Source organism: Dasypus novemcinctus, chromosome X (assembly GCF_030445035.2).
Source record: "Dasypus novemcinctus isolate mDasNov1 chromosome X, mDasNov1.1.hap2, whole genome shotgun sequence".
NCBI classification, from domain to species: domain Eukaryota; kingdom Metazoa; phylum Chordata; class Mammalia; order Cingulata; family Dasypodidae; genus Dasypus; species Dasypus novemcinctus.
The window spans coordinates 38,970,903-39,042,991 of NC_080704.1; the positions used below are offsets into that span (position 1 = coordinate 38,970,903).

The 72,089-nt window shown below is 37.1% G+C and overlaps 1 pseudogene; it reads left to right on the plus strand.

Moving 5' to 3' along the window:
* Positions 1-11,375: 11,375 nt before the first annotated feature.
* Positions 11,376-14,519, plus strand: LOC101417627 (importin-5 pseudogene; annotated as a pseudogene).
* The last annotated feature ends 57,570 nt before the right edge of the window (positions 14,520-72,089 follow it).

The window sequence follows — 72,089 nt, forward strand, 5'->3', positions numbered from 1 at the left end:
ACACCACAATCCGATCAAGAAATGGTTTGTTGTTGTTTCGTAGAATAAGAGAAGACGACACTTCAAAATGATGATTTTTTAAAAGTTTTGGTCCACTCATGAGGCACCCACTTATTGAGCTTTCTCATCTTTCCAATTTGCTTCAAATGCTGAATGACCATAGAAAGGTCAATGTTGAGTTTTTTGGCAATTTCTCATGTAGTTTAAGAAGGATCAGCCTCAATGACTGCTCTTAATTGGTCATTGTCAACTTCCAATGGCCAGCCACTATGCTCCTCATCTTCAAGCCTCTCGTCACCTTTGCAAAACTTCTTGAACAACCACTGCACTGTACGTTCATCAGCAGTTCCTGGCCAAATGCGTTGTTGATGTTGCGAGTTGTCTCCGCTGTTTTATGACCCATTTTGAATCCAAATAAGGAAATTTCTTGAATTTGCCTTTTGCCTAACATCATTTCCGTAGTCTAAAATAAATGTAAAATAAACAGCAAGTAATAAGTCATTAGCAAAAAAACACAAAGCGAGAAATGTACATTAAAATGATGTATAGTATAACCACATTTATTTAAGAATGTATTCCAATATCAAATGGCAAATTTCAATAAAGCAAAACTGCAATCACTTTTGCACCAACCTAAATATACATAAATATCTATCTATCTATCTATCTATCTACCCACCCATAGTACAGTATAATAAATAAGAGAATTTTGCTAGGAGGCTTACATTAAGTGCAGTATAAAGAATTATATACATTGGCAATAACGAGTTAGAAAATGTAAGTATAAAATGATGCCAATGACCACTGCAACAAAATATATAAGGTGCCTAAGGATAAATAGAATAAAAGATGTGCATAATATGTATGAATGATATTATGAAAATTTAGGGAAAGACTTAAATTAAACAAATGAAGAGATATGCAACAACAATAGATTAGGCACTCCATATAATAAAAATTAAATTGTCCAAAATTCAATTTCAGTAAATATCTTAAAGGTGTCTTGAATGTACCTTCAGACCTGATATTGTGGTGATTAACTAAAAATTATAGAAAATGGCGAAGGGAATAGCCAAACCAAAAAAGCTTGGGAGACCGTATTCTGCCAGAAAATGAGGCTTATTTTCAATTAATAGTAATTAAAAAGTGTTGTACTAACTAAAAGTGATAGCCAAGTAGAGATGGATGTAACCATTTCATAATGTCCTACTTCAAATTTAGGGGGAGGTGTCACAGGTGTTTACTCTTATTTATAACAACATATGTTGCTCTCTATGGCTGCTTAATATATTACCCCAAATCTCAGTGGGCCAGAAATTCAGGAGCTGCTTAGCAGGGTAGATCTGACTCAGGGCCTGTCATGAACTTCAGTCAGATATCAGCCAGGCCTGCCATCATCCTAAAAATTGGCTGGAGCTGTAGAACCTGCTTTCAAGGTGGCCCACTCACATGGCTGACAAGTTGGTGATGGCTATTGGCAGGAGGTCTCAGTCCTTCCCCACCGAACCTATCCATGGACTGATTGAGTGTTCGCACTATGTGTCAGCAGACTTTCCCCAGAGGAAGTGATCCAAGAGAAAGCAAGGTGGAAGCCACGATACCCTTTCCAACCTAGTCTTAGACGTCACACACCATAATACACCTAGTCAATGAGGGAGGAACTACAAAAGGGCATGAATACCTAGAGCACAGGTCATTGGGGGCCATCTTACATTTTAAAGACTAATAAAAATGTTTGTTTTCCCTGAATACCATCAGGAAAATCAACTAAAATTTAATGTTTTATATTGCCAATAATGCTGTGAGCATCCTAGAAGAAAGAATATAACTTCAATTTTTATAGAACCACTACCTCACCCACCAGGCTTATGTTCGGTATTTATTTCATGAAATAATTTTACTTAAAACCAGTGGGCACCTTGGTAAAATAGGAAAAGACTGGAATCTTACATGGCCATATGACTAATATGAAAGACACAATTTTCATTTCCAGTTTTTGTTTGGAGCTTGAACATATTTTTTTCTACATAAATCATTTTTCAGAAATATTTTGGTCATTCTCTCTAATCTTCACTCACACATCACACGAAATATAGGAAATGATTATATGACATTATTAAGTGAATTATCCGTGTATCTAGACTGTAACAGAGTCAACTTTTAAGTGAGCATTGCAGTAAAAAATACATTATTTATGTCAGAAAGTAAGTATGATTTAGCAACTTGCTATATTTATTCCAAAAGCTGTGAGTCAAAAAAAAATTATTTCTCCCTCTGAAAATGGATATAATTATCAAGAGTTAGCACAGTTAATAGAATTCTCATACTCCAAAGATCCTGTTGATCAGATCAGCTTTATTAAAACTATGTAGATCTGTATTGAATTGGAGACAAAGTGTTCTTTTTCCCTGTGTTATAACACCAGAACTTTTTATGCTATTATAGGAAAATTTTTATTGTTAATACTTTATGAAATTCTTTAGTAAGCCATTTTAATTCAATAAGTTATTTTATTTATACAACATGTATTTATTCATAATCCTATAAATTTAAAGCTCAAGAAATATATAAAGGTCTTCGAGTCAACTCTACCACCTAGTATTAAATCTGAGAAAAATAAAATTACAGGAGAGGCCCTTATTTACCTAAAATCAAAAAGGTAGCTTTCAACAGAGTGAATTAAAATACAGTTTAATGATACATTTGGACACTGTGCTAAGAATTTGGGAGATAAAAATGATTGTCTTCTACATTCCAGATATAAAACAATTCAACAAGTACATTTTTATAACTCACTATCCTCCAGACACTGTTGTTATAAAGATGAAAAAAATTCAGTCCCTGCTTCCAGGGGTTGAAAGATGCAAAACTGACACGTGGAACAGGAAAATCTACAGAAAATATATATGATCAGGGGACTTAAAAGTAATAACTGCTATAAAACTACAGAAAATGAAAAAAAGCAATGTGTGCTTGAGTGTTTGCCAAGAAAATCTTCATCACAGATATATGAATTGGGGCTCAGTTTTTGGATGAATTAGTAAAATTTGCATGGTTGGAAGAAAGACTTTTGAAGACAATGACTTGAAGTTTAGCAAGGCAACTGGTCCTGGGTATTTTCTTTGGGGAAGAGGGCAATTGATGGTTCAGGTACATTAATCAACTTTAATTGACAGATTTGGAAGTAATTTTGCTATTAACTGGTCTTTGTTTTCCTTGGAGCCCCATCTGAAACAGAGTCGTTGCCCTGGTTTAGCATAAGCAGGTTCTTAGAACTCTGCTTGGCTCACGAGATATGCGCAGTAAAAGTTGTTAAAAATGAATCAAAATGTCAGAGGTTGGAAGAAGTTCTCAATTTATAAAGCAAATGCTAGGGGAGCAGATGTAGCTCAAGTAGTTAAGGGCCTGCTTCCCATGTATGAGGTCCTGGTTTGTTCCCTGGTACCTCCTACAAAACAAACAAACAAACAATGAAAGATAACTCTCATTGGAGAGTGGATGTAACTCAATGACTGAGCACCTGCCTCCTAAATATGAGGTCCTGGGTTCAATCCCAGTACCTCAAAAACAACAACAACAACAAACACTAGTGTCCATATATGTATATATCACAATGTATTAACATATAAGTGAGTCTAAGTGGAGAAACAAAATAAAAAATACTTATTTTTAATGGATTTATATTCTTCATTTTGCCCTGATTTTACTCTCAAATAATGTAAATTTAAATCATGAAAAGATCCAAAATTGTTCTTATAAATTGATTATATGGGCACTTTTCTTTTTTCTTTGGGAGATTTTTTTTTCAAATAATATAAATGTTAAGTTTTTTTAAAACTACTGTTTCAAATAAAATAAAATCATTTAAAATCATCATAGTGTTTATTTGAGAAAGGTGAATGTGATCATTTCAAATATCCCCTATAAATAGAACTTAAAATGACATGAAAATTCTTTGAAAATATACTGTGTCTTTCATTTTTGTATAATCTGTAGCTCTTAGCAGAGTATCACTCACAAAGAAAGCACATGATATTTTTTTTTGGAGAGTAGGAGAACATAAAGAATGCAAGACATGCTAAATAAATGGAAGAAAAAGGAAGTTTGATTTGTTTGAAAGTACACTGTATTTATCTATTTTTAAATTTTCTTTTAAAACAAGATAAACAATAAAATCTACCTATCTAGTCCCAATATTAAACAAAATAAAAATATTTTCTTTGTGTTAAGAAAGTTCTGCATTGAAGAATTTCATGGAAGTCCTCTTGGATGTTCTGTCTTGCATTAGAATAACCATGCCACAGGAGTTGCTAGCTACAGACAATCAGTTAGTATGTCAAATCTTGAAGGCCTTTTTTCATCTGTAAAGTTATATTAAACCAGCTCGAATTTTTTCCAGTTGACTACGATTTTTAAACTAGTTTATTTTGCTATAGTAAGGAAGAAAGATGATGATATGCCTGTAATGGTCAATTGATAAAGTAGTCTGAATTTTGAAGGAATGATTTCAGATACACACATTTAAGAAAGGAAAAAGGGAATTCTATCTTAAAAAATCAGAAATAGTCCTACTGTCATGGTTTTTCTTGGAGATACAACCTAGTACAGATATTTTAAAAGGCTAGAACAAAAAGACCAGGCTACATTAGAAAAAGGTATCACCAAGGATTTAATTCTGTTCCAAGTAAGGAAGCCCCAAGTTAGTATGTTTACAATACAGAAGCTTGGATATGTGTGTGGCAGGGAGAGGTCATAGTGCAAAGACTGGGAGACAGAAATGTTCCATCAAATATTTGCTCTAAACTAGCACTGTACAACAGAACTGGTATTGAACTGAAAATGAGCACAGATCAATGAACTTAGTCCTCAACTAATCAGGACACAAACAGAAGTAGACTGAGAAGTGCACACAATTAAACTAACATAGTAGCAATCCATCAATCAAAAACCATAAATAAATATAACAAATTTCCTCTTCTTTCTACAAGAGTTAATAAATCTAGTGAGACTGTGAATTACCATTCAAAAACTAAGCTAATATATGAAATCTTAGGTTGATGTGGATTTACAGTAACTGCTCATCAGTGGATCAAATGGGTCCTTACTGGGCAAGAGATGATTAACACCATTTTCCAAAATAAGTCACTTGGACAGAGTGTTGTTTATCTGCACTGAGATAATCTGGCTTTGAAAATATTGTAGATTTGAGGAAATCTGACTTACTCAAAATAATCACATGAGGGGAAGTTCATATCAACACTTTCAAGGTTAATTTTTAAAAAGTGGTTATTTTATAAGTTTCAGATGAGGATTACTTTGTAAAGCTTTCCTTGTTGGAGATAAGTTTTGAAAAAGTCTCTGAGGAAGATGAAAGATTTAAATATGTTTATTAGTCAGCCAAAGGGGTGCTGATGCAAAATACCAGAAATTGGTTGGTTTTTATAAAGGGTATTTATTTGGGGTAAGAGCTTTCAGATACCAGGCCATAAAGCATAAGTTACTTCCCTCACCAAAGTCTATTTTCATGTGTTGGAGCAAGATGGCTGCCGACATCTGTGAGGGTTTGGGCTTCCTGGGTTCCTCCCTTCCTGGGGCTTGCTTCTCTTTCCTCTGTGTGCTTACTTCCTGGGGCTCCAGCTTAAGTCTTCAGCATCAAACTTCAACATCAAAAATAATCCAGCTCTGTCCTTTGTCATGCCTTTTATCTGTGAGTCCCCACCCACCAAAGGGTGGGGACTCAATGTCCTACTGGCACAAAAGGTTTATATAATTACTTAACAAGTAAACCTGTGAATCCAATATAATCCAATATGCCCAGAGGAAAAGAGCAGTTTACAAACAATCCAATATTTCTTTTTGGAATTCATCAATAATATCAAATTGCTACAATATATATCCACTTATACTATCTGTGGATGCCTGGAGTCAAATATAAATGGGCTCAAAATGTTACACAGTACTAGGTTTTAGTGGTGGGATGATGTATGGGAGTCCTGTACTCTATGCATGTTTGTTTTCTAAGTTCACAACTTTTGCAATACACTTATTGTTTATGTATGTTCATACATACTTGATATATCTTAATTTTTTTTTAAACTTGAGTTTCTTGTAGGTAAAATGTCTTGTTTTTTTAAACAACGTGCACAATGCTTACCCTCCTGTCCATAGAATAAACTTCACACCAACTTTCCATTTGATTTCACTAGGTTCCAATTTCATTTTAATTGAAAGATATATAAAATGTTAATAATCCATTGAAGTTCAATTTACTAAATGGTACATTGGTGACCTAAAAAGTTAACATAGCTTCTCAAATTATCTAATATACCACAAGGGAGTAGTTTATGTCCATAATAAGACCAATTCAGTGTGTATGTAAAATTCTAGATACTACTTGCTTATGTAGTCTAATCAGTTTTGGGTAAAAATCTCTTGAACTAAAAAAAATGAATTAAACTCCTAAACTTTTAGGGAAAATGAAACATTTCTATCAATTTTAAAATGGGAAGGAAATATGCATTCTTTCAATATGCTCAATATGTTCATGTATATAGGAACAATATTCACATGAATATCTAGAATGTAAGGATATATATATATATGAAGAGTATCTATCTATCTACACACACACTCACACACACACCCATACACACACATATACCCATTAATGGCCTTGGAAAAAATGAATTTAAATTATTTTAAAATATCTAGACCTGAACTCAAGTCAAAAGTTAAGATTTGAGATTGAATGGTCCTAAAACTTGCATTAAAATCAAGTCTAAAATAATCAAATTGTTTTGTATGCAAATGAAGCTCATTTAGACCCCCTGCCCTTGTGATGAAATTGAATCAGAATATCAGAGTTGGAAAGATCTTGGAAAGGCAATAGAATAACCTGATTGTTTTATAGATGAAATCAAAAAGGCCAAGTTGACTTGTTTGAATTCATAACTAGAATTTCAAAACTGGAACTAGAACCCAGATTTCTTAACTTCCAAAACTAGAATTATTTCCACAATTCTATGTTACTTTCTACTGAGGTATATTTTTGTAGGACAGTACAAATTTCATTACTTAATAGCCAATTAAGAGCAAATATACCCATAATGTAAACCATAATGTAACTAAAAATTTAGAAAAATGTATAGTCTAAACTACAAACCACAATGTAAAGCAAAATGGAACCATGTTTGGTAGCTATGTTTCAATATTTGAACATCAGCTGCAACAAATATAACATGAACATGTAAAAAGATCATTGCTGAGGAAAGGGGAAAAGGGTTTGATGTTGGATATATGGAAGTCCCCTATATTGTATACAAGAATTTACTGTGATCTAAACCTTTTTTGAAGACAAAATTAAAAATTAAAAAAAGAAAGGATGTAGACACGGAGGAAGGAATGAAAGAAATTGACTTGCCAATGTACATACAGGGCAACACCTATTACAGTGATGAAAGGGAAAACATCAAAAACAAAGTTTTATTATATTTTTCATTTTTAATACCCCAATTTACTTTTTACTTTTAGTTTTTCTAAATTAGTATATATTCTATTTCTAAACTTTAAACCCATCACTATATTTCAATTTCCTACTAATTGAATTTGGCATTATATTAGGCTTCATTGTTGAAGAAGTTTTGGATCACAGTGAGGTTCAACTATGGCAGGGGAGGAACACTGGTGTGGGTTGTTATTGATGGGGGACACATGGTTGGGAGGGTGTTCTCCAGGGCATGTATGTAGGGTATGTAAAAATGTTTGAATATTCTTTGGGTATTTTCATAGAAGTTAGAGTTACAAAAGACAACTGAGGGAGTGTTGAGTTCCCAGCAAGGCGAGCCCTGTCACATTCTCCAATAGAACAGCAAAAATCTCCCAAGCGCAAGAGCAAAGGCCAGTGAAGAAGGATAGTCCAATGATGAGCCCTTGATACTTTAAAACTATCATTATTTGTTATGAGCAAATAATGACTATGCTTATGAGCCTGTATGCCTGAAATTTCAACTAGGCCTAAAGCTGCAGGGTGCTTAAGAGTTACCTCCTGAGAACCTCCATATTGCTCAAATGCAGCCACTCTGTAAGTCAAACTCAGCATGTAAATGCATTACCTTCCCCCCAGTGTGGGACATGACTCCTGGGGTTGAGCCTCCATGGCACTGAGGGATTACTATCAATCAGCTGGTGATGCAACTAGAAAAATACCTTGAATAAAAGTGGGAAATGGTAAAGACAAATGAGTTTATATGGCTAAGAGACTTCAAAATGAGTCAGGAGGTTATCATAGGGGTCATGCTTACGCACGTCTCCGGAGGATCCTAGAGATAGCCAAAGTAGATACAACCCCGGTTACTGGTGCTCCTGAGGGCTACAGAGACACACAGGTTCTATGGTCATGGCAGATGGCTCTGGAGTTCAGTGCCTTGTCAGTGGCCCTACTTTGGAATTTGTGCTCCTGAGTGTAATGGAGCTGGATTCAGATGTGACCTTTCTACACATGCCTCTTCTGTCACTTTTACTTAACTTGTGACTGGCACTGAGGTTGGTATACTCAGGAGACTTGAATCTATGGATTGGCCATGTGCCAGCTGGGCCCTGGGTTTCAGCAGAGTTGCAACTCCTACTTTCTGGTTCATTGAACTTACCCTGGTCACCTAACAGGGAGGTGCAGATGATCAACCACCCCAGAGGGAATCAAGAGTGCCTACAACTGCAAGCAGGAGAATTGCATCCATCAGCAATGTGGGATCTAAGCCCCCTCTCGATTTAGAGGTGGAGTGGATATCATCATCCCAGAGTCCATAGGATGGAGGAATAAAATATAGATTAGAATGTACTTACTGGTATTCTACTATAGAACTATTGTGACTCTAGCAATGGAAGAAATGGTATCATTGATGTGGAGACAGTGGCCACGGTAGCTGCTGAGGGCAGGGAGAGGGAAGAAGAGATGTGATGTGGGGGCATTTTCAGGACTTAGAGTTGTCCTAAATGATATTGCAGGAACAGATGCTGGACATTATATATCCTGCCATAGACCAGTGAATGTGGGAGAGTGTAAACTACAGTGTAAACTATAATCTGTGTGGTACAGCAGTGCTCCAAAATGTATTCACCAAATGCAATGAATGTATCACAATGATGAAAGAGGTTGTTGATGTGGGAGGAGTGGGTGGGGTGTGGAGTATATGTGAACCCCTTATATTTTTTAATGTAACATTTTTTTGATCTTTGTATCTTAAAAAAAAGGCAATTAAAAAATAAATTTAAAAAGTAGCAAAGAAAAAGGACAAATATCTTGAATAGGCATTTGCCCAAAGAAGAAATACAAATGATGAAGAAACAGATGAAAAAATGTTCAACATCACTAGTGATTAGGGAAATGCAAATTAAAACTACAATGAGATAACATTTCACACCTATTAGAATGGTCACTATTAAAAAGACAGAGAACTACAAGTATTGGAGAAGATGTTGAGAGATAGGAACACTTATTCATTGTTGGTGGGAATGTAGAATGGAACAGCCAGGTCAGCCAGGGGTGAAACAGCAGCACCCAGGACACCATCTGACACCTCTTCCTCCACCCAAAGCTGGAGCTAGAATACCGAGGCCCAGGGACTTCCAGGTCTCAGACTATTTTTGTCCTATCCCCTTGTGACCCCATCCAGAGCCAGGTATATGCATGAAAACCAACGTGTTTGTGGGCACAAGCACAGAGCACTGTACTATGCCTCTATTTCATTTCTTAGTAATCCTTTCCTGGCTTTTACATTCTATATTCTAAATTTGGGTACCTCAAGCTTTCACTCCTCTCAAAAGGATTCCAGCACTTGAACTGGCAAAATAAATCTTAGCTAGAAGAAAAAAAACATTATTTTGTCCCATTGCTGCAGGCAAGCAGATTCTATTCTACCTGATAAAACTGTCCTTGTTGATGTCATTCCTAGTAAAGGAGTCCTTCGCATCACCTGGACTTCAAAATGGTCATTAAATCCTGTGAAGAAAGGCTTCAGGCTTCAATCCACTCTCATTCTCAATGGTTATCTAATCTGCTAACTCAAAGGTCTGGTATTAATATTTAAATTAATATTGTTTGGGAAAGTTAAGTACATACTCTGTATTGTGCATGCACAGAGGTAAACCAAAATTAAGACTACACTAGATATGTTTTTTTAATTTAAATTGAGTTCCAAGATCTTTCCCATTAAAATGTATAAGTGGTAAAAAAAAAAAAGAATGAATATAATATCCAAATCTGTCAAAAACTAACCAAAAATATTTCAGTCAAAATCACAGACCAAGTATGAACCCTTTTCTCCTTTTCCACTTAAAGCCCCATTAAATGACAGCAAATCAATAAAGAACTGAAGAAAATGAATTTCTGTGAATTCCTTGGAAAATAGGATGCCATGGACTAATGAAGCAAGGTAGAAGAAGTAATTTTCTAGAATATGCATGGAGGGTTATGTAGTCAAAGAGAGACCTGATCTCTTAATCAACCCCCAAATATTAACTCAAAAAGTAAAATTTTTGCCTATAAAAAATAACTTATTGCATTTGTAATACCAAAAATCTTAATTTGCAGAAAGAATTTTAAAATGTCTGCCTCTTACATGGTGGACAGATAAATAAGTTAGGCAGAGGTACAGATGCAAGAACTTTTCAGTTTCAAAAATGGTTAATATCATTTATGTGGAGACAGTGGCCATTGGAGTTGCTGAAGGCAGGGAGAGGGAAAAAGAGGTATAATATTTGGGCATTTTTGGGACTTGAAATTGTCCTGAATGACATTGCAAAGACAGATACAGAACATTATATATCCTGCTATAACCTACTGAATGGAGTGGAAGAGCGTGTAAACCACAATGTAAACTACAATCCATGCTGTATGGTAATGCTCAAAAAGGTATTCATCAATTGCAACGAATGTACCATACTAATGAAAGAAGTTGTTAGTGTGTGACAAGTGGGAGGTGTGGGGAGTGGGGCACATGGGGATCCCCTATATTTTTTAATGTAATGTTGTATGTAATCTATGTATGTATTAAAAATAAATTAAAAATATATTTTTTAAAAAGTGATACAGGTGAGTGGATGTGGCTCCTGTGGTTGAGCACCTGCCTCCCACATGGGTGCTACTGGGTTTGGTTCTGGTGCCTCCTGAAAAAACGAAAACAAACAATGAGCAAAACAAATGGCAAAACCAACTCAGGGAAGCCGATATGGCTCAGTGATTGAGCGCTGGCTTCCCATATATGAGGTCCTGAGTTCAATGCCAGGCCCCCAGCACCTCAAAAAAATTGTTACAGCCCTGCCCCTCCCTGCCAGCAGCCTGTCTCTCCTCCATTCTTCTTTCTCTCACACCTACTGCAATGGTGGTGGCCGTGGTGGAGCAGCAATAGTTCTACCTGCTCCTGGGAAACCTGCTCATCCTTGACAAATGTGGTCTGGAAGCAGACAGAGGAAAACTGAGACTATCCTAGGCCAGTCAAAGATCATATTCCTGTTAGAAGCCACCAGAATTACAACTGCTGCTGAGAAGGCTAGAAAAACGGCTGCTCTTCCCTCAGACCTCTTTTGTCCTCTGAGTTTGATGAAGTCTACCCAACTCTTCTTCCTGATGTTCATACTGCCAAAGGAGTGAACTAATAGGGAAGCAGCTGTGGCTCAAACAATTGAGCTTCTGTTTACCATATGGAGAACCCAGGTTCAATCCCTGGGACCTCCTGGTAAAAAGAAGAAAAAAGGTGTCCCAGACTTGTGCAGCGTGCAAAGGTGCAGGCCCCTGCATGGCAAAGTGATGCAGTAAAAATGCAATGATGCAGCCAGGTAGGAAAAAAATAGAGCAAGCTAATAACAATTGTTAAGATGGAAATACAATCAAGCATGAGGGAAAAATTTGTAATACTACTGAAGAGCTGGCCAGGAATTTAATAGATGAGGATGGCAACAATAAGTGGCCTGAAGGTTTTAGTTGTTTTTTGTTTCAGTTAGCGCTCAAAATGTAGGGCTCAGGAGAGCTGCCCTTCACATTTTTCTGGAACGTTCCTGGAATTTTTGGAAATCAATGGCAGCACTATTTAGACATCATCAAATGGATGTTAGTTTCGTGTATAAAAGACCATAAATATCCGTCTATCAGGACATTATCTACTGGAGCTATAACTGCATTTATACTTGCAAATGAGCATAATGCTGCTTTGTTCAAATACTTTTTAGACATATTACTCAGATTCTTATAGGCTGTAAATGATTCCTGCTACTAGAATGACGATTTGCTCCTAAAATCTCTTGTTGATATTGTGGATACTGTTCAAAAGTATTTGCATCTTCATTTAGAAGCTACTCTACAGCTAATTCTAAAGTTATGCAGAGATTCTAGCCTCAATAATATACAACATCATCTTGCACTTGAAGCAATCATGACCTTGTCTGAGATAGCAACTGCTATGTTAAGAAAACATACCAATATTGTTGCACAGACTATTCCTCAGATGTCAGCAATGGTGGTTGATCTGGAAGAGAGTGAGGTTTGGGCAAATACTAATAAACTAGAAGATGTTGGTTTTAACAGCAATGCTGGTTGAGAGAGCTTTAGATTGAATGGTTTATAGATTTGGTGGAAAGCTCATTCTACCAATGATCAAAGAATTCATTATGCAAATGCTTCAAAATCCTGACTGGAAAATAGTGGCATGCAGGATTGATGGCTTTATCTGCCATTGGAGAAAGATGCCACCAGCAAATGGCAGGGATTCTAAATGAGATGGAAAGTTTGATTTGCCTTTTCTTAAGGATCCTCATCCAAGATGCACGCAGCCTGTAATGCAGTGGGACAGATGGCTGTAGGTTTTGTATCTGGTTTCCGAAAGAAATATCGTGAGAAGGTGATTGCAGCTCTGTTGTAGGCAATGGAAGACCAAGGTAGTCAACAAGTGCAGGCCCAAGCATCTGCTGCTCTAGTTAATTTTACTGAATATGTCTCAAGTCACTACTAATTCCATATTTAGATAATTTGGTGAAACATTTGCCTTCCATCATGGTATTGAAACTTCAAGAGTTGATTTAGAAAGTCACTAAGATTGTTTTGGAACAATGTGTAACTTCCATTCCATTGGTTGCAGGTACTGCAGAAGAAAAATCTGTCCCCTATGATTTATTTATGCCATCATTAAAACACATTGTTGAGAATACGGTTGAAAAGAAACTCAGAATTCTGAGAGGAAAAACTATTGAATGTATCAACATCATTGGTCTGACTGTTGAGAAAGAAAAATTCATGCAAGATGCATCAGATGTGATGTAGCTATTATTGAAGACCCAGACAGACTACAGTTATATGGAAGATGATGATGCTCAGGTCTCTTACATTATCTCAACATGGGCCAGAACATGCAAAATGCTTGGAAAAGAACGTCAGCACTACCTTCCGGTGGTGATGGGGCCTTTAATGAAGACAGCTTCAGCTAAAACCATAGTAGCTCTTTTAGATATCCAAGACATGGGAAATATTAGTGATGGTGATGGTTGGAAATTTGTGAACCTCAGAGATCAGCAAAGCTTTGGTATTAAAACTATAGAACTGGAAGAAAAGTCAGATGTTGGTTTGCTATACTCAGGAGATTAAAGAAGGTTTTATGGAACACACTGAACAAGTTGTCAAGCTGATGGTCTCTTTACTGAAATTTTATTTCCTTAATGGTGTTTGAGTGGCAGCAGCAGAAACCACGCTTCTCATTCTGGAATGTGCAAGATTCATGGTCATGAGTATCTTACACAGATGTGGCATTTCATATGTGATGCTTTAACCAAGACCATTGGCACAGAACTAGATTCAGATGTCCTTTCAGAAATAATGCACTCCTTTATAAAATGCACTGAAGTGATATAATATAGATGCCTTAATAATAATGCTTTGAAGAACTGGGAGGTATACTGAAAGCAAAACTTGAAGTACATTTTTAAAATCAAGAATTGCGACAAGTTAAAAGTCAAGATGAAGATGACAATGAACAGGTTGAAAAATCACTACAAAAATGAGGATGATAATGATATTTATATTCTGACTAAAGTGTCAGACATTTTATACTCAATATTCAATAGCTACAAGGAAAAAGTGTTACCATGGTTTGAACAGCTTCTTCTACTACTTGTCAACCGAGTTTGTCTACATAGACCATGTCCTGACAGACAATGGAAATTGTACATCTTTGATGATGTTATAGAACACTGTAGGCCAGCCTCATTTAAATATGCAGAATATTGCTTAAGGCCAATGCTCCATTACGTGTGACAATTGCCCAGAAGTCAGACAAGCCACTGCATATGGCCCAGGAGTTTAAGCATGGTATGGTGGAGATAACTATTGTACTTTTTATAAAGAAGCACTTCTACCTCTGGTAAGAGTTAGTTTCTTTGGTTCTAAGACCAAAGAAAATGTCAATGCCACAGAGAACTGCATTTCAACAGTAAGGAAGATTATTAAATACAAAAAAAATAGTGATACCAAGCATTGACTACCTCAGCAAAAGAGCTTGTTCCCTCCATTCATTCCATTATTTTCAGGAAGAGAGGAAGGAAAAAACAGGTAAAGAAGAAAAAACTGGGCAAATTACAGTGGGATCCGTTGCACTGAGATAGCAATTTCTTTGCAATGAATTAGTGTATCACAATCTCTTTAAGATAATTTTTGCTCTCAGGTGGTTCTTTGAAGGGTTACTTACTCTTAATTTAGTTTTTAACTGGCAACTGTGATGTTTAATTTCATGTGTCAAGTTGGCTAAATTCTGGCGTCCAGTCATTTGGTGAAGCAAGCACTGACCTGTTTGTAACTGAAGGGATTTAGTAGATAGATATTAGTCATTACTCCGTTGATTACATCTATGTCTGATCATGTCTATAAGCAAAGGAAATTGCCTTCAGCAATGCAGGGATTTTCCTCATCCAATCATTTCGAGGCCTTAAAATGAGAACTGATGATTTCAGCAGTCAAAAAGACTGGCACTTCAGCCAGCAGGCTTCTCTTGAGGAATTCAATGTCACCTTCATTGAGTTTCCAACTAGCAGCCTGTCCTATGAAATTCAGACTTGCCAATCCCAGCATTCACATGACCCAATTCCTGTAACAAATCTCTTAATATTTACTTAATATTTATTCATCCTGTCAGTTCTGTTTCTCTGGAGAACCCTAACTAGTACAACAACTGAAACCAATGTAATTTCTGTCCCTGAGTTAAACAATACAGGGAGGAGGCATATTTTCTTTGCCAATGTTAAACTGTACTGATACTAAGGAAACATAGCTTAGCTCTTGCTCCAAGAACTACCTGCTCTTCGATTATGAACCAACTAAACAGCTTTCTTAGCAAGATGAACAACTTGCTCATCGGGACTCATTTCAAGTCCTTTCCTCACTGTGCCTACCCCCTCCCAACCAGTTTCCCATGTTGCAAGACCTGACTTAAAATCATCCATCCCAGGCATTAAAACCCTATAAATTTATTTTTCCCTACCTTTGAGACATCACTAAACACTCTTGTCAGGGTGTTCTCTCTTCCAGTAGTAAATCTAATAAACTTAGACTTGCATGATGAATAGGTATTTCTATTCATCAGCCCTTTAGGGCATTGACCTTTTGGGCATTGACCCTTGGCAGAATGCTCAAACAAAGCCTTCTGACCTATTTCCAGTCATTGAATAAACATATGTTATGCACTTGTTATATACTGGGAATTCTAATGGGATTTTAGGAAAATGACCATATTCCTCACAGTGTTACAGTAGGTGCATCCTAGAATCAATCATTTCCAGACACAGGAGCCTTATTAACCAAGCATTACTCCACCTTTTATTTTATGTTGGACCTGAACCAGACTTAAATATGTAATGTAGAACTTGGAAATAATTGACCAGATTCAGAGGAACTCTGGGAGATAGGCTCAGATGGAAGTTTATCAATTTGCATTCACTATCCATTTGCTTTTCTCCAAATCAGAACATAATGGTACTAATTCAGGAGAGTAGGTCATATAATTTTAGACATTTTTGTAGTCATGGAGATGTATTTTTGCTGATTCATCTAATTCAGTCAGATGTGAAATGCTGAGAAGATTGGCTAAATTTGGGATGTAGCCCAAGGCCATGGAACAGAACCTCATCCATTGGTCCATAACAGATAATTCAGCCTCATTATTGTTAAGTTTCAACCAACTGGTCAAATCCCCCTAGGGTAAGTTTACAATTCAGGCTTGTCTGAATCCATGAATTTTCACTGTCATTCCAGAAATATTCTAGCCTCCTAAGAACACAGCAAAACAGAGGTGAGATGATTGTAGTGGTGATAAAAAAGGAAGTCTCTACACCAATACTAATTTGGCCAGTACTAAAATGGATAAGCCAGACTTCAGTTTTCAGCTTGAAATCATCCCTGTGGTTTATCAGAACCAGTATAAGTAAACTAAATTGCTGCTTGAAAAGTACAACTAAATATTGCTCAAAATGGCATTCTAGTTGACTAAAGGAAAAAATGCTGCTAGTTTTAAAAAGTATTGTAAGCCCTTGAGACAATATAAGTTTTACCACCCTCCCTGGCAAAAATAAGAAAAATCTCTGTCTAGGGAAGTAAGACAGGGGTTGGGATAGGAAGGGAGATCACTTGAAAAAAATCTTTGAAAATTTCCATGCAATCCTCAGAAGATTTCTAAGCTTCTACCAGAGAAGATAAAGGTTTTCTTAATTAAATTAAAATTGAAAGTTCTTATACCTTGTAAACTGCATTCGAATTCATAACTCATAATCTCATTTCATTTTCATTACAATGATAAACTGTTACTCTTATTTTCTAAATGAGAAAACATACTCAGAGAAGTTAAATAAGTTACTTAAATCATCACAGGGTTAGTTTGGGGTGGCACCATTTCTGAAAGGAAATTACTCTAATTTTAACTCCAAATCCAATGTCAAGAAATGGGAGTTAATTTCCTGAATTAGTCACAGAAAAAGAAAAAAAAAAAAAAACATGGTAATGCCCAAGCGTTTAGAATAGAAATTAGATGGAAACTGTGGACAAATAAAGTAAAAGTGTTATCATTTACAGAGAACATACTACTATGTGCCAGTCTTCCATAAGGGCTTTAAAAGGAACACCTAATTTAATCTTCACTTCAACTCTTTACCGTAGATATATGCATCATCATTTTTAACTTGGTTTCAGCCCCTGTGTTCATCCTGCACCTCTTTTCTGACGTTCAACTGTTTGTGGAAAACCCAGATGTTATTGGCAGAAGCATGATAGTTTTAAAGTGAAGAAACAGTAGAGAATTCAAAAGTTGAAAATGCTGATAACTGAGCAAGGGTGAAAGCTGATGAACCACAAATTTAGGGTAACATAAAATGAAAACTATCTATGTGATGAACTGAAATTCTCTTTATGTACAAAGATGCCCACAACATGATTGTCATTATCAGAGAAGATTTTCAACAGATAATCTATTAATCATGTCAATCATCAAGGACACAGAAATCTTTTTTATTAAATACCAAGATGCTTCATTCCATTACCTTCAAAATTACAATATTTATATATATAATTTCACAGCTTTTCCTTCAAACACAGCAACACTGATATGGGCTGTATGTGTGTTCAAGAATGATAAGGGCTGTGTGTCTATTCAAGCTTGTCTGGCTCCTGGAAAATCCCCTAGGCCTGTGAAACTGAGATGTAATCCAACAAAGAAAGTCCTTTCATGCTGAAAAGCTTCCCGACCCTGCCCCCTAATCCTCTGCATAAAAGGGACCTAAAAATCCTGCTCAGGACTTGGCTTTTGGATGCAAGTTCACCGGGCCCAACTGGCTATTAATAAAACTCCCTTCTCAGAGGAGTCTCACATCCTGTTCTTCAATAGTGCAATCACTGAATCCTCTCGACTGCCACAACATTTCTTGGAGGCTGCAGGAGTGCTGCAGAGGACAGAGATGGCAACGTTTACTTGTCCCTCTCGAATGCCTCCAAGGAGGCCAGGAGGGTCCAAGAGAACTCCAGCCCAGGGCACCCCTGGACCCTTTTAGTACAGATTTGTCATGGACTCCACCAGAGCACTCCTAGAAGAAACCAGAGGTACTGAAGGATTTGAAGGAGACCCTGAGAATGAGGCAGAGGAGCGCCACATGCCAAACAAAAAGTCCCCCAGGGGCATAGTATAGGGAAAACCTGACTCTGAAAGTCAGAAGAGGAGCCTGATCACCTCCTGAGAAGATCCTAGTACTCCCAAGAAGAGAGGAAACTATCTTCTCTGGGTCTGAGGAAGAAAGGGCAGGATGGTGGTTGTGTATGTGTGATTGAGAAGAATGTGTGAGATACAAAGAACTTTTGCAGGGCAAGTGCAGAGCCCAGAGCCCCAACCCACAGTTCCATAGTGACCTCGTATGGTTAGAGGCAGGGGAGGAGCTCTGTTAAGGGCCCTTCATCCAAGACAAGGATTTATACCATCCTGCCATACCAAGAGGTGTTTTAAGTCCTAACGAGGGGAGCAACCAGAGACAGCCAAAGCGAAAGGCTGAACGCATGTTGCACAGCATTGACAGAGGGCAGGAACATGGGAAACACACACAGTAGGACCCTGCTAGGTTGCATGCTGAAAATCTTTACCCATGTATTCACCTTCCTATTTCTTGTCACCGAATTTCTCTTTAAAGGTTTGTTTTAGAGTGCTTTGGAATGTTTTGAAAACATTTAATAAAAATAATAATATCATGAGTTAGCACTTGGTTTTCCTTTGCTAAGGTAGTAAAGGTTTGACAGTAGTGGGAGAGGTTTCATGGGTTAGAGTCCCACTCTCTTGAACCCTTTAAGGGGAAGCCTGCTTTCTTTTTGTGCCTTTATTTTAGCTGTTTTTTTTCTCTCTCTCTCTTTCTGCCACCATGGGAAATGAGGTGTTGGTACCCCAGTGCTTCCCACTAGGATGCATCCTGAAAAATTAGTCTAAATTTGAGAGATCTTGGTTACAGAAAAATAAATTAATTTTTGTAATGAAGCTTGGTCTAGACATAGGTTAGATGACAGAAAATTTTGGCAGAAATGGGTCTTTGAATTTTAATGCTATATTGCAATTAAACTTGCTTTATAAGCAGAAAAAATATAGGCAAAAGGTCCCATGTGGTCAAATCTTCTTTGACTTGTAAAAAGATAAAAGAACCAGAAAGTTGTGAGTTAATGCTATGTGAGTCCCCTGTAGCCCCAGTCAAAAATCTTAAAAGCAATAAAAATAACTAATGTGAGATTATGGAAAGCTTGGAAACAGCCATACCAAAAGCGTAAGAATTATGAATCAAACTAGCAATCTGTATGTTTCTGTTGTTGTATTTTAACTCTTTTGTATTTGTCTATTCAGTGTATATTTTAATACCTCCAGATGATAATATTAAATTATGTGGAATGATAAACTTTAGTCAGACTAGGACTCTGGGATGCCAGATCAGTCAACTGAAAAGGTGCATCTTCATTCTTCCTAAAGTAATGGGCATGGCCTCTAGCATACCAGCAAATTCCCCATAGAAGTCTTTTCTCAGAAATCAGGAAATTCTGCCTACTACTAGTCCATGTGGCCACAAGATAGCCTAAAACAGCCTCTGTATAAAACACTGAATTCCAGTTAAACCAGTGTAAGAAAAAAGAATAAGTAAATCTAAGATCCAGAAACCTCATGTCATGTCTCCTTAAATAAATGAAGAAATTTATCTCAAACTTCTCAGTTTAAACTCAGCTGTGACTATAAAAGGTATGAATAGTGATCAAGATAAAGAGAGCTCATATGAGCTCATATACCATCAATTAAGATCAGAATTCCTAAAAATGCTAAAGTTATAAAATTTTATCTTCTGTTTTAATCTGTGCTTAACTCTGTGTTCAACTTTAAAATCTGCATTTAACTTTGTCAGTTTGCATATGCCTATGAAATCAGATTTGGGATTCACCTGTTAGAAATTGGATAATGGTAAAAGATAACATAAAAATGAATCTTTAAATGTCAATACTGTCTTGCTAGTGTATTTAGTGCATAAATCTCAAGCAGAATTTATTTAATTGCTGGAAAAGCAGAGAAACTCACAAAGTTGTTACTGATAAAATTCTTGTGGCTTAGTTAACAAAAGTACCCAATTCACCTTAATGTAAAAACTTACTAAAAACTGTAACTAAATTCTAAACTGACCTACCTTCGTTCAAGGTCACTTCAAACCTAGTCTCACCCCTTGCCTTTGCTTATGGTTATTTCAGAGTTGAGATTATTTATAGATGCCTTTATATTATAAAACAGCAGAAGGATAATAACTAAAATTATATTTGGGTAAATTTAGCCTATCAGCCTCTGCCCCTATAGCTCAGGGGAAAACAAACTTGAGACATCCCTGTCTCCTGTTCTACTGGTCCTTGAGGCTTTAATAGCTTCAGTGAATACACATAAAATTAGTCTTGCTCATCCAAAGTCTACTAAAGTCAAAGTAAAATATAAGATTCTAAAGCAAAAGAAAATTGTATGAAAGCATTGGGGACATTTTGGTTATAAGCTATTAATTCAGAAACAAAACTTCTAGTGCAAACCCAAATGGTCATAGTGCAAATTAAAGGAAAGCCCTGAACACTCTCAAGGAAGCCCTTGTGGAAGCACCAAGCCTTGGGCTCCTGGACCTCAGCAAACCATCCTACCTTGCTTTATATGAAGCCACAAAGGGGGGAATCCACAAACCTCTAGACTGGGAAAGCCCACAGAGGAAAGCCTTCAAAATGATCTTTCAAATGTCATTTTATGGTTAAACTTGATTTATGAAAAAATGAAAGTTTAAAGTAACTAAGTTGTGCTTCTGTGTCAAACTATTCATGTCTGCCTATTTGCTCAGTATATACCTTCATACATCAGAATGATAATATCAAAATAACAAATAATTCTTAAAAGAGCTCTATTCAAGTTGTTAAAAATTAAATATGTGGCTATATGTATGATAAATATTCCTAGAGCCCAAATTGGGCTAAAACAGAAAAGTCACATAAAAATCTAAATATAAATTTAATTTAAAAAATGTAGATCTGCCCCCTCTTAAATGCATAAAGTAATATCCATTGGTTTTAAGGTAAATTAACCAGTCTACATGGTTGTGGTTAATTATAAAGAGTTTGTAAGAGCATCTTCCAAACTAAAGCATTTGAATGGCTAGTTCTAAGAAGCCATTATTAACCAGAAACCTAAATTGATGTTAACGGCAAAAAGTAACTTCATAGCAGTGAAACCATCTGGAAGTCACCTCAATGTGCATATTCAAGTGGTGGTAATGAAAAGTTACCTTAATTCCATTGGAAATCTTCAGCTTTCACTTTAAAAATGGAAAAAGTAGTTTTTCCTCTACTGCTAAACTAATACCTGCTAATTAATGTCTTCATTGTAGAAGTATAGAAGTAAGAAACAAAGTACTAAAAAGGTAAGTTAATTTAGTATGTTACACATTGCATTGGAAGTGTTTAAAAAGTGTACACACATCAAGAGATAAACTTTAGCTTTGTCAAACTCTCTTGTGAATTCAAACCAGACCTTCAATACACTGCATGTTACCTCTCCATTTGAGCTATTGGCTAGGTTGGTCACTGACCCCTAAAACAAGAAATGTATCTACTACATCTCTGGTTGTGCTCCTAAAGTCAATGGATACTACATTGCAGATTCAAAATCCTGCAGCAGCCAACATTGGCTCAGTACAGCCAAATGTACAAAGGACATTGCCTCCAGACTGGCACTGTTTCATAGTGCTGAAAGGCACTGTGCACCAGGACAGTGGAATACTGGAAACTACTTTCCTAGCTTCTCTCTAACGGTGCTGCAGCTTCTGTGAAGAATATACCAAGTGGAGCAATGAATACCAGAGTACTGTGAGTAAAACTTAAACACAACTGGCATTATAGCCTACTTCCATGGAGAGATAACACATAAAGTATTGCACACCTGAAACTTAAATCTATTAATTACAGCTCAAAGAAAAACCTATGCACTGAAAATTATGTTAATTAGTATTAAATTCTGTACCTATATCCTATTCCCTCAATCTCCTAATACTTATAGTGATAATCCTATTAGATCATATGCAGAAAAACATTGAACATGTCAAAAGTCCTGTAAACTTCAACTTCTGAGTAGTTAATGAACATGTCTATAAAATAAAGAAATGGCCACCTTGCCTGAGAACAGTGGGGCCAACAGCCCTTTTAATTGAGAAAGTCACCAAACTACGTCAAGGGCAACCTCTCACAGTCTTCACCCCACACCAGGTGAAGGATGTGCTTGAGGCCAGAGGCCACCAGTGGCTTACAGGTAGCCAGTTAATTAATACCAGGCTCAATTACTAGAGACCCCTTAGGTGCAGATAAGGGTGTATCAGGCTCTCAACCCAGCCACTTTGGGCCAGTAGAGGGCCCAAAGTCAGATCCTGAGGGGCCCCTTCTCCACTCCTGCCTTGAGACTCTTAACCAAAACTACTCAAGCAGGCCAGATTTTTAAAATGAGTCTCTTGTGAGCCCAAACATTGAATAGTTCACTCATAAAAGCAGTTTTATTAAGGAAGGAATTTAAAGGACAGGCTATGCAGTAGTTTCTCAATTTGAAACCATAAAGGCCAAAGCTCTTACCCCTGAAACTTCAGTCCAGAAGGCAGAGCTGATTTCCCTTACCCAAAGTTTAATGCTAGCAGCCAGGAAACGGGCTAATATTTACACAGACTCTAAATATACTTTCCTTGTCCTTCATGCTCATTCTGCTGTATAGCAAATAAAACTTGCTTATTAACAGTAAGTCACCTATTAAGCAGAGGCAAGAAATCCTAGACTTACTAGAAGTTGTATTGTTACCTCAAAAAATAGCAGGTATGCATCGTCCTAGGCATCAGAAAACTCTGCTATAGAATAGGGAAATCCTAAAGCTAATGCAGCTGCTAAAATACAGCACAAACCCAAGTTTCCCTCCTACCCCTTATTCAAGCACCTGTACCAGTACTTAAAGTTCCACAATACACCCAAGATAAACCAACCAGGGCAGCTAGCCTGGGATTCACCCTGGAAGCTGATGGGTGGCTTCTTAAGGATACTCAAGTCTGCCTGTGAGGAGCAGGGCAGTGAAAAATCCTTCATGGACTTCACTAAGTCACTCATCTGGGGAAAGATGCCCTAACCAGCTTAGCCAAATGGGTTTTCAAAAAAACAAAGCCTGGTAAAAACAATCAAAAAATTACCAGAAGTTATTCAATTAGAACCAAAATGTAAACAACTTTACTCTGCAGTTCTGATCTCTCCCACAGCTATTAAAGTCAAAAGAATTTACAGCTTGGTGCACTAATCCGAAGTGAAACCAGCTGCCCAAGGAAGTGCCAATTTACCAGAAGCACCTGACACAATGTACGAATGCCAGTCCCTAGACAGCCTGAAATACCTCTTCAAGAGAAAAGCTAAGTAGTGTCTATGTCAAAATCAGTTGTTCCCTCTAACTCTAGTCCAAATGCCTATTGCTAGAGGGAAGATAAACCAAACATCCCTTTAAAAAACTGTGTCTGTTTTCATCTCCTTTAACTTAACTAAAAAAAAACACTGCTTCTTCACATTCTACTGAAGGAAGAATACTGTTTCCCACCAACTTTTGGAAAATACAGCCTTTGCAGGCACCTGACCTTTTCTACTTCTGTGATCCAGTGTTCCCTTACTGGGACGATGTATTCTCAAAATTCTAATCAAGTTTATTTCTTCCAGAATCGACATCTTCTTAGTCATATGAAAACGTCATCCAGCTTCACCCAGAATGCCAGATCTTTCTTTCTCCAACAGAGACAGAAATAGCAAGAGACTTTTACACCTTGTCAGGTAGGGCCTACTGCCCCTAACCAGGAGGAAGTAACTACAGAAAAAGAAAGATCATCTCCCTTCAGCACCCCTTTAAAATTAAAGGTGTAAACTCTCTGAGGGGGAAATGAAGCAGGCTAGTAAAATAGAAAATCAATAGATGGATCTGGAACCTGGCAAAAAGCCCATGCAGACATCAATAGCCCCCAAGATGGCTGCTAGAAGACTCTCCCCAAAATTCTGCCGCTTGGAAAAAGACTTCCTCTGGAAGCCAGGAGAAGCCCTGGATATTCCCCCAAAAACTTTATCATTGAGCCCTCTTGGAAGATTGATGGGAAAAATAAGCAGCCTAATAAGTGAACAGCTGGAACTCTTCCCATGCTCTCATCATACTTCCCTGCCTCCTCCCCTTAATAATAGCTAGGGTATGCACTTTGATAAATAATGCAGCAAAAACACAAACAGCCGCCTACCTTATGGCCCTGTACACATACCAGCCAGTTTAAGAGAACTCCAACTATAGTAATGCCAAAGCTTAATGAATTTAAGCAGGCATCAAAAGGGGGAATGATATGGGCTGTAAGTATATACAAGAATGATAAGGGCTGTGTGTGTATTCAAGCTTGTTTGGCTCCTGGAAAAGCCCCTAGGCCCCAAGAAACTGAAACCATCCAACAAAGAAAGTCCTTTAATGCCAAAACACCTCCTGACCTGGCCCCCAAATCCTCTGCATAAAAGGAACCTAAAAACCCTGCTCAGGGCTTGGCTTTTGGACACAATTCTGCTAGACCCAGATGGCTGTTAATAAAATTTCCTTCTCAGAGGAGTCTCACATTCTAGTCTTCAATACTTCAATCACTGATTCCTCTTGACTACCACAACAACACCATAGCATGGAAGGTCAACTTTTCAATGTCCCTTCATTATTGTAGATCCCACTGGCAGTCACACATCTGATCAAGTCATACATTGAAAATACCAATATTTGAATATCCTTATGTTCCAAGATGCTATTTTCTACCAAAAATTTATAATTATTGAAAGAAAGGGTGAGATACAAGGGACACTGACTTCATATATATTTTCCTGTAAAGTCTTTGTAGAGCAAGTTACTACAATAGTGTGTCATGTAAACACAGTTTCAGGACACAACAGACAATTTCAGAAAATGATCCCTTTATTATACAGAATAAACAGTCTAGAAAGGGCAAATCTCTTTGTCACTTACATAGTCCAAAAGTGCAGGGGGGAAAGGTCCATCATGGCTGGTGTACAGAGGTGGCCAAAAACTGGTCCAGTTTGGGGTTAAAGATGGTAGGTTGGCACTTTGTGTCAGAGAAGAGACCAATCTACACTGTTTGAGTGTGGTCTTTAACCAGCTGGTAGTGGGGGTGGACCTGCCACTTAGAATTCCTGTTCTGCTAAGCATCTCTGGCTGCTAGTTCCTGGTTTCCAGGCTTAACGTCTGATGGGGTCTTTTCATTAGATTTAACATCTCCTTCAGGTTATGAAACAGCACACAGTACAAAAGGAGGTGGGGGTAGTGGAAGGCTAGAGGATGGCCTCTTAGCATGTGTTCGTGACTTCCCCAGAGAAGGAAGTGGGAGTAGGTAAGGTCTGGGCAATGTAACACATGTGTGTGACTTCCTTAACCTTCTTGGTCAGCTTTTTGTTATTAGACTTAATTAGCCTTCTACAATCTAGGAAAAGTGGCTGGAATGGAAAAAAGAAATGGCCATCAAGTCAGAATGATGTTGATAAGAGACAAATTAAGAAATATTGAATCCAATCAATAAACTTACTGAACTAGATTATCTCAAAAACAGGCAGAGTAGGAGCTCATGAGTAAACTGTTTCTCTGTGCAATAAATTCAGTCTTTATTTAATCTGTCCTAATAGCCTTTTACAGCTTTTTTACAGACTAGATAGGTCCCTGTAGGAGGAAAACAGGTCTAATGCATGGGCTTTAGTAATCAGAGCACATGATGATAATTTTGATAAAAGTGTACTACATTGAAATAAATTTGGGTTTCATGAACACTGAAATCTATATGTGGGCATATGAAAAAAACAAAAGTGAAAAAGAGAGAAAGAAGAATGAGGACAAGAAGAGGAAATGAAGAAAGAAAGAGGAATGTTGAGAAAGGCAGACAGGCTTAGAAAGTGATATAATTTTCCTGTCTAACAGCTTGTCAATGGTAGAGCTAAGATTTGAATCTGGGTCTGATGTCAAAGTCCATGATTTTCCAACTAACCCATACTGCCTCTAGAATTTCTAACCACAGGGGTAATTACCACAACAAAGTGTTCCTTCTATCACTCCCTCTCCCAGAAGCTATTTTCCTAAGGCTTCTGCTATTCCATACATTCTACAAAATCATTATTACTAATTATAATCAAATATTTATTGGAAACAAGTAAGATAAGTAGACCTCAATTGTTTTAGATTCATTTCATGTCCTCAAAGTTTGAATTTTTTTTACAACAGTTCAGTAAAATCACATATTTGAGAATGGTTTTGTTATTCAGATTCTATGGTATTAATATATCATTTTTTATAAGGCTTCCAATCATTCATTATGCAGACTTAAAATCATTGATAATCTAAGTGCTTATTGAAATCCAATTAGTAATTTAAATAATGCTTCACCAGTTTTCAGAGATTAATGATCTCATCCATTATGATGACAGTAAAATGTGGTTTACATCGTAATTAGCATCAATTAAATAGGGAGTGAGCTTTTCATCCATCATGAGGAAAATGACATGAATTTTAATATCATTGAAATGTAAATATTAATCTTAAGTCTATCAATTGTGTTGATTAAATGTCCCCAATACTCAAAATATACGCATTCAATTTTGTTGATAATTCCTTGCTGGGCAAGGATGTAACACATTCTTCAAAAAGTGATCACCTCTACTTAGAAAATTCATATATTCATTTATTTGCTAGTCGACCACTTCCAACTACTTATTAAATGACATACTTTGTGCTAGGATCTCTTCTTGGTGCTGAGTTTACAATGATGAATAAGACAGAATAGTATTGGGATCTTTGGCACTGAACTTATAAATAAACAAATAAACATGTACCAACCGTGAGTAATTACCAAGTGCCATAAAGAAAAAGCAATCATTGCATAAGAATCAGGGTGCTATTCAATATTCTAAATAACTGATTGATGAATCAGACTGGACAAACGAGTCCCAGATTTAGATTTGGAGCAGCATCTCGGAAGTGCCCTATTGTGCAATTTCTGGTTCATGGGGAGGTTTGAGGGGCTCCAGGGGTGAAGGTGGGAAGTCTGTACAGCATACTCAAGGGGTTTGGGACAGAGGCTCTTTACTAACTCTAATGGGGTTTTAGTAATACCCCATCACAGTGTGCTACATGGTATCCAAAAATTTAATCTCATAAAATGTGGTGACATGGAATTGTGAATTTAACAAAAAGAATAATTTTTAAACATCCTGAATTTTCAAAAGCACAAAAGTAAAGAGAGTGAAGCTTATACATTGCACAACTGACTCTATATTGACCTCAGAATTTCCCAAAACATCAGGCAGCCATCACTTCCTCTCCCTCCCATTCTGCCCATTCTCAGTATAAGAAGTTTTCCCAGTTGTATTGTATATGGACAATTGTTATGGACAAAAGACAAGAATTGGGGGGAATCTGATTTAGCTCAACTGATAGAGCATTTGCCTACCATATAGGAGGTCCAGGGTTCAAACCCAGGGCCTCCTGACCCATGTGGTAAGCTGGCCCATGCACAGTGCTGCCACTTGCAAGAAGAGCCGCATTGCGTGAAAAAAGCGCAGCCTGCCCAGGAGTGGCACTGCACACATGAAGAGCTGATGCAGCAAGAAGACACAACAAAAAAAGATGCAGATTCCCAGTGCCGCTGACAAGAATCCAAGCAGACACAGAAGAACACACACAGTGAGTGGACACAGAGAGTAGACAATGGGGGGGGGGGGCAGGGAGGGGAGAGAAATAAATTTTAAAAAAAGAACTGGGGATGGCAATCACTAATAATACTATAATCAAAACACACTGTCATGAAATTTCACTCTGCTTAAATAGTTTAACATCTGATATATACTTTAACATGATATATTGAAAAAAAGATTTTTATGTTCTTGTGACTTCTCTTTTATCCTAGTATTATTTTCTGGAGCAACACAGATAAGTAAAAAATTATTATAATGTATTTACTTAATCTTCTTCTGTCTAGGTTAATTTCTTAGTTCTTTCAACAAATTTTCTGTATGACCTGGCTTCCGAAATTTCAGCAATCTGCTATTTGTAATATATCCTCCTTGTTATTAATAAGGTCAAGTATTTGTATAAAGCTCATGAGTCAGGTACTATTCTAAAAGGCTTATGCATGTTAATTTATTTAATCTCACAACAATTCTACAATGTAGAATTGATTGTATTATTATTCCCATTTTACAGATGAAGAAACTGAGGAAGAGAGAGTTAAGTAAATTTCTCAAGGCAACACAAATAGCAGTCAGGCAGACCAGATCTACAGTCTGTTCTTTGGTAAAATGTTCAGAATAACATTCTAGGATATAAAGCTTTGTTATTGTTAAGTTATACAATCATGACAGCCTAACCAGAGGATGTTCTGGTATGAAGGCCAAACAAGTCTGTTTTCTCTTATTTGTGCTTGGCTACTCTTGAAAAATAGGTCCCTGTCATCTTACATTTATGTAAAGATGCATGGCCATCACAAAGGAACAGAGTAACTAAAAACTACTGTTGGAAGCCAGAAAATTGAGTGTGCATCAAAATCACCTAAAGAACATTTTAACACACAGTTTGGTGGGCCTCACCCCCAGGGCTGGGTTGGGGCCTCACAATTTATATTTCTAACAAGTTCCCAGGCTATGTTGATGCTGCAGGTCTGTGAACCACACTTCGAGAAATACTATCCTAGCCCACTTAGGATTGCAGTCCTAATATGTGCGCTTCTGATAACTGTGCAAACCTGCATGTGCCTAGATTTTTTGAGCATGCAAGGAACATTTCAGCCATGAAAACCTGCATAATAAAAGATGGTTGTGCAAGAACAGAAAGCAGTTTGTCCTATAACTTGCAAGGTTCAAAGGATCTATGTGCATGGTAAAATACCTAACATTGAATGACTTATAGTCAAAGAGCAATCACCGTAATGTGCATCATGGCAAGTAGGATCTTGGGAGAAGAAGTGAGTTTACTTCTGTTGGTTATGTGGTGAGGAAGATACACATTGATGTGACTAGTCATATTACATATTACATTTGCTTTCACTTTAAATAGTGTCCATGATTCTGAGAGTCTAAAAATACCACAAGGTATATTAATAGCTAATGATGAAATTGTAGATTGTATAATCTCCACCTTATAACTTGTAGCTAATTGTGTAGCTGTACACTTGTTACTTATTATTGAAAGGCCTTCTTTGGTTAGAGAACAACTACTGTTTTACTTCTTCCCAATTTCTAAATCTAGCAAGTTCCTCTTTTCCACTCCCTTTCTCTTTGTTCAAGCTGGTGAAACAGACAGGAGCCTGAAACCAAGGACACTCTGAAAAGCCTTATCAAAGCGGACAGGAAAAAAATACCAGACCACTGGACCAGCGAAGGAACAAGCAGTTTTGGCCCTCAACTAGGAGACTACTTTTCTCCCCCTCTGATGACAAAATTTATCAGATAATGAAATTTCTGTTCCATTTCTTTTTGTCTAAATCTAATGAAAACCCTTGTCCCATTTATTCAGGGAGGCATATTTGAGACTTAGTCTCCTAACCTCTGAGGGCTTAATAAAACTCTTTCTCTTCTGTGAACAACCTTGTTGTGGACTTCAATTCTCTGCACCAGGCAAGAACCCAGGGAAGTCACAAGGGTCCCCTTTGAATCCATCTTTTGGTGGTTGGTCTGTGTCCTAGTGACCTTAACAAGAGAACCCATTCACAAAAAGCATCCATGAGTGAGACAATATTTGGAGATTAGTAAACCAAGTAAATGTATTACATCAATGCAAAACATTACACATAAATATTAAACATCCTTGTTTATAAAATGCTGTTCACCATGCCAACACTAGAGAATTTTGACTGGCTACTTCACTCCACAGGCTACTTAGTTTCCAAATCCATTTTTAGAAGAAACACACACATACAGAAATACGTTTGCCTTACTAGCATGTAAAGGAGTAAATTATTTACTTTGTTTTCTAGGACAATACTAATATTGGAGCCCTTATGGTGTTTCCTAAACAAGGAAAATTGCTTTTTAAGAGAATCTGGCTGAGATTAGAGTATAATTTTTGACTGATACATACTATATGCACTTTGCAACTACATATCTCATTGTTCCCCTTCATAAGTTATTTGAGAAGTATCCAGTTTTGACTTCTCATTTGACTTCTTTCTACAGTTTCAAAATAATTTCATGATTCAAACTTCTCAAAAGATCTCTCTCTTCCCCCATTTTTTCTGCTTCTTTTCTTTTGAATAGCTTACATTTGTCTGTTTCTATTGGTTGTGTGGTAGTTTGATGCTGTATGTATCCCAGAAAAACATGTTCTTAAATCTAATCCATTTCCATGAGTATGGACCCATTTTGAGTAGGAACTTTTGAGGAGGCTACTTCAGTTAAGGTGTAACCCACCTCATTCAAGATGGGTCTTAATCTTATTACTGGAGTTTTTTATAAAATGAAGAAAGACAAAGAGGAGAAAGCCACAGAAACTGAAATCAAGGAAAGCAGAAAGAGAAGGGAGAGACCAGGAGGTGCTTCCATGTGGCAGAGGAGCCAAGGATTGCTGGCAGCTGGTCTTTGGGAAGGAAGTATAGCCTGATTGTGCCTTGATTTGGACATTTTCATGATCTCAAAAACTATAATCTAATAATTCCCCTTGTTCAAGTTGAACCATTTGCTGGTATTTGCTTTAAGCAGTCTAGGAAACTAAAATAGGGTGTTTTTGCAAAAACAAAAAAACATTTCTACCACATTCTTTTATATAAATTTTTCCATGAAAAGATTCTACCCAATTATCACCAGCTTCTCACTTTTAGAATGCCTGCACCATTCTCAGGATATGGTGAATTTTTGTTGATTGATTCCAGCCAATTTCAGTGCTAAAAAAGAGATTCAAGATATTTTCTTTAATTCTTACTGCTAGCAAATCTTCTTCTGTTATTAGCTAGTAATATTTAAATGCATTTCACTATGGCTTTGAAAATCTTGGGGAAAAAGACCATGTGGTCTCTAGTTAATCTTTTAAAATTATTTTAATTGCTTTCTGTAATAATCATGCAGAAAGGAGAAAACATAAATGCCTGGGGTTAAGAAGTGGAGCATGACCTTCCATATAAAAGGGACCCAAAAATCCTACTCAGGGCTCAAGTTTTTGGACAGGAGTCCCTGAGCCTGGCCAGTTATAATAAATCTTTTTTCCTTCTCAAGAATATTACTGAGTCCTGGCCTTCAATACATGATCAGTGAATCTCTCTGCTTCCACAGCATTTCCTAGGCGCACATCTGGGATCACAACAAAGGCCAGAAATGGCAGCCTTTTGCTGCCCCTTCTGGACTCCTCTGAGGAAGTCAGGAGCGTTCAGGTGAACCCCAAATCTGGGCACTTCTGGACCCCTTTCAGTCCAGAAAGAGGATGTGGGCTTCACCAGAGTCCTCCTGGGGAGTAATCAGACATACCAGAGGGTTTAAAAGGAAATCCTGAGAATGAAAATGAAACTCCACACAGCAGACAGGTAAGACCCGCCCCCCCCCCAGGGGGCATAGTGTCAGGAAAGCCTAACTTTAAACTTGAGAAAAGGAGCCTGATCAGCTCCCAAAGAAGACCTCGGTACCTCCAAAAGTTTGGAGTGAAGCCATCTTCTCCAGGTCTCACAAAAAAAAGGGGGGGGGGGACGGCTTGCTGGCACTTGTGCCTTTATTTTGGCAGCTCTCGGTCTCTCTCTCTCTCTTTCTGCTGACATAGAAAATAAGGTGTCAGTATCCCGGGGCTTTGCAATGGAATGCATCCTGAAAAATTAGTCTGGATTTGGAAAATCTTAGTTACAGAAAAGTGGATTGGTTCTTATAATAAAGCTTGGTCTGAATATGAGTTAAGCAATAGGTCTTTGTTTTGGTGCTGGATTGCAAATGAGCTTATTTTGTAAACAGCAAGAATAAGCAAAGAATCCTGTTAGAAGTTCCCCTTGCTAAGGTCACACTAATTAACAAGCTATAGCTCAAAAATGGCCATACTGGAAAAATGAAAATTATGAGTCAAATTGATGGGCTTTGTGTTTCTGTGTGCCATGGCTCTTTAGTGTTTGTCGGTTTATTCAATGCTAGTGTATGTTTTCATGCCTCTGGATGGTAGTATTAAATTGTGTGAAATGGTGAACTTTGGTTAAGCTGGAACCCCTCCCCTGCCATTAACAAAGGAGTAGAATAATTAATAGTTTATAAAGCAGACCATGAGGTCTGAACCTGCGTGCGCTCCACTTTCTTGCCTCTGAACCCGTTCCTGCCCTTTATGTGCTGCTCTCACCATTTTTCCTCTGCCACATGGCCACAGAAGTAAACTGGGGATTTATAATCTATAGAGGGCAATTATAACTTATAAATCAGCCCTCCTTATCCCTTTTCACCCCCTTCCTCTCTACCTGGAACCCCTGCTCTGTTATTTTCTTCCATTTCTCTTCCCTCCCTAACTGAATAAATTACTGGCCTAACTTACCCGACATGCTCTTGAGATTCATTTCTCCAGCATAGACGAAAAACCTAAATGAAATCCAGTAACATATTTGGCGAGCCAATCCAGGAGTTTAGTGGTGAATGGAAGTATAGCCTATAGTTTGTTTGATGCCTTCCTTTGCTTCTCTATTTTGAGCAGGTTTGCCTATGAATCCCAAAGGTCGTGGTCTCAGGAGGGAAGGGGCCAGGGCTTGGGAATTCTCCAAGTCCACATCTGCACCACGTGCTCAGGCTTGTAAAATATGGCCCCTGTCAGGATGGCTGGGTCATAGGGCAGTGGTTTGAATCATGGCCATGCCAAGACAGAGGTCCCCCAGGAGAGTGCAAGGTCCTGCAAAGCTTTTTCAAACCATTTTAGCAGTCAGTCTTCGTCCTCAGGCTTGTCTGCCATTGCCTTCTCCCACCTTCTCCCCTAGAGGGTCGCATGGCAATGGCAGAGTGCCTAGGGCTTACCCATCCCACCGGGTCCACACCTTTGCAAGCAGCATTCCTATCTAACCACACCCAGCTACCTAGAAGAATGAAGTAAGAAGGCTGCAGGCAAAGCCAAAATGGATGCCATGGGAGTTCCTTTCCTAGGGTGGTCACAGGTTAGGATATCCTTGCATAATTTACCTTTGCCCATGTTTTACCTTTCTATTTCTTGCTACTGAATTTCTCTTCGCAAGTTTGTGTCAGAATGCTTTGGAATGTTTTTAAAACTGTGAAAATAAAAAATGCCATTGTCATCCATGTCTACATAAAATACCATGACTTTAAAATGCTGTTTGACCTAAAGTAAGGGGGAAATGGAAAGGAGAAATTAGTTTATATGGCTACGAGTTTCTAAAAAAGAGTCTGGAGGCTGGCAGAAGGTTTGCCCTCATGCACAACTGAGCAGAGTCAGAGAGACAGATAAAGCAGATACAACCCCCAGATATTGGTTCCTTTGAGGGCTAAAGAGACCCATGGGAGTTATGGTCATGGCCGATGGGGTTAACAACCAGGGCAGATGGCCCCTCTTTGGAAATGGTGTTTATGTGTGATGAATCTGGACTCAGATGGGATCTCCCTTCATAAGACTTTCATGCTAATGTGCTGGAGGTGCAGTTAATGTTGGGGTTTAAGATATATTTAGGGGATTTGAATCTCTGGACTGACAATGTGATAGCCAGATCCTGAGCCTCAACAGACTCCAGCACCTACAATCTGATTTATTGGACTTACCACACTCAGCTAAGATGGAGGTGAAGAAGGACAACCACCACACCATGGAGCCTAGAGTGATTACAACTGAAAATGGGAGGATTGCATCCAGCATCCAGGTGGAATCTGAGCCTCCTCTTGACATAAAGGTGCAATGGACACAACCAATCCAGTGTCCACATAGAAGAGGTGGCATTGGATTGGGAAAAGTGGACATAATGGACAAAGGGTATGGGGAAAGGCAGGAAGAGATGAGAGGTGGAGGCGTCTTCGGGACATGGAGCTGCCCTGGATGGTGCTTCAGAGGTAATCACCGGACATTGTAAATCCTCACAGGGCCTACATGATGGAATAGAGGAGAGTATGGGCCATGATGTGAACCAATGTATATGAGGTGCAGAGGTGCCCAAAGATGTACTTACCAAATCCAATGGATGTGTCATGATGATGGGAACGAGTGTTGTTGGGGGGGGGGAGAGGGGGGGTGGGGGGGTGGGGTTGAATGGGACCTCACATATATATTTTTAATGTAATATTATTACAAAGTCAATAAAAAATAAAAAAATTAAAAAAAATAAAAAAATAAAAAAATAAAAAAATAAAAATAAAAAAAAAAAATGCCATTGTCTAGCAAGGAAGCTATTGCCTCAAACAACAAAGCCTGTTAGCTAGAGCAATCAATTTCTAAGCACTTAAAGGCCTCTTGATGACTGGTTTAACTGAGAAACTACCCGACAGTAAAGCCATAGAACTGAGACTACTCTAAAACTTCTGAAATGGTAAAATGAAAAAAAAACACAATTTGGCTTGATAGCTTCAAGTTAAAATCTAGTCAGCCTGTCTCCCAAGTCTAAAACTGCCTTGGGAATGCCCGGTGGCAGGGGATCTATGATTCCCTGGGGTAGTGGGAATCAGAAAGCAGCCAAATGTTTCCTGAGATTTAACTCAGGAACTTTTGTTTGGGTCAATCAGTCTCAGACCCTGTAATAATCAGGGGTGCCAAGAACCAGAGCAGGAGACTGAATGACTCCCATTCCTCAGGCCCATCCATTCAGAGAACAGTCAAATATCTCCTGGAACAAACGTCTCTGGTGCTTTAATTTGGGGCCACTACTTAGGTCTCCCACCAAGTTGGTTTGGGGTCATTAATCCAGAATCAGATACCCCCAAGAAAAACCTCATGTGCCATCAATTAAAATCAAAGTTCTCCTTGAAATACTAAAGGAAAAAAATTCTTTTGTTTTAATCTGTGCTTAATTGTGTTCAACTTTGAAATCTATTTAACTTTGTCAGATTGCTAGTGTCTAGCAAATCAGATTTAGGGTTCACCTGTTACAAGTTGGATGACAGTGAAAGGTAACCTGGAAATATGTCTTTGAATGCCAATACTACCTTGCTGGTAAATTTAATGCATATCTCTTGAGTGAAATTTATTTAATTGCTGGAAAAGGTGGAAGAACTGCACAGAGCTGTCACTAATAAAATTATTTTAATGACATAATTAATAAATAAAGGTACCCAAATTAATTTTAAGTGAAAATTTTCCAGAAACTAAGAGTTGAAATCATTGTATAAATAACTTTACATATATATAAAAATTAATAACTGAAATTATTAGAGTGGAGTAGATGTAGCTTAGATTTCAGCTATTGTAATAGTAATCTTAAACTAATTTACTTTTGTTCATTACTACTTCAGGTTTATTTAGTGCTTACTATAGTAATAGTAATTACAACTTAAATTTACCTTTAGTTATAGTTATTTTATAACTAACTTCACCTACCCCTAGACTTCAATTATTGTAATAGTAATCATAAACTGAGTTTGCTTTTGCTTATGATTACTGCCACTCTGGGCTCACTGCTTGCCTCTGCTTATGGTTCTAAAACAAAGAAAAATTGTATCTTAACATTGGAAACATTTTAGTTATAAGCCATTAATTTAAGAAACCCACAAAGTGGGGGGGAACCTCAAACCCATAGTCTGGAGAAACCAGCAAAGAAAAGCCTTCAGGGAAATCTTTCAAGTGTTGTTTTACAGTAAAACTTGTTTTGTATAAAGAAAAAAAAGTTTTAAATGACTAAGTTGTATTTCCATGTCAAACTATTCATGTCTGCCTATTTGTTCAAATTGTTAAATATCAAATATGCAGTTCTATGTGTGATGAATATTCCTGGAACCCAAATTGTGCTAAGCAGTATGAAGGGGTCAAATAGAAATCTGAATATAAAAACTATTGAAAAAGCAATTTAAAAAATCCTTGCTAAATTATGATTAAGGCAAATTAAATGATTGTATTATGTTCCAAAACCTACAGGTCACTATGCTTTTAAGATTATTCACAGTTTTAAAGTTCTATCAAAAACAAGAGGTCTTAAGCTTCTGTAAAGAAAATTTTAAAAAAGAGAGAGAACATTCTTCTTTTAAACCATAACAATGTCAACTTGTTTGGTTTGATTGTTGTCTCTTTGATATGTAGAATACCAGATTAATAGGTTAGCATTGTATATATTGGATCTTTAAAATGATAAAGGCTGTAAGTTAGTGTTTAATAAAATTGAGTTTAAAAAAATGTATATCTGCCCTCTCCTAGATGCATAAAGTAAAATTCATCAGTTGCCAATTATAATCTAAGGTAAATTAACCAGTCTATGTAATTGTGTTTAATTATAAAAGTTTGTGAAAGTATCTTCCAAATTAAAACATTTAAATGGCTAGTTCTAAAAGGCCTTTATTAATTAAAAATCTAAATTAATATTAATGGCAAAAAAACACTTTGTAACAATAAAACCTGTTTGAAAGTCACCTCAATGTGCATATCCAAATGGTAGTAATAAAAAACTATCTTGATTTCATTGGAAGTCTTCAGTTTTCATTTTAAAAATAGAAACAATGATTTTCCCCTCTACTGCTAAAATAAAATACCTGTGTAATTAACATCTTCATGATAAAAATATAAAAGTAAAAAGCAAAGTACTAAAAGTTCATTTAATATATAACACATTGCTTTAAAAGTATTTTAAAAATATATTTAAAAAATCGAGAGATAAACTTCAACATTGTCAAAGTCTCTTATGCATTCAAACCAGATGTCCAATACATACAGGATACTTCTCCATGTCAGTTATTGGCTAGTTTGGTCACTGACCCCTAAAACAATAAAAAATATCTACTAATCTCTGGTCATGTTCCTTAAATGGGTGGAAACTGCTTTTCCAGTTTCAAACTCCTGCAGCAGCCAACAGTGGCTAAGTACAGCCAGATGCATAAATGGATATCATCTCCAAACTGGCACTGTTTCAAAGTGCCAGAGAGTGGTAAAATCTACTCCCTAGTTTCTCTCTGGAGTCAATAGTTCTGCAGCTTCTGGGAAGAACATACAAAGTGGAGCAGTAAATGCCAGAATACTGTAAGTAGAACTTAAACACAATTGGCACTGTAGCTTGCTCCCATGGAAAAATAATGTGTATGTCATTGCAAACTTGAAGCTTAAAGCTATTAATTGCAGCTCAAAAAACATACATGCATTAAGTAATACATTAATTAGTATTAAGTACTGTACCTATATCCTATTCTAGATATATGTCTGGTAACTTTGATAATACTTCTAGTAAATCATATGCAAAAAAATATTAAATATGTGTTAAAAGTCCTGATCAATTTCATTTTCTGAATAGTTAATGAACATGTCCATAAGATAAAAATAGCCACCTTACCTAAAGCAGTAAAGCCAACAGCTTTTTAATTGAAAAAGCCACCAAATTAACTTGGGGGCAACCTCTCACAATCTTCACCCCAGACCAGGTAAAATATGTGCTTAAGCCCAGGGCCACCAGTGGCTTACAGGTAGTTGGTTAATTAATATCAGGTTCAATTATTAGATACCCCCGAGGTGCAAAGAAAGATGTATCAAACTCTCAACCCAGGTTTCCCTCATACCTCTTAGTCTAGCACCTGTACTAGTGTTGTAGAATTTGAGAGAAGTTCAATTACTTGAGTATAGAGAGGCCAGGACTCAGGAATGATTTTGAGAAGGAAAAATGGTTTATTGACGGCCGGCCAGACTCAGGAACTTTCTGTTTGAATCCCGAGCCCCGAAGATTTTTTAGTCCCTTTTACAGAGAGAGGAAAGGACAAATGGTCCCTTTGTTTCAGTTCTCAATAGGCTTGAATTAACATATATTTCCACATCTTAGTAAGCTTTTAGCATGGACCTCAGGCTTTCGATAAGCTTTTATCATATTTGCTTTGCATTTCCCCTGAATACTTAAAGTTTATAGACCTTGCATTGTTAAACTGTCTCCTGCTCACCAAGGGCAGGACTGCAACCTTTCATCATCCCACACCCACAAGTCACAGTTTAGGTTATCTCTGAAGAGACAAAGAGCCTGCCACCCATAGCCCACATCACTAGTACCTAAAGTTCCATGGTCTATCCAGGGTAAACAAGTCAGGGCAGCTAGCTTGAGGTTCACCCTAGAAACTGATGGGTGGCCTATTAAAAAGGCTCAGATCTACCTGCCAGGAGATGTGCAGTAAAAAGTCCTTCCTGAACTTCACAAGACACTCATCTGGGGGAAAAAAATGCCCTAACCAGCTTAGCTCAATGGGTTTTCAAAAACAAAGCCTGGTTAAAAACAATCAAAAAAATTATCAGAATTTGCTCAATTAAAACCAAAGTATAAAACCCTTACTCTGTAGTTCTGATCACTCCCACAGCTATTAAAGCTAAAGGAATGTCCAGCTTGGTTTACCAATACTGAATAAAGTCAGCTACCCAAGAGTGCCAGTTCACCAAAAGCACCTGACGAAACACACGAATGCCAGTCATCGGACAGCCTGGGATACGTCTTCAAAAAACAAAGCTAAGTAATGTCTATGTCAAAATCAACTATTTCCTTTAACTCTAGCCCAAATGCCTATTGCTAGGAAAAAGACAAACCAGACTTCCCTTGAAAAACCTTGCCTCTTTTCATCTCCTTTAGCTTAACTGAAAAGAGAAATGCTCTTCTCATTTTTCTCCTCTACCATAAAAACTAATATTAACAATTGATGCTTAATCCTGCTGTCTATTACAATTTCTTTCTGGGGTTAAACAACAGCATAAAATAACTTTATATATATATATATATACATATATATAAAAATAACTTTATATATGTGTGTGTGTGTATATATATGTATGTATGTATGTATACTATTCCCCACCAACTTTGGGAAAGTACCACCTTTGCAGGCACTTAACCTTTTCTACTTCTGTGGTTCAGTGTCCACTTAGAGGAAATATGTATTCTCAAAATTCTAATTGAGTTTATTTCTTCCAGAATAGGCATCTTGTTGGCCATGTGAAAACTTCCTTCAGCTTCATACAGGATGCCAGATCCATCTTCCTCCAGTCAAAATACAATAACAGAGTTTTTACACCTTTTCAGGTAGGAACTACAGCCCATGGCCAGCAGGAAGTAGCTACAGAAAAAAGATCATCTCCCTTCAGCACCCCTTTAAGATTAAAGGTATAAACTCTCTGAAAGGAAAATAAAGAAAGCTAATAAAATAAGGAATTATTAGTTGGATCTGAAACCTGGCAGAAAGTCCACATGGACATCAGTAACCCCCAAGATGGCTGCTGGAAAATCCCCACCCCCAGGATTCTACTATCCAGGACAAAAACTTCTGAAAACAAGAAAAAGGCCCACCTACTTCCCAAGAAATTTATCATTGTGCTCTCACTGGGGAATTGATAGGTGGGGTAATCAATCAAAACAGCAAACAGCTGAAACACCTCCCATGCTCTCATCATACTTCCCTGCTTTCTCCCTTTAATGATAAAAAGAGTACGTACTTTAAATAAATGATGTGGTAAGAACACAGACAGTCGCCCACCTCATAACTCCAACAATAGTGATGCCAAAGCTTAACAAGTTAAGCTTGCATCAAAGGGGGGAATGATATGGGCTGTGTGTGGGGCTGTGTGTTTCTTTATAAATAACCTGGGTTGTGTGTGTAAGCTTGCTAAATTTAAGATTCCAGCATAAGCCATGTGTGCATGCAAACAATAAAAACTGGAGCCCTGCCTCTCATAACCATGCCAACCACTCCAGTCTGCCTAGTTCCTGGAAAGCCAATTAAGTGATATAAGCTCTATAGGCTTTGAATATTCAGGGCGGATTCAGGCTAAATGTGTTAATTCAAGCTTACCTAGAATGTGGGGGATATGTGTTAATTCAAGCTTATCTGTAATGCGAGGGATATGTGTTAATTCAGGACCTATCTGATAGGCAGACAAACACCTAAAACTCTAAGAAACTAACAAAGAAAGTCCTTTGCATAAAAGCACCATTTGACTCCCCATCCTATATCTTCTATATAAAAGGAACTCAAAGATCCTATTCAGGGCTCAGGAGTCCCTGACCCTGGCCAGTCATAATAAATCTTTTTTCCTTCTCAAGAATATTACTGAGTCCTGGCCTTCAATATGCAATCAATGAATCCTCTGCTTCCATAACAGTCTTGCCTTGAGAGTAATGTGTAATCCAAACATGTGAAATCAACTTTTAAAAATACAGCTATTTAAAGATCTGTAGAAAAATTCTAGTGATTCATTCTTTGTACACAAGTAGAGATGAAAGATGACTTTAGTTTTGGGGCTTCACATTCATGGGTGGTATAAAGAAAGTCTTTAGTTTTAAACTCGTTGGAGAGAACTAATTGCTTTTAAATGTAAACATTTGGAGGAGGAAAAAAAACTAACTGAACAAACATTTTAAACAGAGAGAAAAAGAGTAAGGGAAAGATCCATTTATGAAGCAGCATCTGGATAAAAATCATTGTGGGAAATTCCTCAGTAAAGGCACCGAGTCCACAGGTCTCCCTTGCTCTGCCTGTGTACTCCCCACCTGCTACTTGAGCCACCCTAGCCCATCGTACTTCCCCTCAACCCCCGTGGCACCCCTCTCTCTCTCTCTGTAGGACCTGTGAGTAATAAACTATCTTTTCTGCACCTGACCTCCACCCGGACCCAAATTTAAAATCCAACTTAATCAGTTCGGCACAAATCAATACACACAGTTTGAATCACTAGTGAAATACAGCCAGTCATCTTCTCACATATTGTTTTAAGACTAACCATTGTAAAACTAACACATCTTATTTTAAAACTAACCCCCCCTCCCCAACACTTGTTTATGAGTAGTTACAGGCAAAGCAGAATTTAAAAGTGTTTTTGCACTCTGATGTCAGAATTTCTTTTGATTGCATTCTGTTAGATTTTAATAGCCTGCAGCTGTGTGAATAGAAGGGCTACCTTCTCCTCTCTCCAAAAAACAAACTCTACATGGTGGATGTTAATTTCTTTTAGTCTCTCTTGGAACAACCAAGTAAGAATATAAAATCATAGCATTTAGCCCCAACTTCCTTCCACTCGCTCAGTTCTATAGGAACAATAAATTCACCAGAGGAACACTATGGAAAAAAACATGAGATTCTCAAAAGGCGAATTTCTGAGGTTACTGTGGCAACATGATATTTTTAAAGCATTGCAATACAATTTGACCTGAAAGAGGATACTCGAGGTGCTAAAGCCTATTGATTGCTTTGGAGCTATTATACTTTAGCTACCCCTTCTGGGCTCTTTCTTATGATTGTGAAACCACATCTAATAAAAGAGTGTTAAGCCTAGATATACATTTAGGCTAAGCATCCAGTTTAAGTAGTATATGGGTTGCATAGGGAAAAGATTGGAAAATGAAATCTAAGTTTTAAAATTGGATTTGTGCATTGCTTTAAACTTTGATGTAAACTTATATTAACTACCTCTTTTTGCCTCCTATTCTCTATAGTTTCTCTTGGCTGTTGGAAAAATATTTTTTAATACTACCCTTTTTCTTATTTTTCTGCTTTCCCTTCTTTGTCAGGTTGGGGAAAACATTTCTGTTCAAGATCATGAAGTAATCACCAGGCTCTGCAAAAACGATCCTCGCGCTAGACGGATTTTTTTTTCTTCTGCCTGACTAAATGTTTTATGTTAGGTAAACTACTAAATCTCTCTGTTCTTTTGTATTCCCAACTTGCAATTAGGGATAGTTCAAGAAGAAAATGTGAAGAGGAGAACATGCTTCATTACTTCTGGTTAAATATAGTAAAGTGGGAGCATTTTTTCTATACATTCTCTCTCAAATATCTCCAAAAGTAAAATGTGAAGAACAAACTGGAGAACAAACAATATAGCAAATAATTTCTTCAGTCCAGTGAGACAAAGAGTGAGAAGTCTGAACCAAAACAATGCTGAGGGTTGCCAGTGCCACATCACACCTTGTAAAAATAAAGCATCAACACCCTGAAGGACATAACCAATGTTCCATTTATTAGGACAACTTGCGATCTGGGGTTACAGGAAAGGTTGAGGAGGTCCCTGCAGAGGCACCAGTATGATAACACAAATCCACAGGGCAGGGCAGTTGAAGAAAAACATGCATAAGCCATTTCTCTTGTTTACCAGGAAAAATGGGGTGGGTGAGTTTAAGTTAGCAAAGCAGGGAAGGAGGTCTTTGATGCCAAATGCCAATGCAGGGAGCCATCTGTTCTAAGGAGCTTTGTACCCAACATCTAAGCAATATATGCTCCCAGGATAAAGAAAATAGCACATTTTCAGAACAGATGCAAAAGAAAAGCTCAAATAGAGAGGGTGGGCTGCTCAGTTCAGTCTCACTTCCCTTCCATTATTCTTCAACCTGTAGCATGCCCTAATGAATTGGAAAGTAACCAACGCATTACCTAGGGATAATAATGGAAAGAAAGATATAGAATAACATTTTAAAAAATGGAACTGCCCAAAATAATACAAGAATATTTGGGACAAATTGTTTTGTATAGTCTCAAAAATATCAAAGACAAAATGATTTTTTTTTGAGAAAAGAAGAACTTAAAAGGCATATAGGCATAAATATTCACAAAAGAGATTTTTGCAGGCTAGAGGAAGTCAGAAAATCCTCTCCCCAAAAAGGTAGCTATAAATTTGAACAAATAAAGAAATTTTTGTAAAAAAAACAACAAAAAAACTTTTTCAGCACTTGTGAAATTAACCAAAGGCATACAGAAATCTGAGCAGGGTTAGCCAGTGCAAAAAAAAGCAGTAAGAAAAAAAGGAAGGAAGGAACAGAGGGAGGGAAGGAGCAAAGGAATAAGGAAAGAAAGGAAGAGCAGAAGAAACACCCAGATTTTGAAAGGAAGAAATAAAATGATATTTATTTGTGGATGCAAAGATCCTATATGCTGATAATCCAAAAAAATCCAGAAAAAAAATAACTGGATCTAATAAATGAGTTTAGTGAGTTTGTAGGGTACAAGATCAAATTACAAAAATCTATTGTACTTCTAGATATTAGCAATGGTTAATCTGAAAATGAAGTGAAGAAATTCCATTCACAAGTGTATCAAAAGGGAAAAACAATTTAGAAATAAATTTAGCAAAAGAATTGTAAGAATTGTGCACTGAAAACTGCAAAACACTGTGAGATATGTTAAAGAGCATCTAAATAAATGGAGATGTCTATGAATTAGAAGACTCAATATTTCCAAGATGGTTAATCCTCCCCAAACTCATTTATAAATTTGTTAATTCATTTCAAAATCCTAGCAGGCATTTTTGTCAAAATTGACAAGCTTATGGAAAAACAAAGGAGCTAGAATTGAAAAAGAAACAAATGTTACCCACTTTCAAAACTTAGTATTCAGTCGGCAAACTTGGCCCAGTGATTAGGGCGTCCATCTACCACATGGGTTCAAACCCTGGGCCTCCTTGACCCGTGTGGAGCTGGCCCATGTGCAGTGCTGATGCACGCAAAGAGTGCCGTGCCGCGCAGAGGTGTCCCCCGCATAGGGGAGACCCACGCGCAAGGAGTGCGCCCTGGAAGGAGAGCCGCTCAGCACGAAAGAAAGTGCAGCCTGCCCAGGAATGACGCTGCCTACATGGAGAGCTGACACAACAGGATGACGCAACAACAACAAAAAAGAAACACAGATTCCCATGCTACTGACAACAACAGAAGCAGACAAAGAAGATGCAGCAAATAGACACAGAGAACAGACAACCGGGGTCGGGAGAGGGGAAGGGGAGAGAAATAAATAAATAAAATAAAATAAATTAAAAAATAAAAATTAGTATTCAGTCACAGTAATCAAAGCAGTGTAGTATTGGTGCAAAAATAGGCATATAGATTAATAAAACAGAATTAAGAGTACAGAAATAAATATTTACATTCATGGTCAATTAATTTTCAACAAAGATTGGACCTCTACCTCACACCATATACAAAAATGCAAAAACATACTATATACTAAATGGATCAGACCTGAACATAAGAGCTAAACCATAAAACTCGTAGAAGAAAACTTAGAGGTAAACTTTCATAACCTTCGATTTGGTAGTAATTTCTTAGATATGACACCAAAAGCACAAGTAACAAAAGAAAAAATAGATAAAATGGACTTCATCAAAATTTAAAACTATTGTATGTCAAAGGATTAGTGAAGTGAAAAACAACCTACAGAATGGGAAAAAATAAGCACTTGAAAAAATGCTCAACATCATTGGTCATCAGGGAAATGCAAATCAAAATCCACAGGATGGAGGAGTAGAGTATGGATTAGAGTGGACTTACTGATATTCTACTATGGAACTATTGTGATTAGTAATGGAAGAAATTGTAGCATTGATGTGGAGAAAGTGGCCACAGTAGCTGCTAAGGGTAGGGAGAGGGAAAAAGAGATATGATGTGGGGGCATTTTCAGGACTTGGAGTTGTCCTGGGTTGTACTGCAGGGACAGATTCTTGACATTGTATGTCCTTCCATGGCCCACTGTGTGGACTGGGGGAGAGTGTAAACTACAATATAAACCATTATCCATGTGGTGCAGCAGTGCTCCAAAATGTATTCACCAAACGCAATGAATGTGCCACGATGATGAAAGAGGTTGTTGATGTGGGAGGACTGGGGTGAGGGGGGTGGGGGGTATATGGGGATCTCTTATATATTTTGAATGTAACATTTAAAAAAAATAAAGAGAGGGGAAAAAAAGCACAATGAGATACCACTTCACACCCAGTCTGGTGGCTATTATTAAAAAGAAGAAGAAAGTAAAAATTGTTGATGAGGATGACAGAATTTAGAATACTTATACATTGATGGTGGTATTGTAAAAGAGTGCAGCCTCTGTGGAAATCAGTTTGGTATTTCCTCAGAAAGTCAAACATAGAATTGCAACATGTGAAGTTTGGAATATTTTTCTGAGTCCCGCCAGAAAAGATCATGTTCTTAAACCACTCTATTCCTGTGGGTGTGGGACCCTTTGATTGCATTAAGTGACCTTTTGACTAGATCTCATGATTAGATCAGTTTAGGGCCTTTGATTGGTCTAAATCATTGAGGCATGACCCAGGGTGTGTCTCTGCTCTCTTGCAGGGATCTTATATAAACTGAGACCTAGAAGCAGAAACAGACAGAGAAAGAGCTGCCATTTTGTCCCTGTTATGTGAAAGAGAGGACTACAGAAAGACAAAGCGGTCCTGAGAGGCTGAAAGAGGTCCTGGAGGCCAGAGGCTGTGTATGATGTAAATCAGCAGAGCATAGAGGCATCAAAAGAGGCCCCTGAGAGGCTAGGCCCACAAAGTAGCTCAAAGCTGAAGAGGAGATACATATCATGTGCTTGATTGCCCACAGCTGAGTTTGAGAAGAAAACAGCCTGGAAGAGAAGACAGAGACCCAGACAGAAAACCACCAGTTTGTTTTGCTACATGGCAGGATTCCAGGATCTGCTAGGAGCCAAACTTTGGTGAAAAAGTATCTCTGATAATTCCTCGATTTGGACATTTTTGCAGCCTTGGAACTGTAAAATTTTACCCTGATAAATCCCCATTATAAAAGTCACGGCATTTCTGGTATTTTTGCGTTGGCAGCTATGGCAATCCCACTTCTTGGTATACACCCAAAGATACGAAAGCAGGGACTTGAACAGGTATTTGCATATCAATGGTCATAGCAGTATTAGTCACATGAGCCAAAATGTGGTAGCAACCCATGTGTCCATTAATAGATGAAGGAATAAACTGACAATGCTTAATTTTACCTCAACCCTAAGATTGTAAATATTAGCATGGGTTAACAAATCCCCCACCTATTGTGTTACTAACCGAAATGGTCTTAATATCTCTTTAGCTGACTAAAGTTTAGATATCCTTCTCCTTGTCTCTAGGCCCCTGGACTCCCTCACCTTGGGCCTTTAGTATCCAGATAGAACATGTTCCACTTTCACCTGGCCAGGACAGTAAATTCAGGAGATAACATCATATAATGGACACACCCATTGCTTGACCTCCCCCTCGAATACTTTTCCATTAGCTCATCCCAGTCCTTAAACACTCTCTTGCCCTCTACTTCAGGGGAGTTGAGCCTTCTTCTCTCTCTCCCATATTGTGGAAACTTCTGATCACTCTTCTCTATTGTCTACAGCTTTGAGTATAGTTATCCTTGCCTATTTAACATTGTCTGTTGCAGGTCTTTTTTTGACATAACAAAATGGTTTTTCTACATGCAATGGAATATTATTCTACCCTAAAAGGGAATGCATTCTGAAGATATTATGTTGAATTAAATAACCCAGTAACAAAAATAAGTATTGTATGATCTTCCTTATATCAAATACCTAGTATAAGCAAATTCTTAGAGACAGGTAGACTATAGGTTACCAGGGGACAGGTGCTGAGGGGGGATGGAAAATTATTGCCTAATGGGTTCAGAGTTTCTGTTTGAAGGGATGAAAATTTGGGGTAATTGATATTTTTGATGGTAGTACAATATTGTGAATGTAATTTATACCACAGAATTATATACTTGAAAATGTTGCAAATGGGAATTTTTTAGCTGTATATATGTTACTACAATAAAGAAGTTAAAATAATATTTTTTTAAAAGACCTGTTCAAGTCCCAACCCCTGGAAATTTAGGTGTGAACTCATTTGTAACCAGGACCTTCAAAGATCCTATTTGGATGAGGTCAAATTGAATCAGGTTGTCACTTAGTCCAATATGGCATAACCTTATAATCAGAGGAAATTCAGGTATAGTCAGTTGGGAGAAACTCAAGGAGACAGATCACTCTATGGGTGCATTGCAAGAAAGCCATCACCACAAACACTTTAGACTTTGGAGAAAGCATAACTCTGATGGAGTTATTTGGACTCTGAGCCTCTAGAACTGTGAGACAATAAATTTCTCTTCTTTCAGCCAACCCATTTTGTTTATTTGTCATAAGCACCCTGACAAACTGAGACAGTTTTATTTACAAATATGTTGGTAGAGTAAATGAATCTAACAAAGAAAGCAAAAACAGAAAACCACATGACCCTGGGCCATGAGAGGGAGGAGGACTAAAATGTTTTACCTAAACTTGGTGAGAACTGGAGCCTTGGAAGAAGGATCCCCTTTAATATGCATATGAAACAACTGGGATTTAATATAAATGAAGATTCTGATTATAAGTTTGGAGTGGGTCAGGCAGTCTGCATTCCTAACAAGCTTACAGGTCATCATGCTGATGCTGAAGATGCTGGGCCAAGGACCATACTTGGAATAGCAAGGACCTAGGGACTCAACCACTGTAGAACCTCAGGAAGGCAAGGAAGAAATGGAAAGAATAAACACCCCAGTCTCTCTCTTCTACTGTCTCCCCACCTCCTAGAGGTGCCTCCCCATTTTCTAAACTTAACTAGAAGCCAAGGACAAGGAAGTTCAGATGATATAATCTAAAAGGAGATTCTTCCTGGAACTCAGCAAAGAGAGCCAGGGAATATATAGGACTTTAGATAGTTTATTCACAAGCATCCAGTTATCAGCACTCAGCTGAATTTGCAAGAGGGTCCCTGTGAAGTTCTCTGAGGTTCTCTCTGTTCAGCTCTCTCTTCTCAGGTACTGTGTCCTGTGAACTCTAGCTGTCTTGTTTTCCCCAGACTATCATCTCCATCTCAACTAAATGTGTCTGCTGAGTTCCTTCCCAACTCAGATTTTTGGTTATTTCCAGGTTTGGGTTAATTTCAAGATTGTCCATGGTTAGAAATTTCCAATATATTGCCCATTTGTTGTTATTTCATGCAAGTGGATAAATCTAGTCCCTGCTAGGACTATGTACTCCATCTTGCTCAGAAGTAGAAATCCCTCACATGGATATTGTTATTCATTTATTGGTAATTCAGAAGTAGTCTTGTTTACAGAATCATAATTTTGGTATATAGCTTAAGTCTAATGGTATAACCCCTTCCCCCATACTTCTATTTTAAGAATTATGGTGGTGAATGCATAAAGGATTGTTGTGATGGTTTGAAGTAGTGTGTATCCCAAAAAATCATGTTCTTAAATTTAGTCCATTCCTGTGAGTGTGAACCTTTGATGAGGCTACTTCAGTTAAGGTGTGACCCACCTCAATCAGGATGGCTCTTAATCCTATTACTGGAGTCCTTTTTAAATGGAATGAATTCAGACACAGAGAGAGAAAGCCACAAGAATCAAGAAGCTGAAATAGAACCCTGAATGGAAGGAAGAGACAAGGAGACACCACCATATACCTTGGCATGTGTCAGAGGAACCAAGGATTACCAACAGCCAGCCCCAAAACACCACAGTCTTTGGGTAGAAAGCATCACCTTGATGATGCCTTGATTTGGACATTTTCCAGGCCTCAAAACCTTAAATGAATAAATTTCCATTATTCAAGCCAAACTATTTCATGGCATTTGCTTGAGCAGCCTAGGAAACTAAAACGATTATCTTTTAGAAATTAAAAGTCAAGATTATATTACCATTTCAACTTTATTATTTAAAAACAAGCAGTGGTAGAAATATATTGATAATTGTACTCCAAGTACCTACATTCCCATTCTAGTCTTATTTCCTTTATTGTTTTGCAAATTCTTGATCTTCTGTGCAAGTTTACTTTGTGACCGATCGTGGTCAAAGATAATTCAAGATGTCTAATGGTTATATGTAAAATAAATTGAAAGAATGTAATTTAGAAATAGTCCAGAAAGATAAAGTCAAAACAAAGAAAAGAACATTTCTTAAAATGTGAAATAAGTCTCATACAAAATTTCAATTTATACAGAGGGAAGAATAGTGGATATGAAGATTATGGAGGCACCATTCTGGAGTGTTGAAAATGTTCTGTATTTTGATTTGGATGAATTCATTGGCATTTATATACACAACACCTCATCAAATTGTATGTTAAACTTTTGTGAATTTTATTGTATAGAGGTTATGTCTCAATTGCATGATGTTATGCATGTTTGTTTTATATGTTCACAACTTCTACTATACTCTTATTGTTTATATGTATGAAAAATACACTTCAATAAATAGTTTTTAAAGTAAAAAAGTACTTACCATAGGTGGGCCAGAAATTTACTTCTAAGCTTTCCAGCAGTCAAAACACAAAAAATGGTCCTCCATTTAATTTCGTAAACCATTGAATAAAAAAGATATAATGAGGCATATTGCATCATAATTAACTGTATCCTAGTTCTCCAAAATATTTAGAAGTCTATAACATTGTATAGAAATAACTGCTTTTGGTATCTTTGTTCTGAGGAAGGAAGCAAGCAAAGTATGTGGTATAGATTCAGTTATATAAATAGCAATGTATACAATTAATTGACCAAACTTGATAAATATTATTTCTTGTGCCTTTGAAAAGCACACTCTAAAACAATGTTCTAATTCTGTTGCAGGAAATAAAGGGTCATAGTCATCCTGGGAGCAAACAGGAAATGATTCATCAAGCTGTTGTAGAATATATTGAATGGTCCACAAAAATTTCTTTCCCCTTTCTGGGAGAGGTACCTTGAATCATAGGACTCATAAAGAGCTGTGTAAAACTTTCTGCAATTTTTCTGATATTACATACCATATTACACATTCATGAAAGCTCCCTTATCATTTTTAACCTAACAAGGAAGAGAAAATGTTTATCAATCAGATATGGCATGGCCTCTGTCGAATCACCTATCCACACAGGCAGAACAAATGGCTGGAAAATTGAAAGATATAATTGAAATAGACCAGCCTGGAGGATTTATAGAGTTATAAAAAAAGTATGGCCTCTTAGAATAAATGTGAATACTTGTGTATTTTTACATTGATACTTCATTATTATTACTATTATTTTAAGTATTATTATTTTAAATAATAAAATAAATGTTTTAAGTAATAAAATATTATTTTAATAATTAAAAACAGTCAAATTACTTTGTAGCTTGAAAGTTAGTAGAAAGCCACTGCTTTAAACATAAAAACACTTAGTCTGAAACTATTCCTTTTCCTTTCAAAAGAGTATTTTTGCAAAACTATTCAATATTATTTCAATCAATGAGCTATTTTACCTTTGGGCAAAATTTATAAAGAGCAGTAATAATAAAAGGCATTTGAGGGCATTACTTCAGGCTAAATTGCAATGTTCTTCTTGTGTAATTATGAACTCCTCACAATCAGGGAATCATCCTTTTCTTCCATGGTCATTTAACGCCATACCTTAACCAGGCTGAATTAGTCTGTGGTTTGCCATGTAACATAACTTCAAACAATCACTGCAAAAATTACAACTTAACTAATATCTCTAGATTCATGGAACCAATTTTAATATAAGTTAGACAAGTTGTTGAGAAAATTTCTACCTAAGTTTTTCCTCTTTAATGAAATACACTGTGTCATAAGATATCTTTTTAAAAATTGAATGAATTTTAAAAGCCTTTCATTTGACCTCTATTATACAGGATTTTTTGTTTTGTTTTAGCTTTGAAAGAGGTTAAATGCTTCTTTCCTCTTAAAGACAGTCTAAGATATTTCTAAGTTATATCATATAAGGTTGTTTTTTCTTCCTTTAAAAGAGTATAATAAGTGGTCATAAAAGTACAGAGGCTTATTAGTTTCTTTGGGAATAATTTTCCCTCTACTCTTCACATATAATCACAAGTAACATTAATTAGAATTTTGTACATGCATTAGATGGGAAATTTACCCTCCTAAAGTTAGGGGAAAGAGTGTTTTAAAGAGCTAATATCTATAAGATGGTCAATGTTCACCATTTCTGTTTAAACAAGTGCTTGCTACTGACCAGAAGCACAATAAGAACAAAAATTTTATTCCTAATAAGTAATGCGATTGCTCTTTTATTCTCACTTGCTTCTGAACAGAAGCCTTGGGGTCTTCCTGAGCAATTTACAGGTTACAATAGTTGGGAAATATCTAAGAGTAGCCATCGTGATTGGAAAAGAAATGCTTTACCACATCATTTACCCTTAAGTTTCCATAAGTTTCCAAGTGAAGTATTTGCTACTTATATCATCATTGGTCTTCCATCATATATGTGCATAAGTATGTCTCCTTAATTATTTCTAAAATATCACTTTTATATTTTTACTAAGTTGCTTAAAAGCCTTTCTTGTTCTCCTAACAGCCACTGATCCCATGGATTATATATTCAATCGGGAAAGTGGGAAAACGTATACACAATTAACTGCAAAATTATTATTTACTTACCATTGTGATGGGTTCTATGGAGCATAAAATGCAATGTGACCATTCTTTCAATCAACATGTATTTATTGAAATCCTACTATGTGCTAGTCACTATTGGAGACAACCATAAAAAAAAAAAAAAGACAATCTCTGCCCTCTTGGAGCTGGCATGTTAAAATAAATAACAAAAAACTAATATCCTTTCGGAAAGAGATAGAGTGTGTGAAGAAATGAATCAGGGTGAAAAGAAAGAGTGATTGGGGGAGGGAAGGGAGAGAGAATAGATCTTCTCTATAAAAATTCAGAAAAGATCTTTCTGAGAAGGTGACATTTGAGCAAAGACCCAAGTGATGAGAAAGAGGGATAACACTTTCAGATTGAGGAAGAGTACTCCAGATGGAGTAAGCAGCAATATTCTACAAAGAAACGAGTACATTTTCTCATATATATTAGGCAGCAATAAGCATTGATTGCTAGGCAGATGTGCATTTCTTTAACAGGATGAATATAAAAAATATTCCTAGGCAGTAAGTGAAAAAAAATCCATGAGCTCCTCAGAAATAGACTTCTGCAACTGACTAAAGGGTATTTGAAAAAATCCATGAAATATTTAATGCCCTAGTGAATTTAAAATGTTCAATCAATATCTACCAAATGCCTATATACCATACTTTTTATTTCATTCATCTACCCTGTTCTGGAAACAGCATATGACTCAATCTTGGGAAAGGAAAATTACTATTCTTATCCTGGTTTTAAATCTTACTAATGGTGTGAGTTTGAGCAAGCCATTTCCCCTCTCAGATTCTCAGTTGCTTGTTATGTAAGAAAATGAATACTAATTCCTAGTCTACTGAACTTACCAGGTAGCTATGAAGATTGTGACAGTTTGAATTTGTTGAATCCAAAAAAAAGATTGTTTTTTTAATTAATCCATTCCTGTGGGTGTGGGGCTCTTTTGATGGGACTACGTCAGTGAGGCTTGGCTCAGGTTGGGTGTCTGCCCTCTTCCTGGAGCTTTATATAAATGGAAACAGAGAGACACACACACAGAGAAAGGAAGCTGCCATTTTTGACCCTGCCATGTGAGAGAGAAGTCGAGGATCACTAGCAGCCAAAGCTTAAGCACAAAGCTCCCAAGAGGGTGGGCCCACAGAGCAGCTGAAGGCTGAAGAGACAAGCCATATGCCGGACAGTCCACAGCTGAACTCAGGAAGAAAGCAGAGCAGCTGAGACTGAGAGAGAAGGCCTAGAAAGAGACAAGCCCTATACCTGGTTGCCCACAGCTGAGCTCTGGGAGACGGTAGATTCTGGAGGGGAAGGCAAGTGCGTTGGCAGAGATCAGCTGTCATCTTCAGCACATGGCAGGAAATAAGGATCTGGAGTAGCTGACTTTGGTGAGAAAGCATCTCCGATGGTGCTTTAATTTGGACATTTCACAGCCTCAGAACTATAAGTTTTTACCCTAAATAAAATCTTCTTAATAAAAGTCAGCCCATTTCTGGTACTTCGCATCAGTTGCCTTGTGGCAAACTAAGATAAGCTGGGCCCTGAGCCTCATCAGAGTTGCAACTCCTACTCTCTGGTTCATTGGACTTACCCAGGTCAGCTAACAGGGAGGTGCAGATGGTCAACTACCACACCAGGGAACTGAGAGCGCCTACAACTGCAAGTAGGAGAATTGCATCCATCATCCATGTGGAATCTAAGCGCCCTCTTGATCTAGAGGTGGTGTGGACATCACCATCCCAGGGTCCACAGGATGGAGGAATAAAATATGGATTAGAGTGCACTTACTGATATTCTACTATAAAACTATTGTGACTAGTAGTAGAAGAAATTGTAGCATTGAGGAGAAAGTGACCACAGTGGTTGCTGAGGGCATGGAGAGGGAAGAAAACATGTGATGTGGGGGCATTTTTGGGGTTTTGAATTGTCCTAAATGATATTGCAGGGACAGATGCTGGACTTTATATATATCTTGACATAACCAGCTGAATGGACTGGAAGAGAGTATAAACTACAATGTAAACTATAATCCATGTGGTACAGCCATGCTCTAAAATGTATTCACCAAATGCAATGAATGTGCGATAATGATGAAAGACGTTGTTGATGTGGGAGGAGTGGGGTGGGTTGTGAGGTATATGGGAATCTCTTATATTTTTTAATGTAACATTTTTTGTGATCTATGTATCTTCAAAAAAATACAATTAAAAAATGATGCAGGTGGGGGGTGGTGAGTGGGGTACATGGGAACCTTTTATGTTTTTTAATGTAGCATTTTGTGTGATCTTTAAAAAAGGAAAACTAAAAAATTAAATTAATTTTTAAAAAATTTTAAAGTAAATGAGATAATAAATGTGCAAAATCACATTATTCAACAAAAGACAATAGAATCTAATTTATTTATACCAAATTGGCATTTCATAAAATTTATAACAATTACAAATACATTGATAATATTTATTGAGCAACTACTAAGTGCCAAGACTCTTCTTTGTACTATGGATATAGCAGTGAAGAGGAAGAACAAAATTCCTGCCCTTATGGGGTTAATATTCTAGTGGAGAGGTCAAACAATAAATATATGATTAAAATATGAAAATGATGATAATAATAATACAGAAAGTGATAAGTGCAGTGAAGAAAATTACAGCAGAGTAGGAAGATGATTTGGGCTGGTGTAAGAGTGAATTTTCTAATTTAAATTAGTTGGTCTTGGAGGAAATCACAGAAGGGAGATGAGGGAGGAAGTCGTGTGGACATCTAAAAGAAGATTACACCAGGCATCCAGAGCAAAGATCTTGTAAAAATTACAAGTTGGAGTGTTCCTGGCATGTTTAAAGAAAACTAATGAGGCTGGGAACACTGGATTGGAGTGAGCTCTGGGGAAAATCATACAAAATGAGGTCAGAGAGCTAATAGCAGGCCTGAACATAAAGGCTCTTATAAGACCATGTAAAGATTTTGATTGGGATGGAAATCCATTGGAGAGTTTGAGGAGAAAAGTGAAATAATCTGAATTAATTTTAAAGAAATCACTCAATTTATATATTATTCTTTTACTTGATATCTTATTTTTGTCATTCCAAATCCTTTGAAAAATAAAGCAGGAGAATACATAAAAATAGAAAAAGATAATATTTAATATATGTTGAATACTTTGGACAGGGTACATGTCCAAATTTTTCAAAGAATCTTTTCAGAAACCCAGGGAGTAGGTTCTAGTTGTTAGCCCTATTTCATAAACCCAGAAACTGAGGCCCACAACTTGCCCAAGATCACATAGCTGTTAAATTGCAGTCAGGATTTGAAGACACATCTGTCTGACTCCACAGCCAATTCTGTTACCACTCAAATATAGTCTGATGATATGGGAAAGCAGAAACAATTTATAAATGCATCTATCTTTATTTTAGTGATGTTCATTGAATGTACATACATGCATCCAGTTTTCTAAGATACATATTTTTTCATTAATATTTGCACTCCTCCACAACCAATCAATACTTATTTCTAGATGATGAAGTAAGGATATTTTCTTTTAGATGATGTTACAACCCAACTGCTGAAGGGCACAAGTTGGTCTAGCCATGAGACCAAAGAACACAGATGGCATTTAGGCATAAGCTTTATTGGGATTTATGGACAGGAAAGAATCTCTGAAGGTGGAAGTTCAGAGAATGAAGATAGCACTCCTCAAGGCGATGAGAAAATGAGAGGTAATATATAAGGGTTTTCAGAACAAGGACATTACATAGAGTATGAGAACAGAGTTCCTGCTAGGGTCACATGAATTGTACACATGGGGTGTGATGATTTTTCATTCCACTGGTAGGAAGAACATTTACCAAGGATGTTTACTACTTCGGGAAGATTACAGTTTAAGATAACATCTATACATTCACTCCTCTCTGGGGAGGGATATTAACATTGAACTTATGTCTAGGTCACACAGGTGAAGAAGTGCTGAGGACTTGGGGGAGGTGATGAAGCAGGCTAGATAGGGAATCAATAGATGCATCTGGAACCCGACAGAAAAACTGCTGCCATTGAACACTTGTTCCTCGGTAGCCCCACGATGGCTGCTGGAAGACCCTGACAAGAACTCCCATTCGGAAGGAGATTTCCTCTGGAAGCCAGGAGAAGCCCCAGATATTCTCCAGGGGCCTTATCATTGGGCCCTCCTGGGGGATTGATGGGTGGGGTAATCAATCAAGACGGCAAATAGCTGGGATTCCCCCTGTGCCATTAGCGAAGGGGTGAAATAATTAATGGTTGAAAAAGCAAGCACAAAGGCCTTTTGCTCTCTGTTGCCTTCGCCGTGTCCTGGTACCTGTTCATGCCCTATTCTGGCTTCTTTGCCCCTGCCTGGACCAATACATAAGTAAACTGGGAATTTACCCTCTATAATGGAGAATTGTAGTCTGTAAATCAGCCCTCTTTATCACTTTTCAGCCCTTTCTTCTCTACCTAGAACCCATGATCTGTTATTTTCTCCCATTTATCTTCCCTCCCTACCTTAATAAATTACTGGCCTAATCAAAGTGGCTTGCTCTTGAAATTCATTTCTTGCAGCTTAGTCAAGAACCTAGACAAAATCTAGTAACAGGGGGGAGGGCCTTGGTCACCGCAGATGAAAATATAAAAAGTGCAGTCATATTATCTTCCTTTACACTTAAATACTAGTCATTCAAATCCAAGTATGAGCCTCGACTTCCTAGTGAAGATTTTTCCATAAATGTCAGCCCTTAATGATCTCCCTTTCCTATAAACTTTTAAACTTAGAATTGGTGCCATTCAGATTTATAAATAACTGTTCTCTAGTAGAATTACTTGTGCTTAGTATATTTCCTCAAATAAGTAGCAATCATCTTAACAGTGAAAATTATATCTTCTATTTATTTTGTGCTATATTCAAAACAGGGAAATTTTGTGTCCAACAAATATCTTTGATAAGAGTGCTTAACAGTATAAGAAATTATTCAGATGGTTGTAAAAATTGATGGCTCTTAAGGCCAAAATTCAAGAAAATACATAAGCGTTGCAGTATAATTTCATATTATACTTTGCCATGCAATCCACCAGCAATTCTGATGATATATTAATTTCTTATTAAAAATATTATTTTGGATAACAAAATAATAACAAGTCACTGTTCAAAGACTACTTTAGGGTCTTTCAATGTAAATTGTAAACTCATGAACTTCTGATGTTCTTGATCTGGGTTTTGCCATTCTACTTGCAAAGGGAAGTCATTTTCACAATAGCAGGGAAGACTATCTTTGCTGGAAGCAAATGAAAACAGATTGACTTAAAGACTCTTAAAGAAAAATTTCAAAGCAATGTTTGAATAGTATTGAAAAATTGTCAGAGCCAGTTTTCAAGCTTCTACTAAAGAACCAACACTATTTCCTTGACCACAGTGAGGAGATAAGTAAAAGTTGTATGGATTGTATACCAATTTTATTTTGTAATAATTTAAGTGAATAAAATTTATGTACATTATCAAACCTGATTTTTAATTATATTCTTTCAATTGCAAAAACAAAGAAATGAGTTGAAATTAAATTCCCAGGTTTAATAACATTCTTTTGATGCCTTTATTATGTCTGAAGTATAGGTGTTAAGAAGCATATGATATTTACAGTTAAGTCTTTATGCAGGTTTTCCTTAACCAAGCAAGAAGAAATGACAGGCCTCACTGGACTTGATATTGAAATTATCTTTTTAAAATTCTCAGTGTCTTCCTCCAGTTATTATGTGCAGAAAATTATATTGAGGTGTTTGGCAAGTGACTGGCATATTAGAGTTATCCTAAATAAAATTAAATAAATGCTCAGGCCACATATGTATTATTAAGGTCTTGGATAAATAACTATTATGAGGCTCAAACTTCAATTTATTAAATTAAATTTTTGAATCTGAAAATACTTGAAACATATTAGTGAGGAGATAGATTCTTAAAAAAATATTACCAGTGGGAAAATCATAACTGATTTCTCATTTCAAATAAGGTAAGCTGAGCGATAATTTTTCAGAATTATAAAACAGAAGTAAAAGCACAGAATGTGTAGGTTCTAACTTTGAACATCTAATCTTTCCTAACTGATTTACAATAGCTGATGCAACATCTGAGTATTTACCAAGCTTTTGACTGAATACCTTTAAAGTTGATTTTTTACTATATGAAAGGCATTTGTTATTCCTTGTTTGCTAGGGGAGAAGATTAAGCAGATGATAGTGCCTTTGGTTACACTGAAAATCTACATAGCCATTCACTAAATGGAAACCAACCTATTGCACATGAATTTGTCTTGCCAAGATGGAGTTAATCATTTGCTTTTGAGATGAATGTGGAAACTAAGCATTTGGTGGCTGATTGGTATGCCAGGGTTGCTGTAAATAGTATGCTGTAATCATCCATCATTCTTAATCTTTTTCAGAAGAATGGAACACAATGAAAGCCTAACTCCACAGCCAAAAAAAAAGTCATAGGACCTACGTGAATCTGGTGGTTGACAGAATGATGAAAACAACAACCACAGCTATAACATCAACACTACAGACAATTACTGAGCACTTACTATGTACCAGACACTGTGATCAGAATTTCCCATGTGTTAACTCACATACTCTTCACAACACTATAAGATAGGCACTATTTTTATCATCTTGGAAGCAAATAACTGTTTCAGTGCCACACAATTAACAGCAGATTGTGTATTAAAACCCAAATTCTGAAACCCAAGTTTCAAGGGTCTGTGATTCATACTCAAGACACAAAAGAGTGCTTGAAACACAGTAGGGGATTTAAAATGGTAAGTGAGTGTGATTAAACACTATCATTATCAGTACATTAAAAAAGAACAAATATCTTATTCTATTGAGTGTTTTCCTATTATGTGCAGGTGACTTAGATAATTTAAATCATTTCCATATTTCTTTTTCTATGTTCAAGGATTCCCTTGTGATTAGTGCCAAACCTGGAGAAGATGGCAGGAGACTGAGAAAGCCCAGAATACATTGTGGAATTGGGTTTACTTGTCAGAAAAAGATTTTTTGTTGTTTTTTAAAATTTTTATTTATTGCTTTCCCCTCCCCCCCGGTTGTCTGTTCTCTGTGTCCATTTGCTGTGTCTTCTTTGTTCGCTTCTGTTGTTGTCAGCGGCACGGAAATCTGTGTTTCTTTTTGTTTCATCATCTTGTTTGTGTCAGCTCTCCGTGTGTGCAGCGCCATTCTTGGGCAAGCTGCACTTTCTTTCGCACTGGGCGGAGGCCGGGGTTTGAACCGTGGACCTCCCATGTGGTAGACAGACACCCTAACCACTGGGCCAACTCCGCCACCCCAAGGTTTAAGCACCCTCTATGTTAAGCCCTGAATTAGATGCTAGTGATACAACCAGAAAGGGTAACAATAGAAAGGGTCCTTGCTCTCTGGGAGTTCACAAAAGAACTTTTCTTTCAAAGGTCTTTGTTAAAACACTCCAATTCCAAGATAAATTCAAGTTTACAAAATCCCTTTCCAGGGAAATTATTATCAAAACAGAGTATGTTTCCTTTGCCTAAAATGCCCTCATTTCTTTTTATCTTGGTGAATACCTAACCTCTTCCTACTTCACCCTTCAAGAATTTGCTTAAATGTTAATTTTTCTGAAGAGACTTGCTGAATAACCACTCCCTTAGTAATACAATTTTATTATATACATTGGCCGTGTTGCATACTACATTACCTCTTTGAAGATTACCTTAGATTACTTCTTTGAAGGCAAGAGTCATCCTTCTTGCTTAAACTAGTGTCTTGTTAAACTTCTCAAACTGAGGGTATGTAAATCCTGTAAATCACCAGGGCAATTCCAGCTCTGTGAATATGTGTGCAGCAAAGTGGCTTCAGTAGCCCAAATGCAGTCCTCTGGAAAAGATCCAAAGGGGCTGGCTATTGGAAAGAAAAGTACACTAAAGGGGTGGGGAGGTATACATGGTATATGATATACATGGTAAAAAAGGAATCTGAGGCATTTGGGTAGAGCAATGATATTATTTGCTACAGTGCTCAATATTTGTCTCAGGAATTCAAGGATAAATGATCCATTCTTGATTCAGGCCAAGGCTGTACACCCAGAAGAGTCCCCATGAAGAATCGATGGGATAGGTGTCAGGGTTTAGGTATGGGTGAGAAATCAGACAAGGCCAATTAGACTATTAAAACTGTTCTCTTTCAATTTAATGCTTCTTTATTCAATTTCCATCATATAATCACCAGCTCTCACCAGAGTTCACTGCCAGCTACAAAGGGTGCTGCAAAGGAGCAAGTACAGAAACAGGAATGGTATCTGACACAAGCAGTTCTTGATCTAGTCTAAAGAGCTGAGCATCACAATCTGTGTCCTTGGCCAAGCATTCTCCCTTTTTATCCAGCAGAAATGAAAATTATTCTGAATATAAGTTGAATTTAGAGCCATATCATTTCTCTCTGCTTTCTATTGTGCAGTACAGTTCTCAGATTTCTGTTAGCTATAGAACTCCCTATCCAAACTGTGACTAACCAGTTGAGCCCAAGTCTCCTGGCGGCTTGGCACAACCATAGAGCAGTATGCATAATGTATTATGCAATGTAATACTCACAAAGCCTCTTGACGAGGCTCAACTTCTCAACTCCTCAACTCTTTCCTACCATGAAGCAGACTCCAAATATAATACCTCATTCCCTAAGCTTAGCAAACCTGCATAACAGTAATTTATCAGCTAAGACTTTGTGAGCAAATAGTGATGTTATCAAGCAAAGTCTCGCTGCCTGACATGCAGAGAGGCCAATACTATGACATCGGGCTTTTGAGAAAAGAAAGAGATTTAATGCAAGGTCAATCAGCATTGAGATGGAAGTCAAGGTTCAAATCTTTCTCCCCAATCTGAGCATTGAAGGAAATTTTATGGGAATGGGAGGTGAGAGGTAGGGACAGAAGTGGGGAGGTTTGGGCTTGGCATAGTCCAAATGCTTAACTGTAGAGATGTCCATATTGGTAGAGTGGATTTTAAGCTGGATCTTCCTTATTGAAGGACCTCTCACATTTGATCTGCTTCTGATATCTCCCTGTCCTTGTAATCTTGTTTCCAAGGGAGGTGACCTCTGTTTCTGTATCTCAAATGTCATCTAAAGGACACGAGTCAGTGTATTCTGCACATGCTCAGCTTATATGCTCAGTTAAACAAGCTCAGAAGAATAAGTTGCAGGAACAGAGGACATCCCCCCACAAACCAGTGTTGGCCTGCCCATAGTTTCAATGACAGTTCAGAATGTAAAAGATCTGGGCCTGAATATTTACAGTCACAAGGCCCTAAAGAGTCCAACTCAAGGTACTATTAGAGGACTTCCTCACCCAAAGTTAGTGGCCACGTCTTGAAGCAAGATGGTGGACAGCCTCTGCCTAGTCTCTCCTTCCTTCTTCTTCTCAAGGTTTCTTGGGTCCAGCTTCTTCCAATTTCAGCTGTAGGCTGGCATAGGGCTTGTCTTTCTTCCTGGGGCCACAGGATCAAAGTTCTCTTCCTTGTAATGACAATGTTCTTGCCTCTGGCATATATGGAGCTCTTTCTCTTTTCTCCTGTATCTTCTTCCGTGTGTCTTCTTGAGTGAGTGTCTGTTTCTTTCAGCCCACCAAGGGGGTGAGGACTCAACCCTGAGTCATGCCCTATTGATGTGGCCAAATCAAAACCCTAATGCTGATTTGATAAAGTAAATGTAAAACCTTTGAATTTAACACAGTCAAAGGGTATCACGGTCAGAGGAACAAACCAGTTTACAAACATAATATCTTTTTTTTTGGAATTCACAAATAATATAAAACTGCTAAACCTGGGCTCAAATGCTACAGCATATCCTACATGCTGAAGACCCTGTCGCTGGAGGCTGCCAGCTAAAGGCAATCTCCAAAGCAGATTCTCTCTTGAAGGGAGATCTGAGTAGCTGCCATACCTCGCCAGGTATTCAGGTGACAATGTAGTATAATTGAAAGCAATGGATTTTGAGCCTGTCCCTTACTTGCTGAGTGTGACTATGAGAAAGCCACTGAACCTCGCTGAGCTAGGAGAAAATATTTAACAGTGCCTGTGCTAAAATAATCAGTCCACGAAGCTGTCAACATTCACTGTTCCAGGACATGGGTTCCAACAATGGGGTGATTACCAAGGTTTTTTTCCTCCTTTCTCCATTTTCCTGGTCTGATTCTTTCATCTGCTTCTAAAACCATAATATACCCATTATGAAAGCACTTACTTCTTTATTTTACTTCCTTGATTTCCCCAAATTTAGTGTAGGCTAACACTTTTGGTTAATAAACGGCATCAGCCAGGACAGGTTTATGCTGCAGTGACAAACACTCTATCACAGTGGCTCAGTCATTTTAATGCCTGGAAGAGTGCTGGTCATAGTGGCAGAGGTAAAAAGAAGATATGGTGAAACACGCATTCACTCTTAGAATTTGGTCTAAGAAGCGACACACATCATTTTGCCAAAGCAAATCATATGACTAAGCCTTCAGCAAAACAAAGGAACCCTCCTATAGGGTTATTCAATAATAAAATCTACTACAGAGCTGCACAGTTTTCATACCTTCAATCTAGAATCTGAATGTCATTTTTTCCTTTTAAAGTGTATTCTGGTACTAGCATTTCAGTTTGTACAGTCAACAGAAGCTTAGAAATTAACTGCATGTGTCTCTTTTAAGAACTCCTTACTTGAGTTCTATCATTTGTTTGCCTTCTTATCACTGCAACACCTTAGCAAATATATTCTAATGATACCGCTGGCTTTGTATGAAATGCATTAATCATTCATGCATTTTTGATTGGCTTCTCTTCTTCTTGCAGTATACAGCAGCCAAACAAGGTCACCACTATAAGATTCATTACAAAGTATCTTACTGACAATTGATTTTTCTACTTTTAAAATCTTATTGTGATATATTAGCTTATGGGTTTTTTTTACTCTGTTTTCTAGGAGAAAAAAAAGTAGCTCAATATCTGTTCTAATTCTGTGATAATCAGCTGTTACAAAAAGAAATTCATAGGGAATGGATTCTTATACCTTCATATTTCTCTAGTATTAAATATGAGATAGGTTGATAAGGCTGCTGGATTAGTTCAGAACACTGACTGGTCCCAGCAATTATTGCCACTGGTACTAGTAATAGTTTTATATTTAGCAAAAATATAGTAAAGTTTTATATTTAGAGTAATGTAAAATTGTATTTCTTCCTTTCCTGGCCTCTTCCCATTTTTCATTAGAATACCATGGAATGCCATGTTAATCTTGAGTACAGAATGCTAGTAGAAGGTTAAAAAAAATTCCAAAGATTAATTTATATAATATAGTGAACATTATTCTACTAATGTGTTTGGGGGGGGGAAGTGTATAAATAAAAATTTTGTTCTGCAAGCCTTAATATTTAACTTATTAAGGAGATGTTTGAAAAGTTTTCGTGATAACGTCCTTTGTTAATACCAGTTGTCATCCCCTGGTATATTTAGTTTGAAAATTTTATTTTGTCTTCTGCTAGAATTATAACCACAGTTCTCAGACTACGCTCCAGGGCATCCCTTAGAATACTAAGAGATTATTTAAATTTTCAAAAGAAATGCAGCAATATCTGTCAGACATTGTGTGCAAACTATGAGGGCAAGGTAGTTCATAGTTTCATCATTATATTATCTGACTTTAGTTATTACATTAGAGCTTTGCAAAGCTGGGTTTTGACATTTGTGGTTTTAAAAAGCAAGTACTGTACAAAAATCAATGTGGAATAAGAAATGAGGACGGTAGTGTCCAAAATGATTCCATGGTTTGAGAAGGTATGCAGTGCCCAATAAGGGTGTACATCTTGTGGTTTTATATATATGGTAATAGAATAAATTTTTTTAAAAAATTCATGGAACTCCACTACACAAACAGAGAATGCTAAGTTAAACCAAAGACTATAGTTAACAGTACAATTACAAAAATGTGCTTTCACCAATTGTAACAAATGTATAACACCACTGCAAGGTGTTAATAATAGGGTGGAATATGGGAATCCTGTATTTTATGTACAATTGTTCTGTAAACCAACAACTTCTGTAATTAAAAAAAAGAATGAAATAAAATTCTAGTTTTTCTTTTAATTTTTTGCATTACTTTCTTCCAAATGGCTGCTAAATTGTTAGCATAGAAATACGTATAAAGATGCTTGGACATAACAACCCAATAAATGGAATTCTTTTATAGGTATTTGGGCCTAGAGGCCCCATGAAAACATCACTGAAACACTAAAGGCATCCTAATATAAGAAAGTTTGGGAACCTCTTGAACTATGTGAATTATCTCCACTGGAATATTTGAATAAGACAAGGGATATTAGAGTAGCAAATTTGTTTTCAATGTACTCAAAATATCCAAAGCACAAGCAACAAAAGAAGAAATAGATAAATGGGACCTCCTCAAAATTAAACACTTTTGCACCTCAAAGGACTTTGTCAAAAGGGGAAAAAGGCAGTCAATTCATTGGGAAAAAATATTTGGCAATCATGTATCTGATAAGAGTTTAATATTCATGATAATAAAGAGACCATACAACTCAACAATAAAAAGACAAACTACCCCATTAAAAAATGGGCAAAAGATTTGAAAAGACAATTGTCCAAAGAAGAAATCCAAATGGTGAAGAAACACATGAAAAAATGTTCATCACTAGTGGTTAGGGAAATTTAAATCAAAACTACAATGAGATATTATTTCACACCTATTAAGACTGGCTACTATTAAAAAGTTGGGAATATGTAAACGTTGAAGATGATGTAGAGAGATAGGAACACTTATTCACTGTTGGTGGTAATGTAGAATGGAACAGCCACTGTGGGGGATTGTTTGGCAGTTCCTAAAGAAGTTGAACATAGACTTGCCATGTGACCTGGCAATATCATTACTAGGTACATACTCAGAAGAACTGAAAGCAGTGACACGAATAGACATCTATCTGCACACCTATGTTCATAGTAGCATTATTCACAATTGCCAAAGGTTGGAAACAACCTGGGTGTCCATTAATTGATGAACAGATAAACAAATTGTGGTGCATACACACAATGGAATATATACAGCAGTAAGAAGAAATGAAGTCGTGAAGCATATGACAACATGGATGAACCTGGAGAATATTATGTTGAGTGAAACAAGCCAGACACAAAAGGACAAATACAGATTGCACTATTAGGAACTAAATATATTGTGTAAACTCATGAAGTTAATAATTAGATTATAGATCACCAGAAAGTAGATGGAGGGTAGAGAATGGAAAGCTGAGGGTTAATCTGTGCAGAATTGGTAAAATGGTGTTTTTAAATATTTGGAAATAAATAGAAATGGTGAAAGTACATCACAATGTTTGTAACTAGCAGAGTTGTTACATGGTATGACAGTGGTTGAAAGGGTAAGTCTAAGGTCATGTATATTACTAGAAGGAAAGCTAAAAAATGTAACATGGTACTGTATCACATAGTCAAACCTCATGTAAAGTATGAATATGGGTGATATTGCATATATAAGACTATTTTTTTGCAAAATATACATATACATACAGTAGAAAGAAGGAAACAATAGCAGCTACATGTGGCAGGGGAAACAGATTGAGGTTATGTGTTTTGTTTGTTTTTTTGTTTATTACTATTATTATTATTGGAATAATGAAAATGCTCTAAAAATGATTGAAGTGATGAATGCACAACTATGAGATTATACAGAATGCCATTGATTGTATGCTTTGGATGTATGTATGCTTTATTAATATGTATCAATAAAATTGATTTGTTATAAAAAACTAGAAGGAAAAGCTTTTGTTGTTTCTGAATCCCATCTAATACTATAAATCATATATATTTGTCTATGTTAGACAGCAAAAATATTTATGAAGTTCATGAATTCTGGCTCATGAATGCTTCCTTGATCAATTGTTTAACATATGTGATTTTGACCAGTGTAGTAGACACTGATGATTACTTAACCCAGCAACCTGTCTGCTTACCACCTCCACACATACACACAACACAAAGAGGAGGCAAACATGTAGCATTTAAGTGGGGTCAGACCTCCCCACCCCAAACCCAGCTCCGGATCTGGGACTACCCAAATTAATATCAGTATAATCCCATCCTCTTTAGAACAATGATTGGTTAAGATGAGTACGTGATATGACCTAGTTGGTCTAATTGAAATGTTGCCCAGTACCTTGTTTTACGGCTGGAAGAAGAGAAGCTCTCGGTTACTGAATGAGAATTAGGAAGCCTGTAGCCTGGGTTCTACTGCAGCCATCTTGAAACAACTAAGGAAATCAGTCAGGAACAGGCCAATCCCAAGAAAGACAGGGGAAACACAAAAATAAATCAGGCTCTTGGTGACATTTTAGATTTGTTGAATCACTTCTAACTTGAAAGCATCCATGCCAACCTATGCCATAAACACCTTTGGGATGTTCAGAATATTGAGCCAAAAACTGCCATTTTTGTTAAAGTTTTCTGTTACTTGCAACCAAAAACATTCTACCTGACAAGGACATTCTTACACTTTTCATAATCACAAATAAGAAAGACAGAAAAAACTTGTAAAATTCAAATCAGAAATTTTCTGTTGCATGAAAACGATTGGCTGTCTTTCAAATAGAAATAGTGAGCTTGATTCTGTATATCCATGAAAAAAATAGACAAACTTATTTGATGTCATGTAATTGCCATATATGTATGTGTATGTTGTATAATTGTGTTTATAAATATATAGACTTATTGGAAAACCAGATGATGAAATTAATATTTATTGAGTTCCTATCCTCTGCCAGGCAATATGATCATATTTTAAATATGTTTTAACATATTTTTCTCTATTGTATAAACACTTCAAACTGTATAAATCATTTTTAGGTAAAGAAAAATGTATTTTTTAATTAAGCTAAACTTTGCCCATTTAAAATGTCCCTTTTATGAGTGTATGCTAGAAAAAACGTTATGATCACTGAAATCAGTAGTTCTCAATCATGGCTGCACATGCCCATGACCATCCCTAGAGATACCAATTTAAATATCTATGTTGAAGTCCAGGCATTTTTTAACAACTCTCCTTGTGGTTCTAAATGTGGAGTTAGGGTTGAAAGACTCCATTTTACATGAGGTTACTAAGAGGGTCTAAGTTTATTCCCACTTCTTACTTTTGTTTTCTTAACCTTCTCTGCCAGCTTTCTGACATAGGAATAATCAGCCAGCTGTTTTTATTCTGGTTTGATTCTGTGTATAGAAAATCAAGCTGCTGCAGCTACATGTTGGACTCTGTCAAGAACTGATGCTAAAATATCAACCCTTTTTTTCTCCTTCTACATCTTCTTTCAATAACTCTCCAACCATCAGCATTTCCTGCGGACTTTCTGGTTTAAGAGTCACTGCTTAACAAAACAGCAGATTAATTCCTTAGCTGAGTTGCAGGGTCTCAGTAAGAAATCTTTTGGGAGGTGTGAGAACAAATTTGGGCACAGACCTTAATTTAAGTAATTTTCCTTACTATGTCCATGAAATAACAGCGATTGGATGATTACTTCCTTCCATATTTCCTCCTGGGCTCTCAAAATGCTATGCATTACTAATCAAAAGCAGGTAAATTAGATTCCATAAAACTGCTAGTGTTTATTCTCAAACACATCACCGCAAGAGGTCTGTAACAAATGCAACATCTGTGGCTCACTGAAAGAGAAGGTAGAGGAAGCATGACTGTTTATGGCTCAACTCATTGTTGTGTGGGTTGCTTTTGTCTTAACAATGATTTCTCAGTAGCTTTCCAAACTTTTGGGAATCCCCAGGAGTGAAATAAATTTCAGAGTTGTAAGTATTGTATCTCATTACAATAAGGGGAAACCCAAAGTCTTCAAAATAATTTGATTCTTAATTTTGTGAGGTTCAACAGAGATTTTCTGGATACCGTAGAAACAGGATATTCTCTCATTTTCTTGTGATCTGAAGCATGCACAATAGTACCAGCTGCTTCCTTTTTCTTACACTGAACAAAGTCTTCACATGCTGCTGATAGAGAACAGCACTCTCAGACATACAATATTAAAGTTATTTGTAAGTTGTTGAAGGCAAACGTTTAAGTAAACATTTCCCAGAATGCATCGTCATTAGGAATCTTAGTCTTAAATCACTTCCTGTTACTTACATAGGAATTACTACTTATATGTGTAACTTATTTATGAGTCTTACTTATGAGTGTTGTGAAAACATAATACACCATATTCTTCCTGGTTCCTTCAATAATTGAGCCTGACCATTGTGAAAAGAAAGAAAAACAAAATAAGAGTTACTATGGCTAAGAGATGTAAATGCAGTTGGGAAATTATTCTGGACATTACTCTTTTGCAAATCTCAGCCAGATATCACAAACTGCCAAAGAAAAGTCTCAAGCAACAAAGTTCCTCAAAACCTGAGGACACCAGGCTACCATAAACAAAAAGAGATAAAGAGCACAAAAACTATCTAATCCAAAGGTCATGTGGAGCGCCCCACCAACAGCCACCAATGACAAACAATTTTTGTAATCTTTTTCTTTAAAAACCTTGCTTGTAAGAGCCAAGACCAGACACCATTTGGATTGCTACCTGAATCTGTTCTCCCCAAACTACAATTCTAAGACCCCAAATAAACACCTTTTTTGCCTTGCAGTTCAGTTTGTTATTTCTCTGTCGACATCATGTATCTCCTAAAGCAGAGAAACCCCTTTAACCAGAAACTGAAATACAAGTGAAATATAGACTTTCATAGAACCAATACCTGGAATATTGGCTAAGTTTAGTTCTTGGAATCATAAAAGGTTCAGCTAAAATCCTGCATTATGTGACATAAAATACTGCTAAGGCCAACTTAGAACTTTCCCCCTTATTTTGTGGCATCAATTCATCCATCTAATATACTTGAAAAAGGACAAAAGCCCCCATGCCTATCATTTTCTACCGTCTGAAAGCTGTTATTTGGTATGAAGGAAAAACATGTCTTGGAGAAAGAAGTACAGACAAATAGAAAAATCTATACTTGAAAAATTAAAATGGCATCTGCAGCCAGCAAACTTGGGCTTCCTATCTGACAGTCAGAATTCAGCTTTTAATTAGCATTTGGTTTTAATGAGTTTTGCAGCAATGTAAACAACAAATAGCAGTAAACAAATGGAAAAGCAAAGAAAATATATTGCTTAGAACCAGATTTCGGATTCCATTATCATGCAATCAGAAGAGTCAAAAGCCAATTTCACTCAATAATGAAGAAGTGTATATGTAGCTTTTATAGCCTATGATTCTTTCACTAGAGAAGAGATTGCTAATGTATTGTACCTGTGAGGGTTACTATTGTCTCTATAACAAGCTTGCAGTACTTTAAGCATGCAGTGAAAATACTAAAGAAAAAGATAAGTTTTTTTTTTCTTTAATAAAGTCAGCAAATGTACCTTTAATATAGTAATAAACTGAAGATGATTACAAGTTAGTGATTTTGTCATGAATTTATAAGGCCCTCTAAACTGGGCTTCAAGTATTTATGTTGTGGGATATAGAAAAAGCATACAATGCACATAAAGTAAAAAGAATTTAAAATATGCAAATGTATTAATACTATTAAGTTATCCAATTTAGAAGATTCACATATTATACTACTTAAATTGGCACCAAAGGAGTCATGAAAATTCTGAGCTAAAGTAGACCAACACCCCTCATTTTAAATATAAAGAAACCTAACTTAGAGAGGTCAAATGACATTTATAAAATGTATAGCCATTAGTGGAATAATCAGAATAAGAACCCTGATGTCTCTCTTGGTGATATTTTTTTTGCTAGAGCACCTCACTTCGAAGAATCTAAAAAGCCACACATTATTGCCATTGCAAACCCAATTCAAAAATTGAAATAGTCTCATTAAACAAAACGGAATGAATTCAAAAAAGTATAAAAACTGAAAATAAAACCCACTCAAAATCAACCAGTGTGATTACTTTGTTGTATTTCCTTCCAAAATGTTTTCTATGTAAACACTTTATTGAGGTATATTATATACAATAAAATGCACTAATTTTATGTATACAGGTCCATGACTTTTGTCAAATATATACATCCATGTAATCACCATCCATTCAATATATTAAGTATTTCTCTGTCACCTTCAGACAGTTCCTTTATGCTCCCTTGTAGTCAATCCCCATCACTGGCCCTGGCCCCAAGCAATTGCTCATCTGCTTCTTCTGTCCCCAGATTAAATTTGCCTGTTCTTGAATTTCATATAAATGGAACCAAACAGTATGTACTCTTGCGCATGGGGTTCCCCTACGCGAGGGACACCCCTGCGTGGCAGGGCACTCCTTGCGCGCATCAGCACTGCGCATGGGCCAGCTCCACACAGGTCAAGGAGGCCCAGGATCTGAACCGCGGACCTCCCATGTGGTAGACGGATGCCCTAACCTCTAGGCCAAATCCACTTCCCACGAGTAAGTCGTTTTGACCATTCATGTTAATGTACATTATTACTGAACTGTTCCTCATCTGGGGTTTTTCTGGGGTTTCCTCATGATTAAATTTAGGTTTGCATCCTTCACAAGATGTCACATCTGGTGGCACACTAAGTCTGTCCCTCTTTGGTGACATTTTCACGGTTGTGAAGTGTCTCCTCACTGATGGCTTATTAGTTTAAAGGGAGGGAAAAATCATCATTAAACATGTCAAACATCCAATTTCTCCAATGTTTAATGATGATTTTTCCCTCCCTTTAAACTAATAAGCTGTCAGTGAGGAGACACTTCACAACCGTGAAAATATCCCAATCCTCATCAAAACTTCTCCCTCAGTTTAGTGTCTAATTTTTATTGTTATGGTTGCAAAGTGATGATTTTCTGACTCCAGTATTTCCTTCATAATTATCAATCAGTCCTCAGCATTCTCCTCTGAGCAGTGACTCTCCCTTCTTCCTCAGTGTTTTATATTTTTCTTATGATTGTTGACCCCTGAATTCTTATTTTTTAACAGCTTATTATTTTTTACTGCTCTTAATTAATTTGTTGCTCAAATTGTCCTGGATTTGGTTAGCAGGAGCCCCTTCAAGCTGGCTACTATGCCCTGATTAACTGACCCATCTTTTTTGTTAGCTTGTTTTAATTCCTTTCTCAATTTCTGCCATAACAAGATGCTCAAGGTTTACTATACTGCCTCAGCTTTGGAATCGACCATTTCCCCAAGCAGTCTCTTTTTCATGAGAAATGGTATTGGAGACCTAGATCTAGGTGCTATGTGTGCTCATTGATTCTGGGGTGACTTTGATTTTTGGCTTTTTTATTGGATAGAACTAGGAAATATATGTCTGTATATATACATATATCTAAATATACTTACAAATATATAGATACATGTACATATGTGAACATAAAGGAGCACATACACATATATGCATATTTAAAAATCATGATTTCACAGTGACACCTTCAATTCTTTTTTTTTAATTTCTCTCCCCTTCCCCCCACCCCTGCCAGTTGTCTGCTCTCTCTGTCCATTTGCTGTGTGTTCTTCTGTGTCCGCTTGTATTCTTGTCAGTGGCACTGGGAATCTGTGCCTCTTTTTGTTGCGTCATCTTGCTGTGTCAGCTCTCCATGTGTGCAGTGGCACTCCTGGGCAGGCTGTACTTTTTTTGCACGGGGCGGCTCTCCTTACAGGGTACACTCCTTGCGCGTGGGCCTCCTGTACACTGAGGACACCCCTGCGTGGCACGACACTCCTTGTGCGCATCAGCACTGCACATGGGCCAGGTCCACACGGGTCGAGGAGGCCCGGGGTTTGAACCACGGACCTCCCATGTGGTAGGTGGATGCTCTATCAGGTGAACCAAATCCGCTTCCCACCTTCAATTCTAATCTACCCCACACACACACACACACACACATCATTTTGTTGCTGCCTTCTCATTTCATATTTTTGTATTCTTCCACAATGAGAGCCCTGGCTCTACAAAATATCAGCACTTTTATCCATATGCTCAATCCTATAATGAGTCTTAGATAATTTCAGGATTGCTTCACCCATAGCATTACAATATACAAACCTTTTAAAAAAAGAAATATTTGTTAGCAAATCTCCTCAACTACCCACTCTACCCAAGACTGAGGATATATAGTCAAATACCTTGTTATTAAGTTACTTTCATTAGTTCTCCCTTCCTCCCTCCCTTCCTTCTCTCTCTCTCTTTTCTCTTCCCTTCAATGTGGACATAATATTTATTTGAAATACAATTACATTAATTTATTCCAGTTTACTTTCACTTTTAGGGGTTTCCTCTTCCCATTTCTTACTGATTTTTTTCAAACATTTAATTCTTGAATACACAGAACAGTAACATACTTTCTAAAGTAAAAAAAAAAAATCAGAAAGGTATATTCAAGGAAATGTCACTCCCTCCCATATCCTTTCCACCCAAATCTCCCTTGTGTGTGACCAATTCATTGTTTTTTGTGTTTCTGTTTGTAAAGACTTATATATGTATTTGTTTCATTTCCCCTTCTTTCATATACAAATGGAAGCATATTTTTATGTTCTTTTTCACTTTTCACTTAATATCACCCCTGGAAATCATTCCATATCAGATCATAGAGATTGTCTTCATTCTCTTTTACAGAGGTATATACTC